This window comes from Crassostrea angulata, chromosome 6 (genome assembly GCF_025612915.1).
Source record: "Crassostrea angulata isolate pt1a10 chromosome 6, ASM2561291v2, whole genome shotgun sequence".
NCBI lineage: Eukaryota > Metazoa > Mollusca > Bivalvia > Ostreida > Ostreidae > Magallana > Magallana angulata.
The window spans coordinates 52768813-52839503 of NC_069116.1; the positions used below are offsets into that span (position 1 = coordinate 52768813).

A 70691-nucleotide genomic window follows, 5' to 3' on the forward strand; every position below is an offset into this window, starting at 1 on the left:
GCCTCTAAAGTTCAAGACAGTGAAAACTGTTTTAAAGCTTTATAGGTAAAAATAAAACATCATAAAAATGAAAACATTTTAAACATTCAGATCTGAAATATTGCAATTATTTTGAACACTTAAAAATCTTTGAGCATACAAAGACACTGAACTAAACCCTGACAAAAACTTAAAGACATTAATTTAAAATCAGTTAACAAAAATCAACAACATCATTTTATAATCATATGACATCAAATTAGCTTGATTTGTATTATCATTTACAATGACAGATAACGGTAATAAATCACTTATTTTACGTACATTATGTTGGACTTCTTCTTATACTTAAAGGTACATGTACATAAATATGATTTCATGATGTGACAATACATTTGAAATTTTTGACTGAACATACCTGTACCTGTGTTATTATCAGTGATTTACAGAATACTCGGTAGGTATCAACTCTTCTAAATAATGATATAAATATATACTGTACGATAAAATAAGCAAACCCCGCTGGTGCCTCAATTTGGCGTCATTTGAAGTTATGGGTTTTATAGTACAAAATCGATACGCAGTTTTATCACAGGCAAAGACACTGGAAAAAAAAAATAAAATATATATATATATATATATATATATATATATATATATATATATATATATATATATATATATATATATATATATATACACACACATATATATATATTAGTTCATTGATTTATTGTTTGCCATGCAAAGTCCATATACCATTTCATTGGTTAGAGTATATTCTTAACAAACTGGTGTTATAAAGATCATATGAATAGGCAGCGATAACTTCATAGTGTTTCGATGTATATGTGTTTTAATAAGTTTCTGTTATAAATCATTACTGTGTATTTTGTATTTTCAAAATTTTATCATTAATAAATTGTTCTAATATTTTTAAATATCGTATATTCTTAATATCATCATCGATATAATATTGGAAAAGATCTTGTGAAATATAACTGTATTTGATTAAAATAAGGTTATCTAAATCATAATAAAAACATGCAATTGTCCATTTTGCTCAAGGATTTCATTGAATAACAGTTGTATCATATCAAATATAATCATAAAGTATGTGTTCATTGTGTTAATCAATACGGATATGAAGCTATTTGAAATTTTTATGTTTTTTGTGGGTTTTTTTTTTTGTTTTCTTTAATCTTTCAAATTGTTTTTTAAAAGTTATATCGTGTGCTTACTTTGCAGTACCTACTAGTATAAAGTGAATCGTGGTCAATTAATGCCACCAAATACAGAGTTCCTGTTCGTAATGATATAAAGTAGAAAGACTCAAATCATTTCCCTAACTGGAAACAAAGCCACCATAACATTCTGGACAGGTCCAAATATTATTCAGTTAACGGGGTTATAGATAAAGAATTAGAACCAACGTTTTTAAAGTGTAATTTTGCAGATTAGGGCATAAAATATGACACTTGTTTTGCAATCCAGTCAAAATGAGGCAGAAATGAATGTTCATTTGTTTGGATGGGAAATATAGAGCATAACATAAAACAACCCTTTTTTGTCATTAATTTAAGGGCGTCTATATATTTGATGAAAATGTTTAACTTTTTCCAGGATGTGCTCAATGTTTCCGGAAAATTGATCTGCCTGAAAATAATAAATTACGATATACTATATAAATAGTGCCTGTTTGGGAGGATAAAGAAATTTTCAAATTTTATTTTTCCATTTTTAATGTTCATAATGATAAATATAGAGGTTTATAATGCTATGTCAAAATTTGGAAATCAAATATCAAGTTATAAGCAAGATCCAGAGTTCATAATTCTTCGTTTTGTAAACAAAGCTCGAATGTTGTCATTTTTACATATGTGTTGTATTGGTGTAAGTTTCAATCAAATGTAACTTTCTTTTGATGATAATAGTATTTATGAAGATATTGAATTAGTTTCAATTGTTTTTTTAAATGTCACTTTGTCTAAAAAATGGCAATTCTCTACATTACATTTTTTTTAGTAAACAACTATAAGACTCGAGCTTTGTTTACATAACAATCAATTCCCACCGATGTATCTCGCTTGTAACTTACTTTAACTTTCAAAATTTTGGTCAATCATTTAAAATGCACCAGTAAACCATTATATACATAAAAAATAAAATAAAATTTTTAAATCTCAAATCGTGTTTAAGTCCCTTTAAATATTAAGACAAATTTCATTATTGCACAAACATAGACCCAATGCCATTGAGTTCTGCAAAGTATCCTTTATATTTGTAAAAAGACATTGAACTGTATTAGAAATATATGACATATTTTGGAATTCATTTAAATACATTCAATTATTTGTAACTGAATGCAGACTAAATTACAACTTACTTCAAATTACTTGAAAAATGTATCTAATTACGTTCAATTACAATTACTTTTTAAAATTACTCCATCCTTCGAATTAACCCTATTTCTATCATAATTAGCACAGGCTACGGCAGATGAAAAATGCTGGACAATGGAGGATGTTCGATCTCGGAGGGACGGATCCATCAGTTGTCCAGAAGGGAACATTTTTATGAAAAACTTTACGGTTAAAACAGAATACAGAGAATTATTTCGCTGCTACCATAGAACTTCGTTAATGTTAAAATGCAATGGATTACATCCTATTTGTGACTCTAGCAACACAGACATTTTAGCAAGCATTGAAAAATATGTTGAAGATTGTTATTCGTGGAGTGACCATGTCAACGCTTGTATTATATGTATATTTAAGAATACCGAGGATATAGTAAGGTAAGTGAGATATTTTTTCAACAAAAAGACAAATATCGGTATATGTTTCTAATAAGCTTTGAACAGTTCATTAAATATCGTAAATGCAGGTTTGTTCAAACCACAAGCCCTGTGTCAGGAAGAGCTCATATGGGATACAAATTAAGTTCATCATAAAAATAAACTTTTAGTAAGTCTTCTGAAGAGGGAAATGGAGGTTAAAACTTTGCTAGCTTCTTAATGCAAGTTCTTAAATGTAAAAAGGATTTTGTCTTTTCTGTACCATTAACGAGGTACGGTAATATTTTACATTGACAAATATGAATTCAATAGTTTGGGAAATTAATTAATATAGAAATCAGCTTTTTCAAAAAAAAAATTCCAATTTACCCATAACATTATCCCATACCGTCTGAGCTTAGCGAGGGGCCAAAATTGGATTAGATCTGTTAAGGGGGTGGGGGAGTCGGGTCCAGTTGACTAATGACACTTCCTTGATTTTTTTGTACGCAAACTAGTTTAGAAATGAAGCTAATTTGTTACTAAGGTCATAGTAATGTGAGCAACGTAGCGAATATGACATGGATATCTTGTGTCTTTATATTGTCAATCTATAACAATGTAACTTTTTTGTGTATTCAAATAATGTGTGAAATTTTATGTCTTTCTGATTCCTATAGTGCAAACTCCTGGTAAATGTACCTGGTTTAACGTCAAACGGCTGCGTTGGATCACGACCTTCGTGTCGATCAGTTTGACAGTACTTCTCGTGGGAAGCTGTGTCAATAACTGTATCTTATGGAAAGCATTTAAAGGCAAGTGAAACCTACACATAATCAAAGTACCGAAGAACTGACGGGAGTTGATTTTATAAATGTTTATTTATTTTAAAATCAATGTTGTTATTTTGCATGTCAAGTACAGGTAGTTTCTAATCTGTATTTGAATTACGCACATTTTTATAATATGAATTTTCGGACTTTTTCGACACAAGAATGTTGATAAAACCCCATATGAATCATGTAAAGTAATATTTAAAAATAGAATAAATTCAATCAAACTACATTTATGTATCATTTCTGGAAAATTTATTGAACTCTCGTCTTGTTCAACCAAACGCTAAGCTATCGCCGTTAATCCCCGACAAGCAAGAGAGACTCTCGGCCATTCTCTCGCCAGAGGTCGTGCTACACAATCTTCGCTTACACCGAAGCGAAGCTTGTGTAGCAGGACCTCTGATAAGAGAATGACTCTCTGCTTGTCGGAGATTTACCGAGACAGCCGAGCGTCGAGTTGAACGAGACTATATTGAACTCTGGCGTAATTAAGAATACATACGACTACAAAAAATATCTAAATTGTTCGTACCATTTAAAATCTGATTATTTTCAAGGTATTTATAAATATGTTTCCTTGAAAAACCATGCTTTAGCAAACATTATTTCGAATTTATCAATTATTCTCAAGAACTAATTCTTGTCAGCGGCGATGATGTGTGCTTTGGTCCAAACACTGTTTCACTTTCGGTTTGTCAGAGTAACTGCATAGGAGAGTTGATTAAAATCAACTCCCAAAAAGTCAACTATTGTATTTACACCCCCAACATTTACACTTCCAAACGCGGAGGACTCTGCAAAACGCGGAGCCGTGTAAGTTCACATTGAAAAAGCCAAGGCCTTAAATTTTCCTTCAAACTAAACTCGTTTATGAAATATATAATTCAAATTTCTTTTATGTCTAAATCTTAAAGAGAAGACTAAGCTTTCAAATGGTACAAAATTTTAACAAATCGAGTGAGAAATTTTTCCGTTGTCGGTGTTAAAACATTAAGGTTGTCGAAAATTTTTGCAAACAAAAAATTTCAGTAACAAATGTAACCGTTCAAAACCATTTCAACGCAATTTTAAAGAATGCAAATGTGTCAAAATCATAAATCTGCATTCTATCCAATTATAAGCGTTTAAAGGGAACAGGGTCGGTAAAAATTAGATCGTACGAGATTTTTTCCATACTATTTTATTAATTTTTATATCTTTTTAGCTTGCAATCCCGTGCCATGACTCGCTCTTAGGTAGAACGGACAACTAACAGTATCGTCTGAATGGAAAAATGCAGCATCTCATCTTATCTGTAGATCACATTTAATACGTTTAAAACTTTGGAAAAACTCAATACATGTATATAAAATATGCTCGTCTAAATTCGTTATACCAAAACTCTCATATGCAGCCGTGTAAAATTGTGCGAATGTGTAATTCGGTAACTATGAGGCTGAGATTTTACTTACTCTATCTCTCTACTCTCTCTCAACTTTAGTTTGGAAATAAAGGGTTCAGTTTAGGTTACTTGAAATTCACCTCTTTTAAATAAATAGTAAAATATGTTCCATATCGATTCATAAGAGATGAAACGATTACATAAAAACACAAACGTACCAAGGATGCAACTGAATTTTTGCTGAAGTAGATTAATTTTCACTTCACTTCTAAGGTTGGAAGTTATGGGTGTTGTATGTCATTATTGTTGAATTAAATATGCGTTTTATCCAACATCACGGTTTGTTCGTTATTTTCTCTCACCATTCATTATATGGTTATTAATTAAATTCAGATGTTTTTATTTGAAGAGATTACAAATTTATCTGATATATATAGCAAATGAATTAGTGCAATTCTTGATTTACTTCACACATAAATCAAAATTTTAGTTTATTAAGTAATCTTTATCTGAAATCTTGCATGCATCTCCATATGCAAGTACACTTATGTAATAAAAACATGTTATGTAAATACCCTTCACGCAATAATAACTGTTAATATACATTCTGGAATGAAAAGACTAATTTCCCTTTTATTATATTTCACACTTTAAAATCATGTGAACCAAAGAGGAAATAATAACGAATCAATCTGATCATTTTAACTTTTAGTGTATTGACATCATAGTTAAACAAAACAATTATAATAACACTGCTCGTAGACACTGTCAAACTCTGTAGAAAACAGTTAGACCACATAACTCCAATTTGTAATTCTTCGTCCTGGTTAATAAACTGTTTCTGTTAGGTACACAATCAAAGTTACATGTAAATATAGCCTACAAATTCTAGGAGACATATTTTCATTCGCAGCATTTTGGCATGCAAACAAATTTTTTAAATAAATTATCTCAAATTGCAAACTATAAGTAAATGAATATAAATCATAAATTATATAGTAAGTATTGACTAGAATTATAAATATAGTGTAATACTTCAAATATTGATCAATTGCACATGCATTTGATCAATGATAAGCCAGTTTAGTTCCAGACAGTGAAAACTGTTTTAAAGCTTTATAGGTAAAAATAAAACATCATAAAAATAAAAACATTTTAAAAATTCAGATCTGAAATATTGCAATTATTTTGAACACTTAAAAATCTTTAAGCATACAAAGACACTGAACTAAACCCTGACAAAAACTTAAAGACATTAATTTAAAATCAGTTAACAAAAATCAACAACATCATTTCATAATCATATGACATCAAATTAGCTTGATTTGTATTATCATTTACAATGACAGATAACGGTAATAAATCACTTATTTTACGTACATTATGTTGGACTTCTTCTTATACTTAGAGGTACATGTACATAAATATGATTTCATGATGTGACAATACATTTGAAATTTTTGACTGAACATACCTGTGTTATTATCAGTAAGTTACAGAATACTAGTATATTTTTGTGCTCCCCAGACCAACTTTATCATGTAGAACCACCAGGAAAAGAATTGAGTGATAACACAGAAGGGTGTTGAAAATAATCATATTTGTGCTTCCTAGTCTCTTAAAAGTATAAGTAATATTCAACAAAATTCCTCCATTTTGTTGTCAATAGAGGTTTCGTCAAAGTTGGCATCGACCTGGTCCAGTAACCATGGCGACTCCTCTATCACCAAGGAGATGAGTCTGTCCAGGTAGAATTTCTGTCTGCTGGCCTCCTTCACAATGTCTTTCAGAGTCATCATAATCTGTTCCTGTTGTAAATTGATTAGGTAGCCAATTATTCATTTGTTAATTTTGCCCAAACAAAATATTGCAAAATAATGGCTAAGCTAAAGAGGAAATTAATCTGACACACTTTATTACGATGCAAAATATTCCTTAAAGCAATATGAGCTGTATTTTTTTAAATTTTATTTTGCTGTAAAAACCTGATAAGTCTGCCTGTAACTTAAACTTTTATGATAAATAAGATTTGAAAAAATCATTAAATTTTGTCAGGAGAAAGATTTCACTTATTAGGAATATACAGCAGATCAATTTTTGTACAGGATGACAAGAATTCAATTTTGCTCCAATTAAGGCTTCTTAATGGCTTTTCCCACAAAAACAGAGCTAACAGAAATTTAAAAACTATGATATTTTTTGTCATTTTAGTAAAAAATAACATTTTCTTCCAAAAAAATTTCATCATGAAAATTGCAGCTCATATTGCTTTAATATACGCTTCTTTCAAGGATTAATGATTTATAATTTTACCGCAGAAAAAGGTGCCCTTTCAAGGTTTTATAACATTTACCACAGAGAAAAGTGCCCTTTTCACCATTACTCAACATGCCCTTTTCAAATCCTAGATTTAACACTAAATCATCAGTGTCCAAAATGGATTCTTCAAATATTTCAATCACTGTTTTGTAATGACAGGATGTTTTTTCCTACAGATTTTGCTTACAAGGCAAAGCAGAAAATAATTTAAATTTGAGACCTATGAGCCTTTCAGACATTATTTGTAACAGTATTTAAAAAAAGAAAGAAACAGGAAAACGATATGAGTGACTACAATACAAGAAAGATTAAAAAAAATTATTGAAAGAGGTACTCAAAGACATCTGTTGATGAACTAAAACTAAATCAAGTAGCGTGCCAGTGGTAGAAAGGTTTTATACATAAATAAATGTAAAACACAAGCTACAGTTTGAAACTTTAGAGAGATCCACCAAAACTTAGCACTGGAAATAAAAACATGAAATTCTACATAATGCTACTTTTTTTTTAAATCTAGAAACATAATTTTTTTTATACACCCTGGTTCTATGAATTTATCATTATTAGATGAACATCAAGCAATTTCCCTGAACTTACTTGGTATTGAGTCAACCCACAAAATCAATTGTTTGTTGTCAGAATGAAAACAAAAATAATTTACTGATGGTATTAAATATTGTCTACAAATTTTTTATCTTTGGAACAGTAAATTTTTTAAAAAACTTGATGCCCACAATATGTATAAGGAAAACCAGAGTATTTCAATAAACAAAATAATTTTAAGGTGGAATAACACACCTGGAAAAAGTCACTCAAATCAACAGGAAATTTTTTGATAATGAAAGATATAATGATAAATAAACTGTACAAATGTCAAATAGGCAAAAAAATTGCAGTTTGGGGATAAATGTCAAATAAGTGAACAATTTGCAGTTTTTCAGCGGTCAGCCATTTTGTGATGATGTGTTATTCTACCTTAAATACATATGGTCTTATTGATTACAACCATATGCATTTACGATTACAAGAGAGCTGCAAACAAATGAAAATTCGAATAAAAACTACAACTTTACTTATGCCTACACAAAATCAAACAAAATTCTACACGATAGAAAGCTCTTAGTGAGGTGTCCTTACTCTGACAGTGGGAATACACACACACCAGTAATTCTCCTCAGCAGGCTGATCCAAACAAGACCAACAAAGGGGATTAACTCTTCTCGATGCATAATATTATTACCAGTATATATAAAAGAATTTTTAAAAATAAAAGTTTCTGTCCTTTCGCTTACCTTGGTGGCTGATTCCATATTTAAACTCTTCATTGTAATCTTATAGTATTCTGTCTCCCCTTGTTTTATACTTCCCTCTATTTACATAAAAGAAAAGATATTTTTAAATATAAATGTACATTTAAGTACTTAACATAGCGAAAAACAGAACAATGAAAAAATGATTTTAGACAATAAGAACATGGTTCATTAAACAAAAGTATATCTATGAACAGAATTTCAAATAATTTTGAATCAGTACATGTATTTAGTATCACTTGATGAAACTCTACCATGTTTGACTGAAAGGTGACTAAAAAGTAGTTAAAAGGCGACTGAATTCAAGTGGATTGCATAGATTTTCTGTCACCTTTCCAGGCCCTTCAGTTAACATCTGTTGACTGAATGGCAAACTATTTACATGTACCGGTACACTGCATACTGAAAAGCTATATGTGTACCGATAAGCAACAACTGGGTCTTGGGGATCTGATGTGGATCAAAGATGTGTTATTACACTTAGTGAAATATCAGGTGTAAAATTTAAACTTAAATTTAAGATTATGATTATGGTCTGTCTGTCTATAACACCTGTTTTAAACAGTAAGACCTACCATTACCCTGTCCCCTGGACCTCTCCCTCACAGCACTTGACCTCTCCTTGGACAAGTTCCCAATCAGTGCTTTCTGGTCTGCCACATCCTCTGTCAATCTGTCTATCTCCTCTGTCAATCTGTCTATCACAGCCTGCTGCTCCTTGATCCTGGTCTGAGCTTCATCCAGCTCCATCTACAGAGAAAATGACAGACCTCAAAGCTATTTGTAACCACAGGGTCAATAAAGGAAGATAAAGGAATGGAAAATGCAATACAGAAGATGGGCACTCTAACATATAATTAAAAGTGCTTAATTCCCTTTATTCGTGTATCTTAAGTATCAACTGTAGGATTAAAGTCCTATACTTACCCTTAATGCTGCCTGTTCTTTACACTTTTGGACCTCAACTTTAGGAATGTCTTTCAACATTTGTTCAATGTTCACCTCCTGTTCTTTGAAATCCACCAAAAAATCACGAAACTTCTGCCATTTCACATCAGATGTATACTTCTCTCTTGGGCTAACTTCTTGTGACCTGTTTTTAATTTATAAAGGGTTCAACATAATTGTGTACAACATTAGAGACAAAAACTTAAAGAGGTCATATTTCAGTTTTGGGATTCAGTAAACAAGATAAACTCTCACCTGTATTCTGAAGGTTTACATGTCACTATTTGTATAACATCACTGGATTTCAATATGTCTGCTATAGATGATGCTTTGGTGGACAAGCAACAACAACCATTTATTTCCAGTACCCTAAAATAAATCATCTAATGCAATTCAATTCCCTAATAATAAAAATGTTAAACACACAATTTGGAATTTTTTAAAAACCATCTTAAGGTGGCTCTTTACACCCACAGCTTATTCCAATTTCCAATAGAAGACCACAAAACATATACTTATCAAATATTAAAATGATGATAGGGATACTATTGGTATTTTTAAAGAATTTTTGAATGTTTTCTTGTGTTTTTGTAAAATATTTTTTAAAAAGATAGCTATTAACAAATTGAGAGAAATTTTTTTGTCATATGGTGGATATTTCCTTCGGACACATAAAAAGAATATAACACTTCTTAACATTCAAAAATGTTATTGCAATTTTTTTGAAGTATTTCCCCAAAACGTAATTTTTCATATTTTCTTACTCTGTTGACAAATCATCTGAAAAAGTTGCTTGATGTTATAAGAAAATGTATTTTAATAACTGTGACATAAAAAATTGAATAAAAATTATTGCAAATAAACACAAAAAATATTTTAAATTTTATTTGGTATGAAAGTTCCTCAGGTAGGGGTTATCGTTCCTAAGTCCCAAGGCCCAAACACCTTGGGGACTTTTCATTTCTGAGTTGAAGAAAATTTCCTAAATATAATGTTGGAATGATAAATACATACGTATTTCATTATAGGCCTGTATAAATGAATATATTTGCTTTAATGCAAAACTAAGTCAAATAAGTAAAGGGAAAAATTGACTAGGCTAATAGGATTTATGTATCCCAAACTGAGAGAAATTCAAAGCCATCGTCCCATCCCCTTATTGTGGTAAGGAACATATGTCGATATTAATGTACAGTAAAGTATATTATAAATGAAATACTTTCACTGGTTTAGAATTTTCTTTCACAGTATTCAACCAAAAAATACGTTTTAGAAAATTTTGGAAAGTTAAAAGATTTATTGTTCTCAGCAGGAATCGAACTCATGACCTACAGCTTTGTAGTGAACCCACTAACCCACTGCGCTACGGTGTAACATATCAATGATAGGAAAGAAACTATTTAAAAAGTTATACTTGATTTTATTGTTTATTTTGATAAATAATACCACACAACGTGAAGGTGTCACATACCACATTACTTGTAAGTAATGAATTTTCCAATTGTCAAATCAAATCTATTAATTTAACAAATTTTTCAAAAGAGTGGTCCCCATACAATTCGCCTCAGTTTAAATCAGCCAGTACCGGAATTGCATGCTTCCAGATTTTCTTTTTTGCGTACTGCGTCATCAAAAATGGTGTATAGAGCCACCTTAAACAGTTTTCAGGCCATAAAAAAGGCAAAAATTATTCTGCCTTTGACCATTTATTAAACAGTTACTGATTAAAAGAAAGATGGAGCTGATGATGAAAAACATTCAAATAAGAAAGGGATGACAGTTAACATGTCATGATGATGATGAAGATGATGATGACCTAGTTTGGATTACCCTCACCTGTCACTGACCCTGACACCTGCCTGTAGGTCGGGGCTCACATTACTGACCACCAACTGCCCATCAGGTCGTGGCTCTATGGTAATGCCAAAATGGCCGCCCTTTTTCTGTAGTGTGAAGCATGACACACAGGAGTTATAATTGCCTTCCAATGCTTCGAACCAGGTACAGGCTGCTGTTTTCTGCCAAACGTTAAGTTATATTTGTACATGTATTTGGACCAGAGAGAGAAATATTAAGATATATAAACCATAAAAAAGAGATAAGCATGCATGCGTCATTTATAAATTGAACTTTTTCATACCACTAAAAAAATGATATTCATGGAATAAGGTGTAAAAATTCAAAACATAAAATTTTACAATTGGTGATGTTCATTTAAGAAATAAACAACGTTATTTAGTGAACATGGCGTTATGAATAGCAATTGCTCTGTTGGCATATTCCATGATGCGCTAGCGCATCATGGAAGATATGCCAGCAGAGCAGTTGCTATTCATAACGCCATGTTCACTAAATAATCGTTGTTTATTACTTATATTTGCATTTTACCACTCGCAAATACCCTGTATTAGCCTAGACCTTGACATTTAGCTATTACATCAAAAGTAAGCATTTAGACTGTAATGAATCTTTTTAATTCACATTTGTTAACAGAATCAATCAAATGTTATAACAGTAATTCCTTTAAAATGTTATTATAAGATATATGTTTTAATTAAATCAATTTTATGGAGTTGGAGAAAAACACATGATGTATCGTATATAGTGGTTTAAATCTATAACGTTATGGAAAAGTATATGACGTCTCACCTTTATGACGGCATATGATGGCATAGTATACAGACAGAGCAATTGTGATTATAGAAAAATAAATGCAGTTCCTCCATATGGACTTACAGTGGGAAAGAACAATGGATATGCAAATATAAAAATATATACCCATTGAATATTTCTTTAAAAGTATGGTAAGTTCCAAAACTCTTATTTAAGATTTGTTACCACCTCATTACCTGGGCTCATGTTCTAAATAAGAATAAACTGAAATTTGAACATCAGAACACACTAAAGCTGAAACTGTCATACCTTTAATTTTTTCTTGTCATGAAACCCTTTTGGTAATTCTATATGTTGTCTGCTATTTAATGAAAGAAGAAACATTCTAATTTACAAACTAAATTTTACTAATTTTATAATGAAAAATCATGCACTATAAAATATACCAAAGCTAACAAATATAAGAAAGTTTCAAATTTAGTGTAACGTTTTAATAACCGTTGAGAATCTTTATTAAAAAAAATCAAATAGAGCAATCAAACTTTCCGATAATTATCATATGATAAACAAACCTGGGCTCAGTTCCTTTGCTAGTTGCAGGCGCAATTTTTGGTTTCAAGGAACTTAAGACACTGGGTCCATCAGTCGGTGCAGACTGCTTCCTCTGTTTGGGTGTGGGTGAGGATGTATTGGAGGACTGCGATGAGGAAGAGGAAGAGGAATGCTGGGAAGGAATGAAGCAGACAGGTGAACTCTGTGACCTCTTGAAGGTGTGGTCGTGAGCTATTTGCTTGGCCAGTCGGAGTTTTTCCCTGTCTGTGGGGGATGAAATTCGTGTTGGGTCTTCATCATCTGCCTGCTCCAATCTCAACAGTTCGTAGATCTGTGACAAAAGTTCCTCTCGATCGGACACACAGATGTGTTCATAATTATCTATATCAGAAAAATACACATATTTTCTATTATGCATATCGAAAACAATATACTAGTATATGTATATATTCATAAGAACAAAAAGATTTACAAACCTAAAAAGGATAGCTTTAGTTGAGCTAAGTCACTTCCTGTCACGTGATGTCCTGAAATCCCATAAAATACAGGTATATACATGTATAGCAGCCACGTAAAATAGAAAATATTAATCAAGATATAACAGATTTTTATATAAGTGTGATTCCACTAACTAATTTTTATGTCATACAATCATAATCTTACGTTGAAAAAGGAAAACAAATTTATTGAGCCTCTTTTGTTCCAGCCATTGAATGACATCAGAGGTGCTCCATGTCTTTAGCTACAGAAAATAAAAAATACACAAATTATGAAAATGTTTAATTCAATTGATAAATATTTCACATATGACAATCATAACTGGTATATAAATCACAGCAAAAACTTCTTCAACAATTGATTGACTATGCACATCTTCATAAATTTACAGATGTTGATTTCGAATAATTTACAGGTATGTTAGAGCCATTTTAACAAGACCTTAGACTTTTGGTAATTTCTTGCTTCAAAACAAGATGAAAATTATGCTGGCCTCAAATGAAATACATGTATGTACAAATCAGGTAGCCAAAGCATTAGAGTCGAACAAATCTTGTTGATTTTAATGAGCCAAAACTGAATAATCAATGAAGACATAGACAAAACTGAATAATCAATGAAGACATAGACAAAACTGAATAATCAATGAAGATATAGACAAAACTGAATAATCAATAGAACCATGCTGCATTTGCTGTTAAATAATACAACTACTCAAAGTCAAAGGTCTTGTTAAAATGGGGCTACCTCTTTTAAAAATAACAGCAGAAGAAAAGCAAGGAAGGTAGGACTACCTCACCTGTCGTAATATTGACGGCTCTCTCTGCAGTGGCCGTGAGGAGGACATGGTACTTCTGCCTACAAATGACCAACATGCCAAACAACAATTCATTTTCCTCCAACATTAAGGGATAATAAAAACCCATAGAATTCATTCATCTCAAAAATCAATAACGATTCTTTTAAAAACTAAAAAACAACTTCATATCTCAAACACTGCAAAACAATTCAATAACAGGAAATCAGAAGGAAAAGAATTTTAAAAAGGAAATGTGTGTTAGTGTTAAACTGTTTGAGTAAGACAGGGAAGCATCAGTGGTAGGGACTATATTACTTTGGGAGTACCACATATTATACATATAATAGCTACTGTGAGTCTGAAATTAATATATGGTATGATGGTAACTATTTTAACTTTTAAATCTAAATGCCTCTTTACAGAAAAAATTAGTCTCTGAAATTACAGAGAGAATAAATTCCATATCAGATTTCTGTACATATATGTTTACTGTTGATTCACAGATAAATGTCTGCTGCTTGAATACATTATTATCACTTGAGTTCAGAATGTTACAGTTTACAATTATCACTATCATTCTGCACAACTTGGAGAAGCTCAAATTCGATAAATTAATTGACATTTTTCATTATTCATTAAAAGGAGTAATGAATGATTTTTAAAAAAAAGGCCCATTTAAGCGAAGCTTTAGGACTAAACATTGACTCCCAGAATAATGATAATGAGTATGTGTCCTCATTTCGCTATAGCCACCAGTCACATCAGTGCTGAAGCAGATGACAATTATGTATAGATGACATTTACCAGGCCGCTTTAATGAAGTGATGGCCGGGTCTCTGTATCACTGCGATTATATTCATTATACTTGGTCCTGTTATATATATGTGTCAATGTTTTATGGTATCTTTGCAGGTAACATGTGAATCCTAACATGCATGCAAAACGACACAGTGCAGATCCAGAATATTTCATGGCAATGTTAAGTTTGTTTATAGGAAAAATAAAACGCAGAAGGAAAGGAGACAATATGACACAGTTACACACAAGTAACAAATGTTCAAAAAAGTAAAGAGACACACACAAGTGTTGAATTCTTACCCAGATATAATTATCAAATCAATTAAAATCCACCTAAAACAAGAAAACATTTGTCAAAGAAACACATCTGTTGGAGCAATAGACACAGGATTACCACTGGGAAATTCTGACACCGTCTGTTTTATTTAATGTTATGCCTGGGGGTCAGGTTTACAGCTTGTGCTTGCTCTCTGTCGGTCGCTCTCTTAAAAACATTGGTCGTCGCATGTAAACATAACTGTCCTTGCACTTAAACATTTCCTATCTCTGTCAACATCCAATAGTGGGGAACTCAATATTTTATCCATCTAAGTTTGTGATAATTATCGTAATATGCTTGAGCTGTGCTAAAATTTGATGCAGAAAAAAAATTGGAGTCAGACTTATGAAAGAATGATAATTCTTCTCATTAGTAATGCAAATGTAAATATTAACATCCACCTAATTAAAATATCATTGAATTCATCTACCAGGTAATTGAAAAGTTAACTTTAACGCATAATATAAAGCAAGACATTTTACACAATGTTTATTGAAAGGACAAAAATAAGAGAATATTTATCAATATCAAACAGGTATTGATACTTTTTATAAGTACATGTATTAGGCTCATGACAGGCAAAACTATGTTTTCAGCCATTTAGAACTAATTAACTGAAAATATATGTAGTTCATAATCTTGTATAAATTTTTAGACTAGGTAAAGCTATCCTTTATAAAATGTTTGTTTAGAATTGCTGCATGGAGGTTTCTAAACCTAGGAGGGAGGGACTTTTTAACTTTTCAAACATGAAGTTCAATTAATTAAAAATTGGTAAAAAATAAAATTCTCAAAATAAAAAAAGTTCTTTATTGTTAGCTAATAAAATTTTATCAGTTGGGGATATTTCAATGAGGCGGGAAGCAATTTAAAACACTTAACAATAATTCTATTTTGGCCTAGTTCATCTACTTGTTGTAAAGACTAAGGTCCTCTTTTAAGTAAATATTGACAGAATACAAATTAAACCATTAATGCAGCTATTTCTATTTTACATAATAATTGCCTTGGTTAGCTCGCTGTATAATCATTCAGTTTTGCTCCATGGGATATTCTATTGGTCAAAGTATTGATCTAGAGTCATTTTCATACAACACACTTCAACTTGACTGATCCACAGCAATGACTTTGAACACTTTACAAGGAAAATTTTGTATATTCAAAGTAAAAATGACAAACATAAACTCAAATATCTAATATACAACAAACCAATACCAATATATATCTACAATATCTACAGATCTAAATAGAGAAAGCTCCACCATGAATATATTACAGACCCAGTCCCCAGTAGAGCATTAGCTTTCATATCTTTCCTATTTATGTCAAAAATTACACTCCCTGTAGCTCCTCACATGATTTATATGTGAAAAGAGCAGATCTATATTTCCTGAATATCACTTTAAATGAGATTTCATATGATGATTTTTTTGTTTGTTTTCTTTTTGGTTTTGCTATATTCATTTTCCACATAGAATTCATATGAAGCACAATTGCCTGTGTAATTCCACTCTCTTTTTTATCTGTTCTAAATGTACACATCAATTTGTTAAGTCCACCAACTAAGTCTTACCTCTGTCCTGGCAGTCCATTTCTTGAGCTGTCCAGTTCCCAGAATTCAGCAATTTGTTGGTGACTTCCTGCTCCCTCCTGAGCGCCTGTAGAGAGCTAGAGATCTGGTCACCCTGTTCACTGCTGACCTGCTGCAGGTGCTCCAAGTCCAGCCTCAGTTTGTCCGATGATCTCTCAAGGTCATGTCTTCTCAAGGACATTTGCTAACTCACATGAAACAATTTTGAATACTTTTGATACCAATGAAGAAATGTCCATATATGTTACTGTCGGAGCTTAAGTCGCAAGCATTTCATGTTATTATCACTTTCTCCTATAAAAGAGGATGATAATTGTTGATGTTTTTGTATCAGTTCATTCAGTATGTGATAATTGATATATAAATTACAATACCAGTATGGATATGTCAATGACATTATGATCTTAAGCTGCATGTAAATTTTCAAATGAGCACTTCATAACCTTTGTTTATAGCTCTGTTAAGATTTTAATTGCACATTTGACGTGATTATCTCCGAAGCAGGTGTTACCTTTAAGACCTTGAATGGCTCTTGTTTTGAAGTACTTTTCTCCATGTTGGGTCCTCACACATGCAGGTTCACAGAGAGTACTCTCTAATCTGTCTTCTTCTCCAGGCATTCATATCTACCCAAATATCTGTTATTAAGAAATTCCAGTAGAGCGGCACATGAAATGAACATGGGGACAAGTTCATTAAGCTGATAACCTGCTACCACTGTGTCCCCTACAAGAGTGTCTACACTCTCCCTGTCCACATATCAGGGGGCTTTATCATGGTTTGTCCCTCACTTATCACTTACAGCGTGTACCCAGATGTCAACATCAAGATAACATTCACTTTCTAATGCTCTCAATCAACAATACATGTATGAAGTCAATAGAACAATGTACATGCAGTATGTGTACTGAATTTCTGCAATATGGCGATAAAAACTACGTCCCCAGCTTCCTCGAGCTTCTGCTGGTATATTAATACTGTCATTCAACAAATTATAGCCTTAAATTCATTCCTCGTATATTTTTATCTTTGCCTATATACTACAGTATATCAATGTTAACCTCTGACAGTCACAGCTGGGGGTCAAGATGTGAACAAACTTGATTAGTACATCGAAAAAATCTGGATAATACTACAGTAGTCTTATGAATTTCAGAGGACAATATATATTTATATTCCAACACATCCTATTTTCTCTTCGAAATCAGTACTGGTAGTTTTTGTTTTCTTTAAAATTCTAAAAATTAATTTACAATCTTAATTTGTCTAAAAAATGCATTTTAAACCGTAAAAATCCAAGCTGGTTCTTAGTCCACCACCTTCAGATCACTAAGGCAATACTTTACACAAGAGAGCTAACCGATTACAGATAATGAAAGTATATCAATGATGAAAATTTAAAATTATAATTCTGCAGTTTGTTTCTGAAGAAAGTACATCACAAAATTGAAAAACTCCATACCCCCGGCCTTCATCTCTTCTTTGGTATAAAACTGTATATTGTTTTAAGTTAGCTATAATATCGCTAATTTTTAAATTCAAGATACATTGTAATTGTTATGATTCTAACCAAATCAAGTTTGATGAACATTACTCCATTGATATACCTTGAGATACTGCAGTCACCAGGGATTAACAGAGCAGCCATGCATGCTGAGTACTACAAGTATATAAATCAATGCCTGCCTCACACTAGTATAAACAGAGAGCTCTGTGGTCAATAGTGATATTATCCTTTGATGAAAGCCAGTCTAGAGACACACAGTATGTACTACACAATAAGAATCTGCATCAAATCATCAGTTAATTAAACTGTGAGATAATGCCCGACACTCTCTGATGTTTGTTGACTATATATCTAAATGATGACAAAATATAAGGGAGAAATCATTGAGGTCAATGGTTAAATCAAAATCCGACATAAAAGACCTATAAAGAAATTGATTTTTTACGAAAGCCTCTTTTTGTCACAGGTTTTGAACAAATGACTCATTGATGTAATAGCCAGTGGGTCTAATTTCCATCAATATATATCTAATTTCAAGGCCATCACTGCACTTCTAGTTATAGCAAATACATGTACTCTCTGAAATAATTTTTAGTTTTCTTCATTTCGATAACTAGCTAAATTACCGGTACTTAAAAAGATTTAATGACTATAAGTTATACTTCCCTTTCAAATTTGTAGCATATAGAGTCCAAGGGGCCTATGAAACTTTTAGAATGTTTACCTATTAGTTGAATACAGCTCTATGAAGGATCCACACATCGATGCATTTTAGTTACGATTTTACAATATTCTCTCTTTTTTTATTACAATGCAAGGAAAGGAAAGTACAAATTTTGTTGGTGCATATATATTTTATCCAAAACGGAGGTACCTTGGGACCAAGATTCATCAATTTCAAAATTTTATTCCCCAATTGTACGTTCATACAAGTTACTGTTAGTATATATACGTCTCTGAGAAAAATGTAAATATATTTTGAGTCCTATGAAATCCATTTTTAAGTTCCAATGTTTACGTATAATTCTAATTAGCCAGATAAGTATAAAAATTGGAATTGTTTGTTTTATTCAGTGTTCATTATTTTCTTTTTGTGAAAAGACCCATGATTACCAGACAAAAACCAGGAGATTGGAGGTCCTAACTCACTGATAGAATATCTATCATCTCCAGATTAGCAACTGATGAATATAATCATAATCACATGCTACTGGCTACATGCTACTGATCACTTCAATCAATACTCGGTGTCTAGTTGTCTACTCTAGAAATCTCAGCGAGATTAGTCGAGACTCAAAATTTTGAGAGACTGCCGTCAATTTTTTTCAGTCTCGACCACAGGGGCTCGTCACGAAGTTTTTTAAACCTTTTTTATCTACCACCACTATTCAATAAAATACACAAGAGTGTTTTATTGTATAGAGGTGTTAGATATAAAAGGTTGAAAAAAACTTCGCGACGAGACCCTGTGGTCTCGACGAATCTCGATGAGACACGCACGGATGAAGCATGAGTTTATCAATTAGATAATAAGATATTAAAAAAAATATATAATTATGAGTTAATAAAAAGGAATGTTTATAAATGGCCTATAATCATCATATCATTACCTCAAATTCAGTGAATATTGAATATTGTCAACATATTCGGATTCCTGTTTTCACCATTACAAATTCTTAGTACTACGATCCCGATCTATTTAAACCTCCAGTATTTTCATTTATCTTGGAGCTGATCCAGGTGAATGATCTTCAATGATTGTTTTCCTTCAACTTCATTATAGATCTAGATCACATGAACTGGTGTTGCTGTTTACTAAGATTATTTGGTTGGATTTTGGGGTTTTGTTTTGTTTTTGTTTTTTTTTTGGGGGGGGGGGAGGGTGTTTTTATTTACTTTTCTCAATTTTTAAAATAATTGCAAAGACCATTTTAATCAGCTAAAACTTGGTTCAAATTTACTTTTCTAAATTTTAAAAATACATTTGTAATTGCATAGACCATAACAATGATCTGAAACTTTGTGCAATATTTCTCCCTCTTTTAAAATTGAAGCTGCAATAATGTACTCCTGACATCTTTCAAATATCTGAAAATATATGCTGAGATAAAAATGAAAGAACTTCATTGTTTAGTACTCGTATCAAAATCGGACATGGTATTAATAAACTTGAAAATCTTTATAAAAGCTGCCTTATCCACTACAAATTCACAAATAACACCTATTTTCTACAGTGAAGTTTTGGTCTATGTGCGAGAATTATTTAAAATTATGTTAATGATGCAATAACATCATAAAAAAGTTCAACGCATATAAAGAGTCCAATATATGTAGTACTTTGAAATATCCACCTTTAAGTATCTTACTTCAGACCTGCAAAGTCATGAACGTACTTCGTAGACTTACTAGTATTACTGTATAGCTAAAGTAAGATGCTAGCTTAACTTTCTTTTTGAGTGTCTGTCCTCCATCTATCTACTTGTGAGGCAAATCCTTCATTGAAACAATTTGAATCATCTTTCATTAATGCAGTTAATCTCTATTTCGGACTTTTTGTTATTAGCTTTGAATATAAAAAGAAGTGTTAATAATCAAAATAAAAAATTTTCTCTATATGAAATGATTTACAACTGCTGAACAATTTGCAATTGTGTAGTTTACTATAGAATGCAAACGTCAACCTAGAGGATAACAAATGTATAGTGTGCAGATGTCATGCTGATGAGGAAAGTTTTGAACACATAAATCATTTTAAGTTTTAAAAGGTACAGAATAAAATTATAATTTTGATATTACATGTGATGATTTGTTTTTCATATATTCAAATGGGAAAGGGAGAGGTTACCATTCTCTCTGTCCCCCCCAACACTTTGTATGAAAGTATGAATCAGAATGAACGTTAAAAAGTTACCTATTTTTACAAATAACAGCATTCACTTCCTAAGAAGAATTTTTTCTGTTGAAGAAAATGTGAAACTTTAAGATTATAATGTCTGTAAGTTATTTTTGTTTGGTTTCACTGGACTTTCTCACAAATTACAAACAAACAAATCAGTGTTACATTTATATTTGATATTACATCTGTATAAAACAACATTGTGATAATACCCTTGTTAAAAGTATAAAACAAGCAAGCTCTTCAATGTGCCTGCTCCAAACCAATAAATAATACAAGCACATCAACGTCGCAAGTGAGCAGCAAATCCATACATACACATGTACATGTATGTCACCATTCCAAATGAGCTGACATCAGCAGGTTCACAAGTCGAGTCTAATGCACACATCACAAAGCATTCTACAGTTTGGTAAACAGTTGATGGACATGTATGTCTAACAGTCAGTCATTCTGTACAGAAATTTCAGCATCATTTCATTTTGAATGTTTCAATTGTTGACCCACATTTATTCAAAATTTAAAATCATACTGCATTCTAATTCAAAAAAAACATAAAATTTAACTGTTTACAATAAAACTAATGTATTTTACTACAATGTATTACAAGGAATGTATGATTTAAGGTGAATATCCACCTTTTCAATCCTATTTCTACACAACTACCGGACATGAAATGGGCTACATCATATACATGTCTAAAGAAAAATGTAATATAAGTACATGCTGATTTTGGCATAGAATTCAACCTGTGTATTACAAATTTTGTTCACAATCGTATTTCATTTTCAGCACTTTCTTTGTTTTTCTCGCTGAATTAAACACCATATAATGTGTTGAAGTGATACACGTTCTGTGATAATAAGGTAAGGACGACATTGTTATCATTACGATAATTGAAGGCTTGACCTGAAATGTTCACATCTGACAACATTTTGGTATGATACACATATCACCATATTTAGTGACCAAAACTTGAACAAAATGTATGTTTTACTAATACATTAAAACAGAAAATGCCAGCAATAATCAAAGGAGTATTCTGGTAATTTCTACTGTATATAACAGCATTTTTCTGAAGATTCAGTAACAACTACTGCTATACACGAATGACTGACAACTATTTTTTTTCTCATTTCAAATGAAATTAATATTAATCCAGGTGTGTCCAGTCAGATTCCATATTTTTTATTCATTTAATTTTCTGCAGGTAAGAATTGTACCCTAAAATTGCAATGGAAAGAAAGTTTATACAAAAATAAGAGATTTGGTTAAAACAGATTAAGAGATTATAACGCAAAGCCACACGTAAAGTCAGATGGAAAAACAAATTAAAACATGATCTGAACCTTGTACAAGTTATTAAAATCAATATCACATTCTTTATTAAAAAATGTTTTACAAAAATAAACACATCACACAACCTTTAATAATTTTCAAGCAACAATATCAAGTGCATTGGGGAGTAGGTCTAAATATACCCAATTCCAAGTGCATGGGAGTTACTTCCTTTTTTATTTTCATACACATCTGCATGAAATACGGGGAGAGTTTTTAGGTTCATTTTAAAAATTTTACACAAGAATTAAAACCTACCATTCAATAAAGAGCGGAATATATTTTGGTCCACTAGAAATTGTTTACTAAAATCAAAACTAAAAGGAAGCACTTTCAGTACAAATTTTTCACTCTTAAAAATACCTTCTTAAAATACATACATGATTGACACTCTAAAATGGACGATGCGATGATATGACACAAAAACACAGTTTTAGATGAACCTCATTACGAAACTGATGTGAATTGTTACTAGTATCATTTCAGTGGACAAAGCTACTGGGACTAGTTCAGATGATAATTTATTGCAGATCCTTTGGACACATTATCATTTCAGCCTAACAATCACATACACATAACTTCCACCTTCCTTCTCCCACTTACTGTACACAAATGTAAAATCATTGATAAAAGAGTTATCACATTTTCAAACAGAAACTTCAAAGTTCGTGTCATAAACCACCTTCTTCTTGCCCTCCCGGTGCCTGCCCTTCTGTTTGTGGGGGTGGTGGGACCCCTGTTGTGGGACTGGGGGCTTCTTGCCTTGTACAGCCACATTCCTTGCCCCCTGCTGATTTTGTTCCACTAAATGACTCATTTCTAGAGCCTTAACAAAAGACATAGGTCTCTTAGCAGTCCTTGGATCTTCCTCATAGAATCCTCCCTGATTGTTTGGTAATGTCTGACTTCTCCCCAGTGGGGAGGTGTCGAACGATCTGGAGTTGTATCCAGATGACACAGAGGTGTTCATTAAGGGTCTCCTATCGACACTGTCCACAGACCCCTCGGCACTGGGAGTTCTCTCCCTTCTGTGTCCATTTTGCTGACCAAAGTACTGTGGTTTATTGTACCCCGGAGAGTCGCGAGAACTGTACTGAGGTTGTGAAGGTCTGGTCTCTTGACGAGACTGGTAATTGTTACTTCTATCTATACCTGGGCTGTTCAGAATATTACGGGCAGGAGGAGTATATTTTGATGGAGATCCCATGATGGATTCCTCTGGAAGAGCCATGGGTGCCTTTGAATCCTGTTGCCTTGCTCGTCTGCCTCTTTGAGGTGACTGTTCAATTCGAGGCTGATGAACAATAGGGGGACCTCGAGATGGTTGGTAATTACTGGACGACGATGAAACAGGCTTTGACTGTGAAGTGTCAAAAAGATTTGTATAAGAATCAGACTTCCGATAATCATGGATTTCTGAGCCTGCCGATTGGCTACTTCCCTGGCTATGTAGGTCGTCTTGGTGATCCGACAAAAGTGGAGTGCGGGGGGCCTACACAACGAATAAAAGGGGAGACAATTTCAGTAACGATACTGATGGTAAGACATCACAACATATGGCAATATCAGCTGATTAGGACTGGTGGTCGATTATGAGTATATGTTAGGTTGAGGAGGTAAACCATGCGATATAACACTTGTTACCTATGTGCTGACTACAGGATTGTGGTTATGCCCTGCAAGAGAGCCAGAAAAAAGACACTGAGAGGTTAGTGTCCAAACATGGGGAATTCTCAAAGAACAAGTACATTTATTATTGATTGATAAAGCTTTCTTTGAAAATTCCACACTATTTAGTATAGATTCAAGACAAAGTACTTTTAAGCTTGATTTCATTCTGAGGCTTCATTTGAAAGTTTTATTATTAATCATATGAATAAACATTTTTTTAGCTTTTACAGCACTTTGTCTTGAAAAGTGAAAGAATGATCCCATTCACTGTGAAATATTAAGTGAAATATAATAGTTCTATGATTACTGTCATATATTGTACTGGCAAGCATATATAGCAATGTAGAAATATCTGAGATTTGGTTATGATAACATTGGTCATTTTAAAATACTTGCAGAAAAGAATACATTAAGATCAAATCAAAAACACATTACATATTAAGGGATAGCAGAAATCAAACTCAAATATCACTACAAAACACATGCATACATTATTTCAAATGCAAAAGGCTTGAGGCAACAGATAAGCATCATTTATGTTATCATGTAATTAGATTTACTTAAAAAAGACATATTCATTACTTTTTATGTAATAACATGTATGGCAAAATGCAATGGTTAAAAAAAATTTAAATTGTGTTATTTTTTCGGTCATTCAAAAATGATGCCTTACAGCATAGTGTAGAATCATTAATATTCACAGTGGCTAATTTTTTGTGGATTTTGTTGGTATTCCTTTATCTATAAATCTATATTCTCAATGAATTAAGAAACAAAATTGCTATTACATCCCAAAGAATATGTAACCCCTAAAAAAACATCCAAAACTAAACCAAAGAAATGATTCCACACTTTATCAGTTTTAAGTCTTATAATTTCAATAAAAAAAATCAATAAATGTAGCTGTATGTTGCAAATAAAAAAAAAACCCAGCATAAACACACAAAAAAGCACAACACATCCCTGTTGATTATGGAAGCTTGGTCGCATTTATCCTAATATCCAATCACTATAATACAGTTCTAATTGTATAATGTTGGGATCAACATATAGAAGCACCTAAATCCGCAATATTACAAGAAATTCAGCAAATTTTCTGCACTTTAGAAAATAAAATTTCTAGCAGACACTGTACACACTTCTATTATGTATGCTAAAAAGCAGTGTTATTCACAAAGCAAACAGTGACCTTGTCATTAGTTAAGCATTTTTTTTTTTTGGCAAATTCCTTTTTTCTATTACTGGGTTCTACTCTACAAGCTGTGAGTGCCTTGGTCAGTAAACCCCTCAATCTGATGATTGCCACATTAACATGAGTCAGTCTATCATCACTTGTGGGCTATTCCATATACATTGTATGTCATGATGAGAATGGAACTAAGGAAAGAGGATAAATAGCTATGCTTGACACAAAATTACACACTAGAAAAAGGGTGTAACAGTAGAAAGTCTTGATCCATCAGTATGGTCTGGTGAAGGGGGTGCAGCTGTGTTTGATGGAATAGCCCACCTGCGCTAGGATTAGGACCAAAAAATCTTGCCAAGTGGTAGTCTAAAGGTTATATGCTACCGTGAACAAAGGGGAGTAACTGTGCACTTCCACAAGAATTGACAAAGGAAAACCAAGACCAACCTGTAGTGTAAAGCGTACATTTGTACTTAGTACTATTGTACAGTTTCCAGTTATAAATGTATATGTTGGCATAATATTTTTATGAATATGAAAGAGCTACAGATGATATATATGCATACAGTTTTTTTCAATGACATGTCTTTTCTTGGATATATAGGATAGTAGTATTTGGATGAACAATTAGATGTTTACAACTTCCTGTTATAAATTTTATGAATTTATATTTACTGTATGTTTAATACCCTCTGTAAGTTTTTATGAAACATGTTAAACAAACATGCTCAGATAGAAAATGATGATTCCATTACCATTAATTTAGACCACCAATCCATATAACCAACAAGTAAAGAAAATCTTTACTATTGAATTCATAGCAATAAACACAAAAACAACAAACTGGAAAACAAAAGAATCAAGATAACTTAATATACAAATATAGTAATGTAAATACATGTAACAAGAGAATACAAATCAAATTTGCTTTGATGGCAAATCATTTATATTTTTGTTTTACTCAACATTTCTCAAGAAGTGAACATTAATATCAATATAAGCAATTTTAATTTTTTTTTTAATTTAGTTAATATCAAGAAATGTCAAATATTAATTTTCTTCCACCTAGTAATTTTAATGAAAATTTACATGTCTTTAGTATTAGTATATTTAATATAATTTCCTTCAATCAAAACAAAATTGTCTCTCTCAACAAAAATTCATTGAAAAAAAAAATATTTGCTGAGTTTAAAAAAAGAGAGAGATTTATCACAGTTTTATACTGATTCTTTAACAGAGGCAGAAAGAAAAAAAGATTTAAAAAGGAAAAACAGCACACATAACAGACATGGGTTCAAACCTGGTACAATATCTTACATTTTGGTTCACAACTGCAGTATTTCTTTTCACTCCATTGGTGCTTGCATCAGAATACAGCTTGATTTCTTTGTTAGCAGATGAGTACTTGACTTTCAATGCATCTAATGATAGTGTTCTATGTTTAGGCACATAAGAGGATAATCTAAAATAGACAAAAGTCAGCTCTTACATGAATAGTCATAGTACATTACTTCATTCTCACACAATAATTTTTTTATATATATTTTTAAAACAAATACATGTACTGCTAAGGTGAACCGCAACAATCTAAATATGCAGTTGATTGCCAAAAGTTATAGTCCTGTTCTTCACACACTTATGATGCCATTTTTCATATTGCTTTAGTTTATACTTGTGCTGAGCTTATTTTCAAGCACTTACTTGGGCCAGACAGGACCACACAGGGCATATTTACAGTTCAAGCAGCATCCTTTGGTGAAGGGATTGTGTCCTCCTTTGAACCTGCCAGTGACCTACGAGAAACATGAATGTACTTACATGTATATAAAACAATATGGTACAAGTTTCATAATTCATAAAAAGATATTGTCACTTTTTCCTCTGTCTGTTGCTTATGGAGAGAATGCAAAGTAAGGAAAAAACTTCAGAGAAAATTACCTGTTCATTGGTTGTTCTCCCCCTTGACACCAACACGATGTGAAAGCCAGTAAGCCCTGACACAGGGAATACTAGTAACCCAATAATTATCATGTCTATTAATCTATGTCAACAGTCAAGGATCCAACAAGTAAGCATCTCATTATCGTGATTAGTTTCATTATCTTTTTAATATTCAAATTCAGATAAAAGTTACAAACTAGTTGTTAAAAGCAGGATATATATATACCAGTACTTTATACTTTTGAAACTTTTCAACTTTATGGATTTCTTGAATATATGTAACAGGTGGTGAAAAACAAGACTCAAAAGCGACTCGATCTCAGGGCCTCTGGCACACTGTAACAACAGTCAAACCACTGAGCTACTTAGACCCCACATACTGATTGACATTAACCACCTATTAATCCAGTGACATCATATATGATCAACTGGTAAAAAAAAGGATACGCTACAATATTTCCAACAGTTTTTAGATCTTCTTTGTGCCTTAGGACATACACCAAGCAAAAGGAGAAGACACTGATCATATGAATGCACAATGAACACAAGAAAAGGAAGAAAAATCTGTAGTTCCTCCGGCCTATACAGTTATTCACCCATGGGCAGTGATGGTCAAATGTCTGAAAAATAAACCATTTCATTGAATACAATAAACAAACTTGAAGTACAGCTCGGTAATTTTATATTTTGGATTAACCTTTTAAAAGACAGAGATCCAAATTTTTAGTAATCAACCTTATCAAACCTTTAAAACTTAAAAGATAGATAAAAAAAACAGCTCCCTCTGCATGTTCATCAAAGATCTTACCTCAATACATTTATTACAAACACTACAATGGGAGCATCTGGGTGGCCGATAAAATTGGCAAGTGGTACACCACTTCATTCTGACTGCAATTCCATTTATTTCTACTGGCTTGTACAATGGCGCTCGAAAATCATCATCTTTTACCTCATCTTCATGTGCTAGAAATGAGGATAGTGTAGTATTGTATTAGGTATCAGAGTTAAAGATTACTGGTAAATAACTGAAACTGTCACAAGTATTGATAATTAATTACACAAGTCTATATACCATTTAAACAAAAAAAAATTGTTAAAGCAATATGAGCTGCAATTTTCATGTTGAAATTTTTTTTTTTAAAGAAAATGTTATTTTCTACTAAAATGACAAAAAATATCATGGTTTTTAAATTTGTTTGCCATATTTTTTAGGGAAAAGCTTAATTTGAGCAAAACTGAATTATTGTCATCCTGTACAAAAATTGATCTGCTATATATTCCTTAGAAGAGAAATCTTTCTTCTTGCAAAAAATAATGTTTTTTCAAGTCTTATTTATCATAAAAAATTAACCTATATGCAGACTTATCATACCAGCAGGTTTTTACTGCAAAATAAAGTTCTAAATAATACAGCTCATATTGCTTTAAGGTACCTATTTAAAATTGATAAGGTAATAAAATTTTGATATAAAATGATAAAAATATGAAACTCTGGAAGAAATTACCTCTGGGATAATATCCTGGGTCCATAAAAGTTGCAAGCCCAAAGTTGAGCAAGACAAATAGAGTAAGAATGCCCTCATATATTGGAATCGCTAGCGTATAGAGCAAAGAAAAGTCGATCAAGGCAGGGCACCTGTAATAATAAGTAAAACTAATACAGTGTAAACATTGACATAAATCAAAATCACAGTTTTTTGGGGATTCCAGTAAAATTACCGGTACTGGGAAATATTCACTCGTTTTATTTTGCCCCTTTCTCCCTTTATACACAATTGTGTCTAGGCGTATTCAAAACGGAAACTGTTTGCAGAATGGTGAAAATTATGCTGAGTAAAAATAACCCTGTATACAGTATTTATAATTTCTTGTTACTTTTAAAATACATGTACTTAGTTTACACAACTTGGATATTACAAAGTCATGGATATGGCAATTTATTTTTAGTCTTATAAAATTAAGAATACCGATAATAACCAGACATTCCCTATGGCAATTTCTACTAAATAGACTTTTATTTTTGTTCCAACATAAATCCTTCATTGAATATACAATCTGACAATTTTAGATGTGAGTTTTATATTTGATACTTTTAAAAGCAATGCCAGGGGGTTAAAGGTAAGAAAACCCTTTTTAGATCAGATTCGGCAATTTGCTCTACTTCCCGATACAAAATTGTTATAACGATATAACGAATTACAAATATGGCTAAGTAAATCTACAGGTCCTTTGAACTTTGCTATAAACCACTTTAACTAATTATTAAATGTAAAATTATCTAAATCTTCTTTTAAGATAATAGTATTCGTTTTTATGGGCCTCTGCAGAAAAATTTTCTTTGAATAAATTGAGGATTTTGCATATTTCAATTATGCACTTTGGGTATGCATTTAACTATTTTTAATTATTCATTCACCAGTAACTTTCATTTATTTTATATTCAAAGTCAAACAAATAAGTCTTAAACTATTTTAGAATGTGGTCATTGAATTTCTAAGGATATTCTACAGGCCATTTGTCCACTTTCATTGCTTACAATTGACCAAATTACCATTTTAGACAGTAAAATGGACAAATTAATAGCAGCAATCCTACAACAGGATTGATCATGGCCTTTTCTGACCTCCTTTGTTAATTCTTGACAATCGTAGAAGGAAATCATTTTAAAATTGTGAGTAGCCTGATGAAATTGCAAATTTTTTGGTACACACAATTATTTGCGGGTTGTGTATTTATTACTCCTGCCTGGTTACACAATATTGTCCAGATTAAACAAACAGATGAAGGGCCAGAGATGGCTGATAATTGGGAAGAGGAAATGATACGGGAAGTAAAATTATATTCTTATTTCGTTTAAAAAAAAAAATTAATTAATATCAAATTTCAAAGTAACATAATTCATACTGGGTCAGACGTAAAGAACTTTGACAATCAAAATTAACATAGTATACATCATTTTGTTTCAAACGATGTGGATTTCTATACGAAAACCTACAAGGAGGATCTATTAAAAGAATCGCTTAAGTTTAGCAACGAATTTCATACAAAGTATGTATGACCAAGATCACGAATTTCAATACCCCGGAAAATTATTTGAAAACGTACACAAAAACAAAGAAAAGTGACGTCGTTCCTAGGGTCAAACCCCACGCACAGATTGCAGGAATTAATCTGCTTGACATTGTATTTCACGGCGAACTCTACTTCTCATTATTGTTGGACTTCATAGCTTGGGTAAGTCCTTCGGCATGAATAACAGTTTGGTATCCTCCATTGACCGAACAACACACAAAACTTAACACTTCGACGTTGACCATAGTTCATATAATCGATTATATTCGACAACAAACTTTTAAATTAAATAATAGATTTGTTAATCTATATTCAACGCGTTAGCCAAAACACGTTTCATGGCAAGTATGTTTTGAATCACTGTTATTTTACTGTGCGTATGAATATTATGTGATCAAATATGAATGGCATTTGCTAAAACCAGGAAAATACTGTCGAAGAAGTATAGGCCATAGGCCCTTTTTTACTAAAGCGCATAGAATAAATTTGTGTTATTTTTCAAGATACAAAAATTTTGATTTTCCCTCTTCTTTGTCTTTATGTTCGATAATTTTTTTTATTCTAACTATGATTATGTTTTGATAAATACATTGTGCTATTGTAATAGCCCTGTTAAACAATTGAGATCCGCCACTATAAATGAGAGAAAATTTTACACGTTGGGCAAAAAGGTACAAATTCTCTACAAACATATTTTCAAGGCACTTATTATCAAGAAGAGAAAGGGGCAGGGGTGCCTGACCGCCCACTTTTTTTCGCAGCAAACATTATCCTAATATTACGTATAGAAAATAGAAATATTATGGAGTCCCTCCCCCCCCCCCCCCCCCCCCACGCTTTTAGGTTTCGTAAAAAAAAAAAAAATGAAAAGAAATTAAGAAAATTTACAGTGAAAGGAAACTTAAAGGTATACGCAACCCTTCTCCCACGGACAGAGACATAAATTATTTATGTCTCTGCCACGGATTAGGATTTTCCTGATTTTTTTAATTTGACTTTTTTTCTTCAGTTTATTGCTCGTCAGGATTGTTTTTGGGTGAGCGCCCCCCCCCCCAACACACACTTTAAAAAACCGATGCTATGTGCCTGTCCACTGTATGCTTTTTGGTAGTTATCTTTTTGAAGAAAAAAATAATAGATGGGAAGACTAACTCTTAATTCTAATTAACGAGTAAAAAAGTTCGAAAAAAGAAAACTATATTCTACCATTTCTAATCCGTACGAGAAGGGGTGGTTGTAAAATATATTAAAAAGGGGTACCTTCCGCCAAAAGAAAATGCGTGCCTGTTATGTACAGTTTTAGATAATGAGATTTAAACCTGCAGCTGTAAAACGAACATAAAACCACTAAGAGTCTTTTAGTTTAAACATATTTTAAGGGATTGAAAAAAAGTTCTTACAACTTACTAATTCCTCTTCATAGTCTTTCGAATGACATAATTTATGAAACTTTGAAATACTGAAAATAACTTACCTTAACCTCTTAACCAGTTATAGAATGAAGCAAACCAGGTACGCACCCTGAACAAACGCACGGGAAAGTATTCTTATATAATGAACGCGCACCGCATAAAATAAGAATTGCAATCATTATTTAATTTAAAGCAATAAAAATTAGGCAGTTCAATGGGCATATTTTACCATACTAATAGTTAGGCCTTTTGTTGTCTTTTATTAACTATAAATTATCAACTCTTTAGAAAGCCGAATTTTTCAGTTCAATATTTTTCTTCAAAGTTCAAAGTTATTATCAATAAGTTGCAAGTTATAAGTGCATGCGGACAGGCATATATGTGTTACATATTCTTAAAAAGAGGGCAAACCGTACTGAGCCCCCCCCCCTTTTTTTTTGGCAAAGTTAGACAATCACATGACTATACTCATACCCCCTTTTTTTTGCTTGTCAAGATTTATGATAAGGTCTAACCCCCCCCCCCCTTCCTTTCAATTTCCGACGCCACTCGGAGATCTATAGTATGGAAAGTTTCGATGCCGAAAGTTTCGGTGCCCGAAACATAGACACGTGCCAGTAATGGAAGGGTGGATTCGAATGGTTTTATAGATGATAGACAGATTGATTCACTGAGTATATATATGCATATATAATTATATTCCTGTTTCTTTAACCAAGTGCGCAAGCTAGGTTAAACAAAAGAAAAAGATTTTCTACTAGAGCGTAAACTTCTGTCTATCACACTTGTACAGTTGTAAGTTGTGCCTCTCTTATTTAATATTAAGCCTCGTTGCTCACGCAGTGTTGAGAAACATGACGCAAGGTGGCATAAATCGAAAAAGAATGACAGCGTCCTCTTAAAAAAGGCAGTGGGGTCAATCCGATCATGATGGTTTATGATATATAACAACAACAAAGTGTCTGCTGATTATCAGTTGCAGACAAATTGTTTAAGATGTGTTAATCCAAGAACAGCGCCGATGTGGATTTTTTGCCTATTTCGGGAAATAGCAATATCTTTGAAACTTCCTGTAGACGAACCGTATTTCAAGTGAAACTCAAACAAAGGTGCCTACACGCAAAGTACCATCGTGATTTATCAAAATGGAATCGCTAGAGGAGGATTACATTGTGTTTAAGTGAAAAACGACCTTAGATTATTTTGGAGATTGTTATTGACTTATTGTGCGCTACAACAAGTGGCAAGGGAGACAACACCGAACAGCTGATGGGAAATCATCATACCAATCACGATGAAACCAGACAGAAATCAAGTCCAGAATCTCACGGCGGTGGCGTCTCCACTAGATCATCTGTATTTGGATCTAGTGCAAAGCTCAACTCAGCTTGTCTCATCAAACTCTTTCAGGTTATTGTCATTACACATCCCTCATAGAGTTCAATTCATTAAAAATTACTTAGTAATGTACATGGTATTTCAAAATTAAGTTTTTTAGACAGTAAGCAAACCAATTCAAATATCATGGGTAAAAAATGTATCTTCCCTATTTCACCAATCTTCTCCAAGATCCATATTTATATTTTCAATCAGAGACATGATGAACTATACAATTGTGTTGTCTCTTTCGTTTATTAATGTATAGTATGACTGTCAGTTTTATACCAGTGTTTGAAAAAACCGTCCGCCCAACTGCCCGAGATACATAACTTTTGGAACAAATTTGTTTGCACGAGCGCCCGACGGGACGTGGATATTTTTTGAGCCAAGTGTATATAATATCGGAATTGGAGTTTTGAGGATTTTTCACTGATTCTTGTCACACTATCGCTTTCCTTGTATGGTCTTTAAACAACAGTCAAAACAAGCGTTTAATTCACATAGACTATATGCTTGACATGTGAGATAGAGTCGCTAGTCATGCTAAGGAATAATGTAGGGAAATCTCAGCGAGATTCGTTGAGACTGAACATTTTTTTTATGTCTCTTCTGAATCTCAGACCAGTGCGGCACACAGTGATTCAGTAACTGATTCAGTAAAATTTGCCTCAACTTTGGCCGGTTGTTACGATAGAAATACACTGAATGAAGTAAACTTTTTACTTTGAACATCATTTTAATTCCTTATCGATATAAAATGTCCGTTTCCTATCGGTAAATGTTTCAATTTCAGAAAATATGAACTTGTTTGTATTTAATTCATTTCAACAATCTGAAGAGACGTCCGTCAAAATTTTTCAGTCTTGACAAATCTCGCTGAAATTAGTGGACGATAACTTTACAACCAAAAACAACAAGTTTTTGATGAAACAAAATCAAAAAACAGATTTTTGAATGTTTTAAATGCAAATTAAACAAATGTCAAATATTTTCTTCGGGCTGGTTGAATTTTTACAGGGCTGACAATTCATACTAGCTGTCAGTCCTGAGTGTCTAGCTAGTTTTCTGACAAGTTTAAAACACTGTTTATACTTTATTGTTTTCAAAAGAAATGAAACCGTTTCTTTATACATGTGACTGAAAGGGCAGGAAAAAGAAGCAATTATAGAAAAACAATAATTTCTACTAGTATATTTTAAACTGCATGTAAAGAATTTCTGTGTTATTCATCTTCCTTTATTTGTAAGAATTGCAAACAGATCATTCCTTGAAAAATTAATAACTTGCTTCAAATATCAACAAACTTAAAAAAAAAACACCCTAAAACCCATAGCCCCACTCCTTCATAATGGTACCTCAATACCCTAACCTCTTGATATATTTTTCTCTTTAATAAATGATTATGACAGCCTAGTTGGTTTTTGTTAAATTTCCTGCATTACGTAATATTTCATACTACATGTAGTAAACACCCATAAATGATACAATACGATTAATATTTTCTATGCCAAACAACATTAACGACTGCACATGCAGTATTCGTAGCGTCTTGAACACATTACAAGATATTTACTGTTTGATTTAATTTCGATCACCATGAAATGTCATAGTTTTGCATTTTTATTGTCCTAGGAAATCAACAGTACTTTGTCCTTGATTTTTAATATGCACAGCAAATACATGTACGCGGGTATGATAAGGCAACTCACAGCGATCAAATTCCTCTGGTCGATATGACGTCACAATAAGCAGCATGATGTCATATTTTACTCAGAAACATGTCGATTTTAACTTTATCTCTGGTTTAAATTATAAGAACTACAGACATAAAATATCACTAGAAACTCTTCTAACTGAAAATATCTTTGATTTCTCTCTATTACGTATAATTATCATTGATGACGTCACAAGCATGTTTAATAGAGAAGATCATGTCTGGAGACAAATCATCGGAATGCAGTGTAAACAATGCCGAAATAAGACTTATTTAATACAAATACCTGAGATTTAGATGAGTGTCAGTTAGAATATAATCAGGATAATACAGGCATGGATATTTTGTTTAATCAGCGAGTGTTATTAGGTAAGCGGATCGACATTTCTATGGCTTGACCAGCCTTTCCTCTGTCAGTGTGTACATAAAATGGCAAAAGTGTAACACTACCCCGGATATTAGGAAAGATGATTTTGGTAAATATCAACGGTATATGACCTAAACTACCTGAAAAATGCTGCTAGAATCGTGTGCTTTGTTGTATAAAACGAAAAATAAGTAGTATTATCAAAGAAATTTTAGAAGTTGAGAGGGTTTCCGATAAATATTTACAATATTTATTTAATGCGATGTACAATATGATTCTAGCAGTAATACTAATAAACATGAACTAATTGCCAATCGAATTATTGTAGCAAACATACAAATGAACTTCGGGGTAGTGTTACACTTTTTGATTTTTTGTTAAGGTAAAAAAGTGATCTATTTTTAACTGTCACGTGATACCATGGCACGGCATCTTCAAAGATTGAGTCGATTCCGAAGTAGAAAAATAATATCTTGGTGAACTCTTCACTTGGTATTAATATCCCGCGCTGTTTTCATAAAAATGAACATTTTTTAAATTGATCATAATTTTGACGGTCATTAAACTCGGAGTTGCCTTAACCTACCCGCGTATTGAAATCTGCATGATGATAAAATTCTGCCCTTGCAAATCAAGAGTTCCGCTTAACTATTGCTTTATTTCCATTAAATACCAGGTAAATGATGACTGGGTGATGAACAATTTTGTCATTTATTGAGAATTTACAAATAATATACAAAATTGATAAATGTACATGTATAGAAAACTTGAAACAATCATAAAGACAATAAAATATGAGACCTAAAAAGGGTGAATTGTTTGTTTTGTTCTTTAATTTATATACTTAGAGTATTTTAATCAGATGATACTCAAGACTCAGTGTACACATTTGTGTGTGATAAGGTGTTATTTCCTTCCTTTGTTGATGTTTTAAGTTGATGATAAAATTATTCTTTATTAACTCCAACTATATTCAACAGCTGTCAAATAGTGTACAATGTAAGAGTGCAGCATAGTTGTGGCCATTTTTAGACATCTTGTCAGAGAAGGAAAGCTCTCCTTAAAGATATACTGGCATGCAGTAAACCATTATCGATAAAACTTTAAATTTAGAATTCAAAACTTTTCGTCACAGCATAATAGTTTATGGGGAAAAAGTCATATCTTAAAATTTAAGGTTGATCTGATCAGTGAGGGTTGATGTGTTGACCACACACCCTCCTTAAATCCACATGTACTTGCTACACGGATCTCTCTCCCAGTGTCCATCTGTGCTAAGTATCCCAACCTTGTTTTCATCTCTTCACCACTCTTCACTGCTCCTTAACTTTGGTACTCTTCAGAAAACAGACAGTGACAACTATTTATGCCTTTCTCTGAAAAATTATTCATTTCTGTAGAGACACAACAATTTTATTGAAACTGTTTATTTTCGTGAATCCATTTACAACCTTGAACTTTCTTTTTTTTGAAATTGTAATTTATATGTAATGTGGTTAGCAACAATAAATTTAATGAGGCCTTGGGGCATAGTTTATAAAATGAAAAAAAAAAAGTTTACTTTAGTTCTAATTGGAAGTGCTAGAAGGCTTGCGCACAGAATATTTTTTTTTTGCACAGAATTTTTTTTTTCACAGCTGTTTCATTTGAAATAATGAGTTATTATTTCTTCCAGAAACTGGAATTGACAGCAGATGAACAAAACCGGCACCCTGGGGAACTCAGTCGAGCCACGTTTGAGGTGAGTCTCTGGGGACTAGGGAAGATCTTAGCTTGGTGAAGTAATAAACACTCTGGCTCCTGTCTTTGTCTTTCTCCCCTCATCTTCTGAAACAAAAGCAATAATCATAAAATTTGCAAACTAACTAAATTATATAAGAGGAAAAGGCTTTAGAACAGTGAGGGGATAAAAGTCAAATTTTGAAGTTCTTGTTAGTTTTGAATGCTTAAGATTCCCATTGTATTACAGCATTATTGTTCAGAAATTCTTTTGATTTAAAAGGAAAAGAAAATAAAGAGAAAAATTATTTTGATATAATATTTTCCCCTGAAATCTGTCCTCAGGTAATGCAGCTAGTAATGAGAATTTTGTAGAGCAATGACTTGCCCACAGATCAATGTCCTTTCCTTAAATATTGTCAGACACAATTGTCAACCATAATTGTCGTGTAAATATTGACTAGTTACACAAAATAAGCTGCAGAGATAAGGAATATATTGTCTTTAAAATTGTGCGTCAAAAGATTAACAGAACGTAAAACATGAGGACAACCCTGGCCTGGAACTTTGACATGATTAATGACATTATATGGCACTTGATATGGTTCTTAAATCATTAATTCAACACATTCTTGACCTATTTAGTCTTTGTAGAATGCATTTTTTTTGCTTGATGTATTTTTCAATCATCATTCAAGCAATTTTTTTTCTATGTATTTTTCCATCATCATGGAAGCAGTTTTTTTCTTGATTGTATTTTTCCATCATTAGTCATGATCTAAAGCTTTTTTAAAAATATTGGTGCAGTTGATCTTTATTCTTATTTGAATGGGCATTTTTTCTCTGGGATGATTTAGTCAATATAGAAGAACTTGTATATAGAAGTTAAAAAATTCCGTGAGCTATTTAATACTTAAATTTGCTGTAAATGCAATTTATTAATATGTCTATGTAGTATTTGTACATACCAAATCCTTAAAATCATTTATGAAAAGTAAAAAAAAATTACCATAATGAAGAGTGTCACATTGTCTTATGAAATTATATGAAGTAGTCAATTATTTTGTCATCCTTTGGAAATATCCCAAGTCCCTGTTGATGCATTTTGAAATTTAATGTACTGTAACGTACATACAGATTCATCTATTTGTTGGGAGTGCAATACTAGAACCTTGTGTAATTGTATAACGTTTATTATATATAATCTTTTTACTTCTTTCTTTCTGAACTCTGTATAAATTCATGCAGTCTGGGCCAATTATTGGATAAAACTTATTTTGAGAAATTAAGAAAAACTATTGTTCATAAAATTTTAACATTGGATTGTGGCAGTTGTTTGAAGTACATGTATCACCACATTATGTTTGGCATTTGTGTGTTGTGGGAGAGAGATGACCAAGCAGTGAAATTATCAAAATCACAACCCCCCCCCCCCCCACCCCCATAAAAAAAAAAAATTAAATTAAATCTTGAAAATTGTTTTGGTATCTAGAGGATATATTTACATTATATACACCAGTATTTGAATGTGAACGCTTGCATGTGTTGTAGAATGCCTTCCATGGCCCTCTCCACACATTTGGGAAGCTACTGTACACACAGATGGTCAGACAGACAGCTAGTGGGGACCGGGAAAGAATCACCAAAGAACAGTTCACCAAGGCTGGCAAGGAGCTTCTGAAACTGTACGATGAATCCTCCCAACAGGAGTACTACTTCAAACTGTTTGCCAGCGGAAAGGACCATCTCACAAAGGAGGGTAGGTCTCTCATAAGATTTTTCTGTGTTTTCTCTTTATTAAGATAAAAAATTACAGGGCATATTATGTTACCTGTGAGAAAGAGGGCAAGTTGCTGTGCTAATGTCAACTGTCCATAGGTCAACCTTTTTATTTTCCATGTCATAAAATGTAGAATACATGTAGCATTACAGCATTATAAATGCATAACCTCTGTTGAGGGTCATGATAGAGACCAAAGGTCACATGGTAAAACTACTGATATACATGCATTTGTTTCAGATGTATTTTAAGGAAGAGGTCATGCATGTATTTCACTAACTTTATCTATTTTAAAAAGCATATGCAAAAATAAAACTGATGAGATATAAAATTGAACTAGACTTTAAAGCATATCATGCTTTGTGGTATTTTCTCAGATGCTCTGCAGATGGTCAAGGTGTCCTATGCTCTCACTCTGTCAGCCACCATGATTCCTTACTCCAAGGGCAGCAACGATGATGCTTTGTTTGAGGGCATTGTTCAAGGCATGGTACGACCTCATGTTAGTCTACCTTGTATTGCAGTAGATACAAAAGCTTGTTCACATTTCTCTTGTTCTTTGAAGCAATTTGAATTTGTACATCTGAAAAGTGAAGAAAACTGTCTTTTGTATGCCACTGATTTAGCACAAGATCTATGTAAATCATGCATTTTTTCTTACCATGCTTGTTCTTTATATTAGTTTGGTATAAATGAGAGAGTGACATTCCAAGATTTTACCTCATGGTCTAAAAAGAACAGCCCTCATTTGTTCTGTGGGGTTCACAACTGGGTATACCAGATTCTCACTGGCTCGAAGATGCCTTCAGAACTGGTAAGTATTCATGTAATATAAAAGGAGAGAAAAGGGATAAGCATGGTGAGAGAAGTCAAAATCCCTCTCAATAAATAAGTCATTGTATGCTGAAAAAGGAAGGTTATGACTTTAATTGCAGTCTACCCAAATAAAAGGTACTAATTAGGTGATTAGCCAGTATGTATGACTCAGCACTTTGAGGGATCATGCTGTAAGCAGTACTTGTCAGAAGCTGTCATCAGCTCAGCACTGTTACAGGAGTTTTTCAATCACTGGATAATCATGATGTAATCTGGCAGGACTTGGCTTGAGAGACTATCCCAGCTCTTCTGTAATAACAAGGGGCTCCCCAGGGAGGGAGGTGTCATTGCAGCCTATATCTGATGTCAGCAAACATGTTCTGGCAAATTGTTATTTGTTTATAATAAAAGGCCATGGATTGATTTATGAGAAATGATACTTTTTTCAGTAAATGGGTTTGCTCATCCTTAAGCTCTGTTTGATGGGTTGTTTACATTGCCTTATTTCAATAGAATTTATTATTTTATTAGTACCGGTACATAAGTATTATGGGTTTGTTATTATTTTTTGCAGAGACTTATTCATACTGATTCTCCACATATTTTAATTAAGTCTCAAGTCTTGATCCATATTCTGTTATTCTTCTCACACATTTCACCTATTATTGATTATTTTAAAGCAGCTCAAATGTTAATTACTTTACCATTACAATAGGTAGTGATACCTTTTGAAATACATGTATGTCATTTCACTGTAAAACAGACAACATGTTTGCAGGAAAAATTTCATAATTGTAAAATTTTTAGACGTAATAACATGTACCGATAATAAATTTAATTGTCACTTTCTTTACACATACTAACAAGTGTCCCCATAATTTGAAACTTATGATTAACATTTTCATCCTAAGATAAAATACCAAACACAAAAACACAAAAAAAAATTGTCACGTTATAGATGATATTGAAGATGATGACAAGGTGATCAAACCAATGTACTGTAATTATCGGTACTAATGTACTGTACAGAAAGTAAATGAAATAATGTTTTGAGATAATAGATGAAGATTGCTACACAAATGATATTCTACTGACATATACGATTACCATAATATCACACATACAGTAAATCACGGTTATAGCGAAAATGCTTATAATGAATTGACACTTACAGCGAAGTGATTTTACTTTCTGTGGATTTATGACTTGTTGTTTACATGACAGATATAATGAATTACGCTTATGACGAAGCAAAATTGCCCATCCCTATACGTTATAAATGTGTTTTTCTGTATTTTGAAATCCCAGTAAACTAAGCGAGCACTGAACCACTGACTGTACAATTACAGGAAGCTGCTAAGGTTCCCCAGTTGGAGAGATTTGTGGAGGACAAGTATACTATGAGTATGGGGATGTTGTGGATGCTGACTACAGTCATACCTCAGTCCTATACCCACAACCCCGAGGAGAAAAAGGAGAAACAGAAAAGCAGTGAGAAGAACCCCCTGCTGAACTCTTACCACCTCATAATGAAGCTGGTGGGTGTACAATCAAATCTATAGTCTATATTAGTCTAAACAAATGGTACATATGTAGTGCAACACAAAAACGAGAAAAAAAATGTATCAATAGACAGGTCTGATTAAATAATAAGTAACGATGAATGAACTAAGAAATGTGGAAGGGTCAGGTTAAGTTAAAGAGGGAGCATAAACATTAAGAACTATACAAGATAAAGTATAAGAGTTTTAGTATTGTTAGACGAAACAGCTGTGAAGGCATTGTTTGAATATCAATCCATTCCCATTTCCATTCATATCATCTCAAAAAGTTCCCATTTATCAAATAAAAAAGGTAACCAAATCTCCTCAGATATTGAATAGTAAATCTAAATATTGAAGTATCTTCTTCAACTAAACAAATTTCAGTTTCCTTCCCCAACACTTTCATTGTACATGTATTTATTTGCACAAACTAAGAATGATTTATTATGTAAAACTTTTATGTTATTACCCAGTAGAGTAGTTACCAGTACATATATATTGAATTCCACAGTTACACATAATGCAATGCAACATCTTTTTAGTCTTTCTTGCAATGATTGAGAAATTGGGGATTTGTGTTGCATGCCCATATTTATATGAGTCTGTCTGAGTACCAATAGTGATGTGTAGTGATGTGATTATGCAAAGCATCAATGTCTGGCTGCATTCTCCACGTACATGATTATTGAATACTGATTATCTCATGGTGACTGACATTTTGATAAAGAGAGCTGATGATCTTTGAATATAAACAAAATATGCAACTGTTATCTTTTAACTTTCAAAACCTGTTGATTTGTACATGAAGGAGAAGATTTTTACTGATGGAAAATTGCATGTCCCATGGAGCTATAAAACAATAAGTTCTCTTGTGGGTTGTTCGAGATATCCCCTCTATACCTTTGTCTTTCATGAATAATTCATAACAAAACACATTGATTTTTTGATCCCGGTAGTCTCGTATCATTGATATCTGATGTTTGTTACCATATCTGTGAGTTCAAACAGTGCCACGTTAGGTAAAATAGATAAATTCATAATGGTGTGATGAGTTAATCTAATGAATCTGAAATATTGATTTGCAAAGAAATTCACAGAAGTGTGTATGCTTGTACTGGGGATATAGATGAGTGAAAGTCATCTTCTTGTGTCAGATCTACTAATATGTTTGTGGTCTATAAAGTACATGCACATGTACAAGGTATATGGCAGGGACATATATGTCTGTATTCCTTCCTTCCATCTGTCTGTCTATGCTTTACATTAAGCTCATTTAGAAGAAATTGAATTGCATACAAATATGAGAGAGAAGAGAGATAGGGAAGAGATGGAGAGAGAGAGCAATTCACCTGTACCATAACTTTATGACCTTGATCTTTTCCATGACTTTTACTTCAATATTCCTCATTTTGCCTGTACCTAAGTTTCAGAGAAACTGTTCAAGTCATTTTATTTACCGGTAATCAAATATCATACACTGATATATTAGAGGAATTTAACTTTGTCATAACTTTATCAGAGTGACTTACTCTTTGATCTGAACACTATAAATTTTATTTTCAACAAAAGAAATGAGGTACATTTTAAAAAGATATATACTTCATGTTTTGGTTTGGCCAATTTTGGATGTATCATCACTGACTTTTTTTTTTTTAAATCAAGTTCTTAAAGATTATTTATCATTGTCACTCCCTAATGTGAATACTGGTATAGCAAATATTTAGGTAAACAAGTATCTCATCTTTATACAACGTCTATAAATGTTTGACATTTTAAAAGTTGTCCATCTCTCTCTTCCAGGCTCAGCTGACCCGCTGCCAGAGCTGGACTTTACTGTACGACAGCAGGGAACACGGCCTCTCTCATAACAGGTCACACACCTTTATATCTGTAAAAAGACTCCATGTCTGTTGAAAGCTCTGCCTCCAAAATTAATGAAAAAAATATAAAATTACCTTAGCGAACCCCAGAAACGTACTGACATCTTTGTCTTTACAATTAAAGATACAATAACGCGGCTATGTTAAGGCTGTCCGAAGCTAAATATATATCGAAAAATGATACTATTTTAATTATCGAAAAATGCTTTAACCGAGTGAGTTTTTTTAACATTTTATTACATAAGTTAACAGTGGCATCAAACACTATATTTGATGTATTTTTGTGACGTCATATATTTTTCTTAAGCACGTGACGGGTGTATTCTAACACGGTAAATAATCTATAAAAATCGCATCGGCACAAGTGAATAATGACATTAAATCAAAAATATTTTTATGAAAAATCCTTCGATAAGTAATGTATTTTGCAGTTCTTGCTGGGGGTTCATATAAATATTTCGTTTATTTGAAATATTGTCAAAACATTTCGCACCGCCATCGAAATTAGGCACATTTTTACCTTTTAGGCTCAATTTACACAAAATCGGGTCAATCGGTAGGTTTCCCCCAGCAAGATTCACAGTGGTACTTATTTTCTCTCCCAATTTAACGTAAAATATACTAAGATTGTTTTAATCTTTCACTTGTGCCAAGCCGTTTTTTATATGCACATACATATCACCATTCATTAGATTACACATAGCAGGGGGAGTCTCAAAACCATTAGTTTATGAATAGTTATTTACCTATTACGAAGCTTTAAAACTGTTGATTTTTTATACTCCATATCGGTGATATTGAATTTAGTATCACTAATATTTACAACAGTGTCTATATGTAAAGGAATGAAGCGGTTTTATTATGCACAATGAATATCACTTATTACGTTACGATACATTCCCTAAGAACGATCGAAAGGAATGCAGATCGTGACGTCAAAGTTAACTATGACGTCATATCTTATGAAGTACAGACAAGTGACTTTCTACATATCGCTGTGAAATTACTCAGCCTTAACATAGCCGCGAATAAACATAACTAACCATTTTATTTGTTACAGATTTCATCACCATATTTCATCATATCATGGCCCCACTATTACTCTGATTTCCTTTGAGGGTAGGAATACATACTGTCTGGCACTGGACAAACCATGGAGGTAAAGACTTCACCATAGAGTACTGTGCTCAAGGGAGGAAACTCTTTATATTTTCAATACTGACATATGATTGTGTGATTACCTGCATCACACAGGGAAAAGTGCCTCATATTATTTTCATGTGATTTCCTTTTCATATGAAAATCATGCAGAATTCATATGAGATTCATGCTAGCCACTCTTGCCCATATGTATTAAGGTACTTCTCAGATTTTAGTGATTTGTAAAGATAGACTAATATTACTTGTAGAGAGGGCTCCAGCAGGTTTGGGGGAGAGGATTCAATGCTAATACAGATCTCACCTATCTTCAGAGTCATGCAAAGTAAGTCAGAAATGGTCTTTACACATGTACAATTATTATATAAATAGTGCCTGTTTGGGAGGGTAACAGTTGAAATTGACACCCCGAGAAAACCATTGTCAACCGACGCGAAGCGGAGGTTGACAATGGTTTTCGAGGGGTGTCAATTTCAACTGTTATCCTCCCAAACAGGCACTATTTATTTTGTTATACTGAATGTCTTTTTTAAAATTTTTAAGAAAATTTTACTGCTTTTATATAGGAATAACGTGAATTCTACAGCGAACCGTACGCGCATAATTTTCGCGCATGTAACATTTTTTAATGTTACCCGTTGCCAAGTGCGTTGCTAACGCTGAGGGTAATAGTAAATATTATTAACTGCGTCTTAACTAATCAGATTTCAGTATTTAACATGAAAGTATAACAATAAGGCATACTAGTTATCAAATAATGAATAAATAAAACAGGCTTATTTCATTTAAAAAATGTACCTTATTCAGTAACATAAAGTATTGTTTATTTTTTATTTCCAGATAACTCAAATATTGACATATTGTTTATTAATGTAATAGGGGTTGATTGATGAATACATCACTAAAAGATGTTAGAAAATTGAAGGTACCAGGTAATCACATATGTTTTTAAATTAAGGTGGAGCCCCACTCGTAACATGGAATGAGTATTCGCGTGACCTTCGTAAGGGTATTTACTTGGGCAAGGAAGGAAGGTCTCTGGTGCTATTTATTCCCGCAGACTTTGACTCGGTGGAACACTTTGGAGTGAACTGTGCTCTTCACAAAATAGAAGTAACTTTAAGAAATACATTCATAACACATTGCTATTAATTTGTTGAAGCCCAGTTATGGGTAGTTATGGAGACAATTTTGTTTGATAGATGTGGGGATGTGGCCCGTCCCATATCCTGGAAGAACAGGCCAAGCAGAAGAAATGGGAGAAAAAGGAAGCTGAGAAACAATCCGCAAAGAAGGTAAAAAAAAAATATAGGTGAAAGAGACTGAAAAGAGAAATGAGAATAGTGCTGTAGTATGATGTCAGTATGCATTTATGTAAAAAGTGTATTCGGAGAGATAGTAGGATATTAAATTTGGCGCATAGCCATTCATGTTTAAAAGAGCATAATGTCTGCTAATGTATATCATGTTTTTTATAAGTAACTGGGTATATTTTTTTTAATTATTCAATTATGAAAGTAAAATCAAAAAGTTATTTAAATCTGAATATCATGTGCATGTTATACATGTATTGCCTTCAATAATTGTATATGGGTATGTATACATTTCAGCTCCACCTTGATGTTGGAAAATGGGAAGAGAACCCAGACAAGCAGATTCTTCAGTGGGGTGGAATCAACGTTGAGCATCAGTACTCCCGAGACAGTGGTTTCTAAACAGCTCCAGTTCAGGGGCCATTCTCAGCGGGAACCAGTTTATAGAAATTGCATTTCATTCCACATTTAATAAGTGTATGCCAGAATCAAGCTGTGTGTGTGTGTGTAATTAAAAGACTGATAAATTGATTATACACCTGTACATAGCAATTTTACCGGTTTATACTGGTAGCTGTCAATTTAACCGTTATCTTTTGCAGTATAACTTAACAACCACACACAAAGTATAACTCTTGATAGCCTCTATCTTTTTAATTGAGATTCATAGTGTATAAACCGTCCTTCTGGATATGAATATATACAGTAAAGATTTGTAACAAAATTTGTAACTTGTATTTTTAACACAAACATTTATATATTCTGGTACCATCTGTTTGCAGGTATACTGTGGTAAAATTACTTTGGAATGTACTGTTTCAATGCAAAATGTAATCAGTACATGATGATTAAGTTATTGGTTTTCAGGCAGAATCTCAAAAATTGACATTCCATATTCAGATTTTTAAATTCAGTACTCTAAAAATAATTTTGTTGTTACTGCATGACAACTAAATCTGAATGGTTTTTTGTGTCATTCCCCTTTGATATAAGTTTAAGGGGAAGTATTATGTTATAAAAGTACTTGTATAATGCTGTTATGTATTATTTTTGAATGGTTTGTATAGATTTTCCTGTACACGAGTGTATATGGCAAGTTTTATGCATGATTTTTTTTCTATATCCAAAATATTACATGTTTTGGGTTACCTGTAATGTGTACATTTAGGTCTTTATTCTGTTTTGAAAAGAAGGGAAAGTATAAAGTGGTGCTATCAGTCAACACAGTCATAGAAGGTCAAGTTTCGGGCATTCAGTGATAGGTGAAGGTCTTGCCTTTCTGATTATTTTGTACGTGTAAAGAGCAGTTTCAGCTTCATTTATAGGGCTGTTCTAGCCATCCATTTGTTTATATGGAGTATGGATGTTCTAATGACTGAGCGACAATCATGCTTGTGCTTCCTTATTTTGAATTTTTTTCTCATACTACTAGTATTTGGTTTACAGACCAGAAGTCTTTGGAACTAAACAATCTTTCTGTCTCATTCAACAGCAGTAACTTTAAGTTGGCATATTTAGAATCAATGTAATATATACTTGTTAAAATAGAATGGAAACTCTTTGCTCTTTGTGCACTGAATGTCACATTGAAATGCATTGGAACACACTTGAAAGGAATTCATATATTGTCTAGTTAGTGAATATAGCTGTGTTTAAAAACAGATTTATTTTGAGAAGGTTATGTTTATTTAAATATATAAAATAAATTGAGTTACGTTTATTTCATTGACATTTCAGCTGGTTAGGAAAATTCATTTTTTAAAGTGCTATGAAATGTTGGACAACACCTTGAATGAATCCATAGATTTGTGATATTGTATGAAGTATAGAAACTTTTTTTTTCTCTGATTGGGTCTGGTTTAAGCATGTATCTTGGAATGTTCAGAGATATCTTAATTGTAGTTCCTCAATTTGATGTAGTCCCCATTGTTTATTTGTTAGCGTCATGTGTTTATTCAAGAAAGCTAGACAGGTCTATGTAATTCCAGGGTAATTTTGTTGTCAAATGTTCTGACTGAACCTTTTATCCATTATATGAAGGGGATGAAATTTCAGGCATTTGTAAATTAATGACATTTGTAAAAGTTTTTTAAGTTAGAATCTCAATGTATTGAACTTCTTTTAGCTGTCTGTAGATCTATGTCATATATTAGGGTAATTTTTCTTCAGTTCCTTAGATAAAACCAGTTTCGTGGTTTTTGTTGAGATGATAACCGTGCAAGTTGATTTGTGTTTACAAGGAATGATTATGTTAAAAGTTAAAAGTAACAAAATGGTTTAATAGATCAATAGATAGGTATGTCTGTATTTGTATGTATTGAAAATGCATGTATATCTTGTATTTGATACTAGCTTGTACATATAAAATGATGGAAAGTTAATAATAAGTGAAAGAAAGAGTTAAAGTCAATAATATGTTTGAGAAATCCAGAAGTAGCTAGTGATATGTATCTTCGTCTTCTTAGATCTGGAATTAATTTGAGTTAATTATAGGAAAATTGAATTCTGTACATGTTTTTTATGTGAAATGTGGTGAACTTCTGAGTTGTATTCTAAGTGAAATGTTGGTTGAGAATAATACTTTTTTCCTATCAGATGGTTATTATTTCATCACCATGTTAAAAAAATCCTCTTTTTTCAGTGTTAGGTGATAATATTATCTAATTAAGATAGTTCAATGGAAATTACATGTACAGTAGCTAGATTATGTTAATTAGATATTGAAATACTAGTTTTCAGAAAAAATATGTAAAATGGGAGAGAAAGCAAAAATTCAAGAATGCGATCTTACTCTGGGTAATGATTTATTGTATATGCCAATGATTATAAATTATGGTGCTTGAATGTATATTGTTAGCATCATTATCATAATTATTTTTGTATCCATCATTAAGAAAATGATGATCCAATAATTCCCAATAAAACCTTGAAATACTATGGTGTCTTTATTGTCAGAAAGCTAATTAAAGGTCAAGATCCTGTAAATTAAAGGAGGCTACAGGTTTATGAAATTTAAGATAAAAATTATCAGTGATGCTTTATAACAATAGGTTTGTTTGATCAATGATGTGGTGTACCGAGGCTTAAATTTTCTGATAAACACAGAGAAGAAAAAAGTTTTAAAAAAATTGGAGTTTTGTCTATTTTTGATTTAATATGAAATATACCCAGAAAATATTTAACCTGCAGTCTCTCCAAAAATGGAATTGAACCTATTGATGTCTAATTGAATACTTGCCTGTCAGATTCATTATCGGGGTTACTTTTCCCATAACTTACTGGTAATATAAAAATTAAAATATCAGGAAATTGTTTTATTTTTACAAAATTTCTCAAAAGCTGTAAGTATGGGGAAAATATATATCAAATCAATTACATCATAATGGTTCTTAGCACCAAAAAGACACTCTGGAATCATTTACTATAAACCTTGGTTTGTTTACACAATTATATATCAGATTATATCAATTATATCGAATTGTCTCTGGTAAGTGTATACAAATGAAGGAAATACATATATATACTCTCTCTCTCTCTCTCTCTCTCTCTCTCTCTCTCTCTCTCTCTCTCTCTCTCTCTCTCTCTCTCTCTCTCTCAGATTCGCCCATCCCCAACGTTGCATCAGATAAGTCCATGACCCTTGGAAAAGCTGTAAACGTCATTCTATATTTAGTTAACCAATCACCGCTGACTATCTTGTGACGTACTTTTCTCGAAATCCATCGACGAAGAGACACATCAGCACTTCCGGTTATTGCATTGATCGACAAACAACAACTACTATGACTTAGACAGATTTCCAACAACAAATCACCGGAGAGTGCTGACTTCAGCCTACCATGTTTTACGGAAAACGAACCAAAACAGCTTAATACGGAATACAAACCAAAATCAACCTAAAATGTCTCTGTTAACACCGAAAACGATCGTAATTACCACCGTCCCCGGGAAGACGCAGTCCAGACCCATCACTGTACAGGCCCCAATGGACGTGGACTATTATTCGGAGGATCAGGATGGAGGGCCAAGAAAGAGGCGTCGGCTAACGCACCTGTCTCCAGAGGAAAAAATGATGCGAAGGTAAATACTTGTACCAAAGTTTCTTAGAAAATTGGCATGCCAGCTTTTATGTTGTTGCCGAACATATGGGAACAATAAATTTGCAAAACTGTTAAGAAAATGTAATACAAGCACATACATAATTTATTGAATATTTTCCCCTTAGAAAATTGAAGAACCGTGTAGCAGCACAAACTGCACGTGACAGGAAGAAAGCTATGATGAGCGACCTCGAAATCCAAGTAGCAAAATTGATGGAAGAAAACAAACGTCTACAAAGAGAAAACAGTAACCTCAAACACAGATCTTCTGCCTTGTTGACGGAAAACTCGTCGCTGAAGGAACGTCTTGGATCGGACGGTTCGCTGGTGAAGCTGGAGGAGGGGACCTCGGGATCTGCAGTATCCTCAGTCTCTCTGCCGCGGGGACACGCCCCTTCTCCATCTCTACCAGTGATGCCTTACGTTCTAACTCTGTGGTAAGCACTCAATAATCTTCAAATTTATCTCTAACAGTTATATCATACGCCAAATATAACAATTCTGTAATAAGCAATCAACAGAAAAACTCATTCACATTAGCTAAAATCATATAGTTGTGTCTGAATGACATGGTAGTTAATTGTTGAATCTGTCATTTTTCAGTCTTTACTTGGCAATGTACACAAAAGTGCAAGTTCCCCCGAGCAAGCTACAGACATTGATGTCAAACCTGTATGCCAGCTCCAAATTAAGCCAAGCGGAGATACCCAACCTGGAGCCGATTCTTCAGTGGTGGGGCCGTCACCAGCAGAATTGGAATCCATCAATGAACTGATTAAATTTGATCATGAGTATTATAAAATCGAACCCCTCACCCCAGAGCCCGGCTTGGAGGTCATCGTCGATTCAGGAGTAAATTCTTCCGTTGAAATTCAATCCGACACAATGTGCATTGTTCAAAACCTAAAAACCGAATTTCCTTCTCAAAAGGATTGTGTTCAGACAATTTCTGAGGACTCCCTTGTTTCTTCTATTGAAGACTTTGTGGACTTAGAAAAAGAAGTGTTGAATGTTTTGCCAGAGATAAACATTGATCTTCTGAATGAAATTGAAAGCCTCATTGAAGATGACCTCCAATCTCAGGCCATTCCTGATTCCACAGATGAAGTTTTACAAAATGGACAGATCTTGCTGCCAGTCGAACAGAATAAGAAACTTCAGAGTGAACTGTTGCCACCAGTAGAAGAGAAAAGTTCTCTGAAGAGGAAACACTCCCAGACATGTACTTCTTCATCCGATCTCCTCTTCCTAGAAGATTGTTTAACCGGCAGTGACTCTGGGATTAGCAGTGACTATAGCGAGGCTGGCTCGCCCTACAGTGACATTTCTGGAGGGCTGTCAGATAATGTCTGGGAGGAATCTTTCTGTGAACTATTCCCTGACCTGATGTAAACAGTTACTGTGAAGTTCATTGTTCTGTACATACATACATGTACATTTATACTCTATATTCTCATAATTTATTCAGAAGGGATGCCTTTCTCTCATTTTAACATGTACATAATGTTCATTTTGTGAAATAAATCTTATGGAAAATGGGAATATGTAGTTTTTCTTCTGATGGAAGGCAATTTTATTTTATCAATTTGGATAAGAACAGATACATGTAAAAATAATGTGAAAATCTTGAGATTTAATTGGTAGCTAGTTCATGTGATTCGATCTGTCATGAAGTTGGAACAAAGGATAAAGAAGGAAGTAAGGCCTTCAGAGGATATCCAACATTTATATTTAGAATAAATTTCATATAGCGTAAGTCTGTATTCCTGCAAAGAATCCAAGGTCCTTACAAACATGTCTTTGTGCTTACAATCTTTTTATAACTTCATAGGAGGTATTTGGCCAACAAGCCTTTTCTCTTCCTGTTTAAGCAGGGACAGGAAGTTCCCAAGCTTTATTGATTGTATGGTAGATCAAGATTAAATTCCCTTGCTGTGAAATGATCAATACCTTGATAATGCTAACCTTCTGTTGCCAAAGAACTGATAAATATATTTAACCTGGAATGGGACAGTTCATGCTTTGTACCCCTGTTACTAGGAAGTTTTTTGTATAATCTGTTCCAGCCCACCTTGAACAAAAATAATTTGGAAAACTATTGGATTCATCTCTCATAATTTCAATTTTATATCATAAATGTAGAGAATACATTAATTTGTCCAAAAAATACATCAAATTAGTATATAACATTGAAACTCTTATACAGTGTAATATCATTTTGGGCTTTAGGGAATTCAAATAATTTTTTATCAACTATTTGGTGAGAAAAATGAAAAAATCTCATCTATCATGTTTTAAGTAAAAATTATTTTAATTTCCAGCAAGAACACTTCATTTTGATCAAATTTATCATACAAGATCAGTAATGAAAATTGAGGCAACCATTATAGAATTGTTTGTTTGCATTCCTCAGACAAGTTATCCACTCAATACTTTTTTAGAACAAGTTGAACTTTACTTATTATTGGATTGAAATCATGCTCATGGTTGTTGGTCATCGGTATCTCGAACACTGACATCTCGAATACAATGGATATGTCAAAGTGATTTATAAGTCCCAACCACCATTTTACCCTTGATGTCTTGAATACTTAGATATCTCAAAGTTTTTAATCAGTCCCATCTAGTTGTAGATAAAGAAGTTTGATTGTATCTGTGTTTTATTTAGTTTTTCAGGCATTGAAAATTAAAATTAAAAATCCAATAATTCATCATTGGGTTAGGAGGGGAAAACAACTCATAGTTATTTAAAGGTGTATAAAAATTAAACTTATTTTAGTTTTAATGATATCAAAAATTTTGTACAACTGCCTTGAAAATATAGTAAATAATTTTAATTAAATAAAGGTGAGTCACTTTTCACACCATGCCTATATATTTGATACAGAGCACTATATAAGGAATGCTTGGCTGTTGAATGTTTCACAATTTGCATTTAATTTATGCAAACTTTAAGCCAACAAAACAAAACAAAATGGTTGATTGAGCAGTAGCAAGTACATGCACCTACACAAAGTACATTATATGTACTTGTATTAAATGATGCATGCCTAACTTTAAAAGCATCTCATACTTTTGTTGTTTACCTGTTGGGATTCAACTTCCCAACCCTCTAATTCATTACAGACTCAAAACTACAAAATGTAATACAGAATTAAAATAATATAGTCAATGTATATTTGTAACTATGGGTTATGTATCAAACATTGAATTTTAGTTTTTATATCACAGATAAAATAACATGGCAATAATTATTTTTATAACAGCTTAACAATATAATAAAGAGAATCAACATGCATGTAAATTTGATCCATAATTTGTAACAGCTTATTGTCTCATTAAAATATCAAGTCATCCTATGTAACAGGTTGAGGCTATCAAAATGAAATGAAATATGTCAACAGATGCACCACAATCAATGTATAATCTGGTTAAATTTCCCATCATTGTGAGTTATATATTTTATTTTATCTCTGGAATGGTTTGAAATCTGTGGTTCCGTCAAACACAACTGGGTCGAATTTGAACATATCTGGGTGTCCCATGTGTGGAGTGTTGTCTTTGAAGTCCGACGTGCTCCATTGGAAGGGAGCGAACTGATCATATGTAGGTCCACTGATGGCCACAAACTGCATCGCCTTGAACATTGCGCTGTTTGTTAGCTAAAGATATAAGATTTAACACAAAGTTAATAGCCATGAAAGACTAAATTATACCATTATTTCCCATATTAAAAAATGGGAACTTACCGAAATTAGAATCAAGAAACCTGTTTAATTATAGCATGCATGCAATTACCGGTACAAGTATCGTTCATAATACATATTTATATTGAAGGAATCTATATCATAAACTGGGTATATTCTAACGTAGAATTATGTCACCTCCAACCAAAAATGATAGAAATTGCTGTAAGTATTGCAGTAGACAAAAAGCTTTAACTTTACAGGTACATACCAGTATGTACACTTGATTGACATAATATTTATGATAGAAATTGCTATACTCTGAAGTGAAGAAAACACTATGGCATTATAAGTAGATGTACATGTACACACTTGAATGAGTGAAATGGAGTACAAAGTAGTGACCTTCATATCAGTGCCACCATGTGATCTGTGACCCAGGGCTCCAAACGGGTAGGTTCCATTGGCTGGGTTCAGGTCACAGCGAGCAGAAATAGAATTTTCTCCACTGTAGGGCGGAGTACAGTTGCACCGAGATAATGGGTCATGAGTAAAATCATTATACCTAAAATAAAGTGTAAAATCATTGTGCATTTTTAATAATAACATGATTGTTTTAATTTAGCCAAGTTAATCTTTAAAGGGGATTAATGTATTGAAAATCATCAACCAATATCAATTAGTGAATAACATTCACTGGGGCCAAGCCCTTGAAATTAATGTTAAAACGGGCTTGGCCCCTGTGAATATCATTTAATTCTAGAACTGAACATATCTGACCTCATCAAGCTCATCATAGATTTAAGGTCAGTGACCTTAGTATTATCTCTCTTGAAGATTCTAGCTCGAGGACTTCCGTTGTAAGAGAACCAGTCTCCATATTTCCTGACGTTCTCATTTCCACCACTTTTGTTGAAAATTATAGGGAAATACCTACAAACAAATGAACATTTTAACACTTAATAAAATCCGTTTCACTTTGGAATATAAGCAACTTAAAAGATGTATGACTATTTGCAGGATGTGAAAGCTTGAACTTTATGTAATTTTATGCGTAAGAGATAAACAACTTACGGGATGTTATAGCTGGGCCAGTATGATTGTTTCAAGATCAAATCAGTCTTATCATCGGCAGCCATCATTCCCCTTGAAAAATAAAACAACGAGATGGCTTTCTTGGAATATGGAGATCTAATTCAACCCACATTAATCCATGATGCTTATAAACAAATTGAAGCCCTTTAAATTACAATTAATAAAATTACACACTGAGGTTGATCCGGAATTCAAGACAAATGGTATTTCTATTAAACTCATTTTGTCTCAAAAAGTTTGTCCAATGATATGAAGGAACAATAAATAGTTTCATACTGTTTTACAGGATTGCATTTTTTACAAGGATAAGGTAAGAGTGTGCAACCTACGGAATTTGCTCCACAATATGAAGAAGCTTGGTCATGTTGGCTGATCCCGTCACAAACTGTTTGTAGTCTACCACCATCCACTGGTTGTTGTACCTGAAAATAAAAAGTTTCTCAGAAAAATATGATATCTCCCTAACTTATATGTCAGACCTGTGACATACACAGAATGTATATGTGGTACATAAACATTTAAAAAATCTACTATGTACTGTAAATTAACTATAATTTCACTTACTGCTGGTTAAGAAATAAGAAAGGAATAATTTATTTCCATGAACAGGTCATCCTGTATTTATTTTACTGTAGATTCCTTATTTTATGCTAGTACCGGTACTTAATTCTGCGATTGAACGATTTACCATCAAATAGCGAGAATATAAAATTGCGAATGCCGAATTTTAATCTTAGTTTCATGTTATTTACATGTGTCCCAAAATTAAAAGCGAGATTTTATAATTCGCGAGATGGGCTTCTTGCGATTTTACGTGGATATTAATTCCTTATGTTTAATTAGGAATTTACAGTATAAAACAATGAACACTGGAACTTGATGAAAATATCTGCAAACGTCAGGTAGTCCAAAATCTGTTGCTTGCAATACTTGGTTTACTGTATCTATACACGTGGATACTTTTATTAGTCTGTATACTACTAAAGTTTTCTATCTTACGTGCCACTGTTGTATGGTATAAACAGCTGTGCCCATGAGGTTCCATCTCGAGCCAGGTAGTTACTGACCATGGTCCTGATTCCCTCCATCACAGAGTTTGTGGGCGTTACAGAGGACCAGAGGGCGGGGTTACTATTACCAATGGTTGTCTCCAAGGAAACCTGGTCATAGCAAACACAATTAAAAGGGGTTTGATCAAAGTTAAGGAAAATTTTCTTGACTTGATAAAAAAAAATCACACTTTCTATAGGAATTCAATCTTTAGTTTTTACATATATAAACGTCAAATGAATCGTGGAGTTTTAGAATTATGTGTAAACAACGGTTTATTTACAAATTGCAACATTATGTATGGTGCACTGTTTATGCTATAAAAAATGATAAAACTTTTGATCATTAAATGAAATGGTTGGAAGTCAGTATCTACTTTCTGATTGTCTGTTAAATAGTAGTAGGCCATTCAGAAAACTATCTTATCAAGGTTGAGCATGTATCTACATGTACATTCAAAGCCTCATCATTGTCGGAAACCCACAATTGATTAAGCATCGTTCCTCTCACCACACACATAGTGATGGAGAGAGGAATGAACGCATTATCAACCATTGGTTTCCAATTATGAGGCCACATTTATTTAAAAGAATACAAAGTCAATCTCCTTTTACTATAAGACCTACCAGTCCTGAGCTGATTAGGTAGTAGTCATCTCCTGACATCAGAGTCCCTGGGTAAGATGAAAAGGTCATTGTATGCCCGGGAATGGTACCTTTATGGAAATATTGGTTGCTAGAATAATACATAGTTTTACCAGCAATCAGTAGTTGACAACAATAAGCTCTTTATTATAAATCACTCACCTCCTTTCTTCATTTGATATGGGAAGTTGTATTTCTTCAACACTCTAATCATACTCTGGTACGTATTCCATGTATCATGGCTGACATACAAATCTTTGTTTCCAGGCAACAGTTTAATGAGGGCAGAACATGACCCTGAGCCTCGAACTCGCTTAGCATCTTTCTTTCCCAGCGCCTCTTCCAAATCTTCTACATCTCCACTCACCTGTAAAAAGCTGCAATTTAAAAAAAATCAGTTGAATTAAATAAACCTTCCAACCTGTGTCAAAAAATTTGTGTCAAAAACCAAGTAAACAGTAAGAGAACTCAGCTGTACATACTACATTCCAAACGGATCTAGCTTCCCTGAGGCTCCATGAATTTCTCCAGCTTGCTGAGACTTATACCCGGCCTCAAGTCCTTCAACCTGCACCATGAATGCCCTCACCTGACGTAGCAATGTCAACATGTCAGTATTATAATAACATCATTTAAGGAACAGTGACCTTATGATAAGAGGGACAACTCTGAATACAAATTATACAGTATTCTTTTATAAAATGTGTTGTGTTAAAGTCTGTTTACTAATATCATATCAATAAATGAATATACTTAATCAGACAAAGAACCTGTATACAGACATCCTTATCTCAAGCTCCCTACCAATACCCTTTTTTTTCTGTACTATAAGTCTGATAAAAGCTATTTGAAACTGTGCTAGATTTGTGATACACGTTAATGTGAAGATGCCCACATTGGTTTCATAAAAGCTCTATGTACGGTAGCAATTACAACTTAATATCTTATATATATTTTGTTTGTAAGCAATCATTGGAAATAAATACCATTCCCCAGTAGTCTTCCTCTCTGTCTTTTTGTGCTCTGACCCAGTCCATGTTCTTCTGCAAGAAGTCTCTCAAGTCTGTGCAGTATTTGTTGTAGGGCTTCTCGCAGTAGCCCTTAACTGTATTTTGCCAGGTGAGGTCAATGAGCTCTCTGGTCAGGTACCCCTCCACAATACCTGCAGCGTATGCTTGTACCTCATTGGGAAACTTCTTGACAGTCGATACATTCAGATAGGACCAGCTAAAGAATTGATATTAAGTATTACTAAGATGCATGCAATAGAGGCAAGTCAGTATGTCATAGACAATTTTTAAAATGACAGAAAAATTGCATTCATGCGATGCTTTTGGGACAAATTGTTTTCCTTTGGGGTATATCTCCGGAACATTCATGCAATAAACATGTAATTTAATTCTATATTATTCAGTATTATAAACTTTTTCAAAGTTCGTGAACTTGTATAAGTCTTTAAATTGTTTTCCTTTGGGGTATATCTCCAGAACATTCATGCAATAAACGTGTAATTTAATTCTAAATTATTCAGTATAATAAACTTTTCCAAAGTTCGTGAACTAGTCTTTAAATCAATATCATCCACCAATAGCCATATGGTACCTTACCCAGTTGAATTGATTTCATTTCTGAATGCTCCCATTGCCACGTAATCCTGAACGACCCCTTTGTGCAATGAGAACTTGTTGGAGCTTTGGTCCCATGTCACACTAGCAGTCTGCTGGGAACGAACCGTTCCGAGACCGATTCCCAAGAAACCACAAATCAACAGACACAGACCTGTCATATTTACTCGATCTGAAAATCTAAAGTCAAAAACAAAACAAGTAACATGTTTTTATAAATACCTAGATGTACTTTTTGGTATAACATGAAGTAAATATATTTCATTTATCTATCCATTTACTAAATTAAACAGATCAATACCTGTCATAGGTCTAATGTTTTTCCTGAACACGGAAATTTGTCATGTGCACCATCACCTGATTGACAAAGCGAAAGTCGAAGTAAGTCGTACGGAAAATAATTCGGGCTTTTATTTAAACGTAACAAATAAGTTATTAAGTTTAACACATCCTATAAAATGTTATTGTATAGTTAGGTCCCCCACTCTGCAGATAGTGATTATAAGTCTGACATCAATGGTTCAGAGCTCATTTCTATATGCCCTTGGTCCAATTTGGCTGTACCTGTACTTCACCCATAAAGCGTTTCTGATGAAGAATGTGCATTGGCCTTGAGTTATGCTTAAAGTCAAAGATTAAGGTCATGGCAGATCTTCTCGTATGTGTAAAATCCTTGCCAGACAATGTACTGGTATTATTTCCCCTTGGCCCAATCAGGCTTATAACATATCCACGGAGTGCCTTTGGCTAAATGGTGATGTATAACCATCAACCCCCGTTAAGTCCCAGTAATATTAATAGAGGCAAAACAATTTAATCAATTGTTAAGAGAACAAAATAAAAACAAAATCAACTTTTTATATAGCATAACATGATGTTTATTGTTAATGATACAACAACCCTGACTTTGATAAGATATGTATGAAAATACATAAAACAAATAATCTATAGTCTCTAATCATCAAATTTACATGATAAAATAGAAAGATTGCACAGGAAAATAAAAATAAATACTTTTTACATGATTTATTGAAGACAGACTATTTTACTGTTATGTTTGAGAGTTCAGAGGTGTAATTTCCACACAATCAATAATTCATTCTACATGGGAAGTAAACTTCAAACTTCCATCATTGCAATATTAAAAATCATTTTAAGGTCAGTATAACAGTAAAAGTATGGATGAATATACTGCAAGTGTTTTAGAAATCATAAAGCTGGATTAACCTCAGCTATGGCACAGAAACAAGACTTGGATGACGGTAGGTAACCTGGGTATCCATTACCTGTATATGAATATTAGTTCTACTGATGTCTCTATCATCTGTGTATAAAAGTTGTTGTCAACAATTGGTGTAATAGTACATGAACAAACGTGCGGATGAAAGCATAAAATGGACTCCTAAAGGTCAGATTTAACACTGTAAGAGCTAGATGTGAAGTAGTCGGATCCAGTACTGGTCTGGAGGAACAGTTGATGGAAGTTAGATATTGAACATACAGTTCAGAGTTTAACATGAATTCCTACTATTCAGAGTTGACACTGTACGAGCTAGACGTAGAGTAGTTGGATCCAGCACTGGGTATACTGTTTATGGAAGTATGAAATGGATTCCTAAAGTTCAGAGTTGACAGTGTATGAGCTAGACGTGGAATAACTGGAGCCAGCACTGGAGGTACTACTGATTGAGGTCATCGAGTCGTGACGCTGTGAAGCTTTCAGGATCCCTCTCCGTGGACTCGCAAATTTCTGTCTCTCTGATTTACTACAAAAGTAAGTACTGTTGTATTGAAATGAGCTGAACAAAGAAATATGCTGTAAAATGTGCAAAAGATGGTTCACTACTGTCAATCAAATTTTGTATATTCAGAAGGAACAAGTGTATACACATTTTCCATTATCAGAATAAGTATTACTGTGGAATCATCATTGTTCTTGGGGGACCAATGTTTGTTGTTTTCTTGGGTAACCCTTGCCCTTGAATTTACATCCCCACGAATGTATATACAAGTATTTTTTTAGTTTTTATAAAAATCATCCTGAACTTGCTACCAACAAAATTACGCCCCCATGAAACAGAATTTTTTTTGCTACCGACGAACATTGACCCCCATGAATAAAAGTGATTCCACTGTATATAATATACATGTTTATTATCTTGTTGTGATACTGTTTTATATTGAAATCAGGATCCTTACCTGGCCACATTTTCCTTGTCACTGATACCATCGTTTCCTTGGAGACACACCATCAGTGTACTGTTGCCCATGTTTGTAGCTATGTATACCCCGCCCGTCTTCATGGAGTTTCCCAGCAAACGGGGGCAGTATAGGTCAAGACAAGTCTGCTTACCCCTGGAAAACAACAACAAAAAACATCACTATAGATAAAACACTTAAAGACAATAGCTACATAACTTATTAATAAGAAATAATCAAAACAGAGCTACTGGTACATCTTTTACAATTTCTGCCTTACGAATATTTGATGCAGTCACTTGGAGCTTTTATAAAGCATTAACTTATACCCAGTATAAATTTTCCCCTCTTCTTTTAAACTTTCAACAGGACATTCAAATGATTTGAGGGAAGTATAATAAATATCACAGTAATTACCTTGTTTGCATCTTGTTGGCAGGAATTGTGATGGCTTGAATACTGTTGAAGTACACCACATAGAGGAATGGTTCACTGTAGGCTACAGAACAAAGATAAAGCAGTTGTGTACACATATCTATCAGAAACAATTTCAAATTTGCAAGGACTTATCAAATGATGAAGAAATTTCTGAAAATGCATGTGCATGCAGGGTTATCTCTAAGACCCGGGAGGCAGGGAAATTCCCCGCCTAAAGTGACGTAATTACCCAGCTATTTTTTCATTTCAAACATAATCTAGCTATAAGCTAGACCTCCAGATCCCCTTATACTTTTTTATTTCTCCCTTCTACATCAATTTTTAGAGACAACCCTGGCATGTATCAGTTTTATAATAAATCAGAAATACCAAGTATTAAGAGCTTTCAACCACTGGCTTACCGAAGGCTAGAGGGAGGCAACTCCATTTCATGTCTTTTGGTCGGCTTCTCTTTCCATTGCAGTCAACAAAGAAACCATACTCTGCAAAAAAGATATACATGCAGTGTAAAAAAAAATATACAGCATGTGGCATGTGCTGAAAATTATACAATCATGATGGTACGAACCAATTTATCTATAAAGCAATACCCTGAGTTATCTTGTTTCCTTACCATGAAAACAGAGGAGAAATTCCATTGGCAGACCCTCTGGTGTGACATTGACCACTGCCAGTGGAAAGCTGTTATGGATAGCTGCTCCAAAGGCAGCAAAGGCAAGGGAGTTATCTCTCTTATCAACAAACTCTACAAAATATAGAAGTATTGCACAAAGTGAAGTCTTATAAGCATGCTTTAGTTTTAAATAAAATTATATATACGAGAGAGAGAGAGAGAGAGAGAGAGAGAGAATGAATCAGTTGGTCTTACCTATGAGAGAGGGGTGCTCCAGATTAAACTTGTAGAACTTCTCAGTACCTACAATAGCGAAGTCCTCAGCCAGGCAGATACAGCTGCATGGCTCCTGGGTCTTGAGCTCCTAAACAAAAATGACACTATTTATGACACACAATCATGTAAAAGATTTCATTAATATTTAATATCTGATCACTGGCATACATGCCATAACGTCATACATGTACATGTATAGGAATAACACAGAATATTCACATGTAAGACAAACAATGCAAGATAATGTTCATTATCCTTTGTTCTCTTACTTTCGCTATACATGTATTAGACTCAAGCAAGTTAAAGTAAGTAAACCTGTAAATAATTACACATGTACATGATGTCAAAGTAAAAAGGACAGAGAAGAAAGTGTTAAAAATTCCCTAAATTAATACTGCAGGTTATACACTGTAGCATTACTGAAATATAAAATTTGAACATGTGTGCTCTCTGACAATTCCAGTTAAAAAATAGCAGATACAAGCAATCAGATTGTTCAATATACAGATATATACACATATGCCTTCAGTGATAGTACATATACTGACCTTTCTAATGCAGAATTCTTTGAGTTCTGTGTTGTATTTCATCACGGTGATTCTGTCATCAAATCCAGCCACCAGATAGAGGCTCTCGTACACCCGCTTGACCTCTAACACGGTACACCCGACCAGGGACGGAATCTTGTCATTAGGAACGTGTTCCGTCTCATCACTGGTGGCCTGATTCAAACGGGCCTTAATGGCCTCTCGGTGAACATAAACCACATGGCGGTCTTGTCCTGAAATAATAAATAATGTCTTTAATTTCACAAACACTTTTTTCAGCTAACAAAAATTAGATAACAAACACTGCATTTTATCCCAAGTGACATACCATTTTTATAAATGAAATTGACTGTCTATGGTAATATGTTTTGTTTGTTTGTAAAAATATATATTGAAGAAAGAAAAACAATGAAAAGATGTTATGGCCAACACGTTACCGTCTACAATTTCCTAGCTGCCATCAACAGAAACATTGACAACAATCTCTTGACAAATTTTATCTAATAAAAAAAAGTCATTGAAGTCTGAAGCAAAGGAACTTATTTTTGCTGGGTGCACTGACCTGTGATACAGATGACCCAGCCCAGACCTGAGGCGTAGACCATGTGATGGATGTTCTTCAGACCCGCCAGCTTGGTGACCAGTGTGTGCTGACCCTTACTGATGTTGACAGCAAACAGACCCTCATCCGCTCCCAGCAGCAGCATCTGTAGAAATCATAAGTCAGGTCTAATAGATGCATAGATATGAAGCTAACTTGAAACTAAATACCCAATGTTTAGGAGTTAGGACACAACAGGTCTAATGGATGCCTGAACAAGAAAATCTCTTTAAGTTTCATGTACAATGATAGATAACATGGTGAGTGTTTAATAACAAAGACCTGACTTACGTGGTTTGAGACAATCAGAGTACAGTTCAGTTCCAGCCGCCTGTCTCCCTTGAGCTCAAGGACACGGAATTCTTGCAATTTCTGGTGGGTAAAAAATTCCATGAAAATATTAACCTTATTTATTTCTAAATCAAATCCACGATGACTTCGTGATAAGAAGTGATGATATCTTACAGTTCGCTTGAATGTGGCATCCACTCTCTGGAGACTTTTGATTGCTGCTTCAAGGGAGGCCACCCACTTCTGTTTGTCAGGGAATGTGACAGCCATTAAGTACAATTCTCTGTGAAGTAAAATAAAAAGATAACACTCAAATTCATGAAACTTAGAGGGACATTTTATTTGACACTTTGATATTTGTTCTTTAAATTAATAACTTGTGAATTAATGCATTGTTTATCCCTACAACAAGGTCAAACATTCTAGTAACACACCTTCTGGGCCAGCAGGTGGTGAGGGGCTCATGCTCCAGTTTCAGGACATAGGGGAGGTCTGTGCTGGCAGTATTAGGGAGCTCAGCACTGCTGATGGCGCTATGGACGGTCACATCTGTCTCTGCAGGGTTCAGGTCAAACGTGTCGATGGGGTTGGCGTCCGACTCCTCCCGATACAACAACAGGATGTTGTTCTCTAGACTGCCCCAGCGCTTCTCCCAGCCAGGTTTCCCTGTCCTAGTTAAAAGAAATGCCAAGGATATGTATAATGTAAACTATATTTATTCCACAACTAAATTTTTCCAACAATATACTGTATATATAATCTATTCATTCAAAATTTCAACACGCTCTCTACGTTCTCCACATACCTTGGTACTTTGAGCCATCCCTTTATCTTGATTTGATTGGTGTCCTCCAGTGTAAAGTTCTTGCTGTTGCGCTCAATCTTGCCCATTATGGAGGTAAAGTAGTGGATGTAGTCCGTAGGAAGGCCGCAGGTAGAGGGCGCTTCAGACGAACATTTGATGTGACAGGTCATTAGACAGGCTGCATGGGAACAAAGAGTACAGCAATTAATCACTGCTAATTAGAGAGTCATGTCAGCATACTAGTGTTCTATATTCAGACATCAAATTAATGCATTGCCATGTAAATTCAAACAATTCTTTATTCTCTTTCATCGTTCTTTTAGCATATATACATACTACAAAAACTTCTTTCAAATACGGAAATACAGTGTCATTCAGATTGTATCAACAGAAAATGGTAGACATGGCCTACCTTGGCATTTTGAGGCTCTTTTGACGAATGGAACACTTCCCAGACACACTCCACATTTCGTAGCTCGAGTGTTTAGCCCCGTGACAAACCGATGGGGAATGTTGTGGTGCATCCTAAGGGGTGGGATCTCTTGAGTCTCTATGTTGTACCGCTGGGCTCGTGGGGTAAGAATTGCACTCGGAACACTTTTCATTGGAGTCCGACATGCCACAGCTGCTTTCTCATGAGGAGTCAGTGTACTTTCCACCTTCTCTTTCAATGGACCTTTTAACTGCAACACTAAAATCACAAAAAATTCAAATCAAAGGAAGTTTACATGTGTCTACAAGTACATGTATGTCTTAACATCACACGAAACACTTTCAACTATGTAAAAACAAAAGGAAGTCAAGTACAGAGATTCACAATTGCTAATTCAATTGACTGTTATGCAGTTTTTTGAAACTAAAAATATAATACTTTGTGCAGTTTTCAAATGAACCCCTAAAATAAATCACAGTGAACTGAGGATAACAGCCTAATCTTATATCACAACAGAATCTTACACTCCTGAGCTTGGCTGTAGTTTTCCTGCCTTATCCTTTCCAACTGCTCTGTCAGCTTCACATTCCTCTTCCGCTCCAGCTCCAAGGAATTCTGCAAGTCTTCCATGGCAGGGAAATGCACCTTACCAAAGTTAAATGACTTTCTGCCTTTTTTGGCCGACTAAAATTTACAAGAATATACCATGTACATATCATGAATGTTTCCTCAAAATATCTACCCACGATTATCCTATCATATTTAAACAATATTTTATTATGTAAAAAAAATATTACATAATAGGATTGGGCAGCAGGCAATCTGCCCATTTGAGCCCTGTCCTTGTAAACTGGGTTTATTTTGTTAAACAATGGAAAAAATAAGAATTTAAAATTAGAATGCAAGACAATGAAAATATAAATCAGTAAAACTTTAACATGCACCAAGCAGTGTTGAAAATAAACTTTTTATTAATTTGTGCATGTGGATCTTTGAAAAAAAGGTCAATATTTCGCATTTCTCTGAAAAAGCATTTCTAAATGGCCACAAACATGTAAATTATATGCATGTATATGTAATAGTTAGAGAAAAAAAATGAAAAGATGTTTAAGATGTCATTCATTCCCAGGCTGGTGGCAGTTGATTATGACTTTAAAAGCACTGGTTTAGTCAATCTGCTACCATTGCATCATAAGATTGCTTCAAAACAGCAATGAATAAAATGACATGCTACTGTTAGAAAGATTGATGTTGGTGAATTAACAAACTAAAATCTACAAGATTCTAATTTCTAAAATCACAAAGGCATGCTAAAAAGAAGAAGATATCAGTAAAAGCAAGAGGAGAGTAATGCTTGTGAATACAGTTTGAAAAATTAAAAAAACAACAACAAAAATCAAGTGCAAAGTTTGAAAAGTGTCAGCAACTAGAGCGCAAGCAACATGAGAGGCCCGAGCTGGGCAACCAGGGTTGGCAGGCTGTGAGGGTGAGTCTACCTTCTTCTTTTTGTTGCTATTGTTGTCCTCATACAGAGCTTGGAGATAATCTATCAGCTTCATCTGCTGACCAATCGTGCTCTCAAACTTGTACTTCTCCAGGAAGTGTAACCCCTTCAAAATGACAAGGAAGATAACCAATCCACAGAGCAATCCTTGCATACTAACAAATACGTCAAGCCTTCGCCTCTGACCGAGGCAGGGAAGGGAAAAATCTTCATCTCAACCCATGGTCAATCTAGACCTTGTTATAAAGTTTTTCTTATTTTACGATGATAAAAGCAAAGCAAAACCTTTACACCAAAGCAGCATGTAGATAATTGTGAATTAACCGTATATTGGATTGAGCTGCATTGCAAAGTTGCAAATGTATACACAACAAATACTATGAAGAGTTTTAACAACATATAATGGAAGCATTTTTGGGGGCACTGTTCTGATATTGTAACATTATAACATTGAACATCATTCATTGAAATGTTTCCTACGTTGTGTATCTATGAAATGCAACTGATACAACTACAGCTCAACTATTCTGGGATTAACATAAAGCTACAAGAGTGATGTCAAAGTTTGTGCACTCTACTTACTTGTAGAGCCTCCGCAAAGTTCTCAAGGTCCACCTTCTCTCCGAAGATCATCTCGAACTTGTCCATGGCCTCCCCCAGGCTCTGCTTCAGCTTCAGGTTCTTGGATCTCAGCTCCTGGATCTCCGTGATCTTGCTAGATATCTGTGGACCACACAGTTGAAAACATTAAAACTAACACAGACCGTTACAAACATAAACCAGAAATCTACAGACGACGAATCAGTTCATGGTATATCAAATTCTGTTTTTATTTTTGGTCCTTTGAAAATTTTTTGCAAGTAAAACCATTCAAGAAATTGAAAACTCAAATGAGAATACAATGAAGATCATCTACAGACAGAGTCATTTGGAGACCTGGTTTTCCTTACCTCTTCTTTCAGTCTATTCTTTTCTCCACTGTCAGCATCCATGTTCTTCATTTGTGACTCCAGCATCATTTGACATTTTGAAACTTTACTCTCAAGTTCTGTCACCTGCAATGTAAAGTTATAATCCTTCATAACAAAATCATCTTTCATCTTTACTTCTAACTCAAACAACATGTGCAACTTTAACGTACACACAGTATTTCAAAAATGATACATGTATAAATACACAGATTTTAATTGTGATGTGCCTTAAATTGAAAAAATATATACTGGTGTCACAATCCAATCAGTGACATGTTTTAACACAATATAACTTTGAAGACATACAAAATCCCGTATCTTATATCTTATAATTGAGCCATTAAGGTATCCTCCTACCTGAGCCTTCCACCTGTCGGCCTCCTTCCGAGACTCCCACTCCCTCGTCTTAAGAGTTTCCATTTCAGACTTCAGTATCATCTTCTCAGCCTGATATTCTTTCTTCACTTGATTCAATTTCTCACTGGCATTTTGTCTGTAAAACAATGAAGTTATTCAATTACTTTTTCTTATGTTCCTTTGATAATATTTCACTGAACTTCTTGTGCTTGTGATTAATGTTATACGTCCTTACTTTGCTTGTTGTAGCTCCAGCATCTTCTGACCTGTCCCTTCAATTTCTAACTCTCTTTCATCGACTGCAGACTCAAACTTTTTCCTATTTGAAATAGAAAGATGTTGATTATGCAGCTATTCCTTCTAAATGACACAATCTCATACATGTTTGTGAAGAACTAAGTTACTGTGATTGCAATGTGACATTGTGAGTGAACATCTTTCATTTGATTAAAGTCAGTCAATTTGTTAATGTAGTAAGACTGTAAGAGTAGACCCATTTATCAGGGGGGCAATTTTATACATGCTTGTTACACTGTACTGGTGTCAACTCTTGAGCCAGTCTTGATTTTATACAGAAATAACAAATAGTAGCTCAGGCACATTAATGTGAGGGAAAACTGTTGCATATTAAAAGATACATGTATAATGAATCAGTCGAATGTTTACTTGATTTCCTCCCAGTCAGCCTGCTGTTTTTCGTACTCCTCGATCAGCGTCTCGTAATCCTTAATCTGGTCCTCCAAGTCGGTCACCACTCCCTTCATCACCTCAGCTTTCTGTATCACAACAATCAGACACTCATACTCAAAACAGCATTTATACTGCTAACTTGTAAATTACCAGTATTGTACTATCTCAGAGAAAAAAGTCTTTTAATCTAACATTTTTTTTTTTTTACATGTGAGCAAGCGTGCATTCTATAAATTTTATACAAATTAGAGATGACAAATATTATATTCTATTGTGTGCACTTTACCTTCTTTTCAAGTTCACACTGTTGTTGGCTGTGCAGCAGTTTCTCCTCAATGTTCTGTTTCTCCAAAACTGCAGTCCCTTTCTCTTTTAACAGGTTACCCACCCGCTCCTCTGTTTCCTACAATAATCGAACCCAAAATCAGATCCAAAGATCTTGAACTGACTAAATTTCTACATTATCTCCTATGAAATGAACAGTTGTTTATACCATGAGCTTCAGTTGGAGGTTTTGTTTTTCCATCAGCACGGTGCCCATATCATGCTCTAGGTGGAGCGAACCTTGGGCTTTGTGGAGCTTCATCTGGAGCTCCCGGATCTCCTGGTTAAACTTGTCCCTCATGCTCTGTTCCTGGCGCTGCATGGCCGACACTAGGGAGCGTGCCTCACTCAATGCTAGGTTAGACTCCTGCAGTTCTCGCTTCAGCTCCGACATGTTGTCATTTGTCTGCTCCTTCTCCTTAAAAAGTCAAACAAAAGTTCAGAAATTCAATGATATCTAAACAAAGTGTATTAACTTCTACTTGTCAAAACACTTTTTTTGATACCATCATGTTTTCATTTAGAACAGAACTTAATCCATAGATTGTCATACAAGCTTACTTTGTGCAGTTTCTCCTCCAAGTGTTGAACGTCCTTCTTGTTGTAGGAGGCTTTTTGCTGGTTCTCTGATAGCTCCCGTTGCAGCTCTTGTATTTTGACCTCTGATGACCTTCTGGCTAATTTCAGTGTGTCCAGCTCCTGTTTTATGCTAGTCATCTTTTCCAACTTTTTCTTACTTTCTGTTATTTGGCTCTCTAAATCTTTGATCTACAGATAAAAGGACAAATTGACAAAATAAGATCAGGGGCTATAATACTGTATATATACATCATGGTTTTTACAATTACAGACTCCTCTAAAGTCCTCTTTACACATATAACACACCTTAATTTCAAGCTCTTCTGTCTTCTTTTTCTGTATCTCTGCTTTACTTTGTAACAACTTGTTTTCCTGCCTCAAGTCCTCAGCATCCTCGATCTTGTTCCAGCGTTTGGCTGACAGTATCTTCTGCTCCTCCAACTCCTGTTCCACACTCTGTAGCTTGACATTCACTGCTTCACACTCCCGCTTCAGCTTCCCCTCGCTCACCTGTTTCTCACTCTCTAGATCTGCCAGCTGGGACTTCAGGCTCTCTTTCTCATCCTTAAGCCTAGAGTTTTCCTCCTTGAGTCCTGTGAAGTCTTTGACATTCTTTTCCACCTTCTCTAGCTCCCGCTTGTTATTGTTCAGGGATTCCTCTAGTTTTTCTTTCTCCTGTTTGAGTTCACGGATTTCTCTCAGAGAGTCAAACTTTTCACTGGTCAATTTCTCCACCTTTTCCTGTAGCTGGGTAACCTTCTGCGTGTTAGTTTCTAAAGTATTTCTGAGATCTTTTACCTCATTGTCTCTAGATGGAGTCAATTTCAGCTGCTCTATTTCAGCATTTAAGGCAGCAAGCTTTGTTTTTAGCTCTTCATTCTCTTTTCTCTCTGCTTTCATATTTTCCTCTTGCAACCTATCCCTACAATATACAGTAAAAAAAATCTTTTCACATTAAAAAAAGCTCTAAAGAAAGACATTGTCAACGCAGGCATACAACTGTAATACATGTATGTCAAAACCTATAACAAGTTGTGTTGGGATAGACTTTTTTCGTACCTTACTTCCTGGGCGTCTCTGGCTTTGAGGCGCACCTCTATCTCTCGATCCCTACTGGCATTCAACTGTCTCTCCGTTCTCTCCAGTTTGGAAGTCAAGCGGTTGATTTTCTGTATAATTTGATCATTCACCTATTATTGAACACAGCAAGAAGGAAGGGATGAAAGCCTACACCCATGCACAAGAGTGTACTACAAGCAGTAATATAGGAAAGGAAAAGGCTAAAGCTGTACTAAACAGGGTTAGCTCACATGTCACAACAATCAAAGTTAAAACAGTGAGTGGAAATAAAGAATGCTGTGAAGAGAAATCATAAAGTGTAGAGAACTACAACTAGCATACACTTGTACTACATACAGTAACTATGAAATAATAGAGAGGAAATTATAACAACACAACAATAAAAAAAGAACATCTTTAATTCAAGCAAAGGAGATAGCAAGAGTTAAAAGTAAATGAAAGACATTGAAATATGAAATATTAAAAATTCAAAACTGTATAAACAAATCTTGTAATAAAAAAAGCTTAAAGAAATATTTACTTATATCAGTTTATAAATATATCTAACACTTAATCAATCCTACACAACCCTACCCTTTCGTTGTCCATTTGTTTACATTTGAGATCATCTAGCTCAGTCTGCACAGACAGTTTGTCCTTCATCAGTTTCCTCTTATCATCCCTCAGCATCTCCACTTCAATCTCAAGCTCCTGTGTGAACATGTAACAAGACAAAAATGTCACAGAATGCATCTATATTATTATCCAAATTTTTTTCTTTCTTGGCTCCAATAAATTTTGAAAATCTTTCACTTTATTCTATATTCATGTAGAAAGATCAATGTACTTTATTCATTTAAGAGAGAACATTCAAAGTCTTATAAACCAACACACATCATCTAGAGAAGATTTATGTAGCACAGACTACGAGATAGAAACTAAGGATGGGCACCTCCTCTAGAGTAAGATCTCTAGGGAACTGAACATGACAGAGTTGGCCCCATGAACTGACCTTGACATGTTTTTCCAGTGAGATCTCTCTAGAGTCCTTTTTCTGTCCCTCTAAATAAGCACTGACATGTTCTTGTAAATCCTGTAAAAACATTTTTTTGGTTAAAATCTTGAATAAACACAATAAAATCCATGTTAACTTTATTTACAGTATTAAACAAGATAATACAATATTTCGATTTAATCAGTATCTGTGCACAGTCTTTTCCCTATCTGTATTCACACAGAGTTGTGCTATTTAAACTCTGACCTTACCCTGATTTTCTGTTTCTGTTTGCTAATCTCCTCCTGATGAAGCTTGATCTGCTCCAAAAAGTTTTCCTTGGCCTTGACAGAAAGACGGGATTGATGCTTCAAGGTCGCGACCTCTCCACTT

The 70691-nt window shown here is 33.7% G+C and overlaps 6 protein-coding genes across 18 annotated transcripts in view; 2 read left to right on the plus strand and 4 right to left on the minus strand.

Annotated features, from left to right (window-relative positions):
• Positions 1-6074: 6074 nt before the first annotated feature.
• On the minus strand, positions 6075-19912 carry LOC128189256 (uncharacterized). Of its 10 annotated transcripts, none has more exons than XM_052860796.1 (15): positions 19837-19912; positions 17231-17357; positions 16702-16903; positions 14012-14070; positions 13378-13456; positions 13191-13241; positions 12735-13095; positions 12472-12523; positions 11386-11567; positions 9805-9918; positions 9529-9694; positions 9177-9351; positions 8584-8660; positions 8429-8473; positions 6075-6780 (listed from the first exon to the last, which is right to left on the minus strand). In XM_052860796.1, the coding sequence occupies exons 2-15, from the start codon at positions 17273-17275 to the stop codon at positions 6610-6612; spliced, it is 1779 nt and encodes a 592-aa protein (XP_052716756.1). In that variant the 5' UTR covers positions 17276-17357; positions 19837-19912; the 3' UTR covers positions 6075-6609. The 10 variants fall into 10 exon arrangements, with proteins under 10 accessions (XP_052716756.1, XP_052716759.1, XP_052716758.1 ...); XM_052860799.1 differs by having other exon boundaries at positions 17231-17345; positions 19837-19899; XM_052860798.1 differs by lacking the exon at positions 19837-19912 and adding an exon at positions 18327-19791 and having other exon boundaries at positions 17231-17345.
• A 1365-nt stretch (positions 19913-21277) lies between these two features.
• Positions 21278-30687, minus strand: LOC128188751 (palmitoyltransferase ZDHHC8B-like). 2 transcript variants are annotated; one of them, XM_052859998.1, is made up of 8 exons: positions 30367-30687; positions 28767-28897; positions 28067-28224; positions 27706-27878; positions 27256-27358; positions 27019-27110; positions 26635-26779; positions 21278-23820 (listed from the first exon to the last, which is right to left on the minus strand). In XM_052859998.1, exons 1-8 carry the CDS (start codon positions 30441-30443, stop codon positions 23107-23109), a joined length of 1593 nt encoding a protein of 530 aa, XP_052715958.1. In that variant the 5' UTR covers positions 30444-30687; the 3' UTR covers positions 21278-23106. The 2 variants fall into 2 exon arrangements, with proteins under 2 accessions (XP_052715958.1, XP_052715957.1); XM_052859997.1 differs by having other exon boundaries at positions 21278-23952; positions 30367-30684.
• A 2100-nt stretch (positions 30688-32787) lies between these two features.
• On the plus strand, positions 32788-47015 carry LOC128189085 (uncharacterized). The gene is made up of 12 exons (XM_052860535.1): positions 32788-33155; positions 36882-36947; positions 38477-38684; positions 39083-39195; positions 39388-39519; positions 40871-41059; positions 42866-42936; positions 44006-44104; positions 44355-44428; positions 45062-45216; positions 45306-45398; positions 45714-47015. Exons 1-12 carry the CDS (start codon positions 33015-33017, stop codon positions 45816-45818), a joined length of 1446 nt encoding a protein of 481 aa, XP_052716495.1. The 5' UTR covers positions 32788-33014; the 3' UTR covers positions 45819-47015.
• A 2132-nt stretch (positions 47016-49147) lies between these two features.
• On the plus strand, positions 49148-51058 carry LOC128190612 (uncharacterized). The gene is made up of 3 exons (XM_052862731.1): positions 49148-49496; positions 49642-49953; positions 50146-51058. Exons 1-3 carry the CDS (start codon positions 49318-49320, stop codon positions 50906-50908), a joined length of 1254 nt encoding a protein of 417 aa, XP_052718691.1. The 5' UTR covers positions 49148-49317; the 3' UTR covers positions 50909-51058.
• A 1925-nt stretch (positions 51059-52983) lies between these two features.
• LOC128187602 (putative phospholipase B-like 2) lies at positions 52984-54703 on the minus strand. The gene is made up of 4 exons (XM_052858015.1): positions 54627-54703; positions 53983-54135; positions 53575-53767; positions 52984-53178 (listed from the first exon to the last, which is right to left on the minus strand). The coding sequence occupies exons 1-4, from the start codon at positions 54701-54703 to the stop codon at positions 52984-52986; spliced, it is 618 nt and encodes a 205-aa protein (XP_052713975.1).
• A 589-nt stretch (positions 54704-55292) lies between these two features.
• The window catches only part of LOC128190610 (citron Rho-interacting kinase-like), a 21529-nt gene continuing 6130 nt past the window's right edge, over positions 55293-70691 (minus strand). Inside the window, exons 17-50 of one of the 3 annotated variants that reach the window (XM_052862729.1) lie at positions 70571-70691; positions 70317-70397; positions 69899-70015; positions 69305-69435; positions 68552-69167; positions 68228-68434; positions 67836-68084; positions 67629-67745; positions 67319-67428; positions 66888-66971; positions 66653-66788; positions 66275-66379; positions 65907-66047; positions 65317-65430; positions 64345-64504; positions 63800-64078; positions 63388-63565; positions 63017-63253; positions 62757-62865; positions 62583-62663; positions 62253-62397; positions 61691-61923; positions 61122-61230; positions 60867-60998; positions 60655-60735; positions 60233-60314; positions 59816-59971; positions 59252-59382; positions 57599-57788; positions 56978-57218; positions 56474-56580; positions 56154-56368; positions 55974-56062; positions 55293-55457 (exon numbers count right to left, since the gene is read on the minus strand). The exon at positions 70571-70691 is cut by the window's right edge and continues 5 nt beyond it. In XM_052862729.1, the coding sequence (XP_052718689.1) occupies positions 55293-55457; positions 55974-56062; positions 56154-56368; positions 56474-56580; positions 56978-57218; positions 57599-57788; positions 59252-59382; positions 59816-59971; positions 60233-60314; positions 60655-60735; positions 60867-60998; positions 61122-61230; positions 61691-61923; positions 62253-62397; positions 62583-62663; positions 62757-62865; positions 63017-63253; positions 63388-63565; positions 63800-64078; positions 64345-64504; positions 65317-65430; positions 65907-66047; positions 66275-66379; positions 66653-66788; positions 66888-66971; positions 67319-67428; positions 67629-67745; positions 67836-68084; positions 68228-68434; positions 68552-69167; positions 69305-69435; positions 69899-70015; positions 70317-70397; positions 70571-70691 (5449 nt within the window). Of the gene's footprint in view, positions 55458-55973; positions 56063-56153; positions 56369-56473; positions 56581-56977; positions 57219-57598; positions 57789-58476; positions 59383-59815; positions 59972-60232; positions 60315-60654; positions 60736-60866; positions 60999-61121; positions 61231-61690; positions 61924-62252; positions 62398-62582; positions 62664-62756; positions 62866-63016; positions 63254-63387; positions 63566-63799; positions 64079-64344; positions 64505-65316; positions 65431-65906; positions 66048-66274; positions 66380-66652; positions 66789-66887; positions 66972-67318; positions 67429-67628; positions 67746-67835; positions 68085-68227; positions 68435-68551; positions 69168-69304; positions 69436-69898; positions 70016-70316; positions 70398-70570 lie in introns of those variants that run through there. The other 2 variants (XM_052862727.1, XM_052862728.1) reach the window with 2 other exon arrangements.

Bases quoted from the DNA above. Each gene is read 5' to 3' on its own strand.
- LOC128189256 (XM_052860796.1), bottom strand. From the start codon at position 17,275: ATGGAGAAAAGTACTTCAAAACAAGAGCCATTCAAGGTCTTAAAG. The intron at 11,568-12,471 runs GTATGACAGTTT...AACGTTTGGCAG, and splicing joins ATGACAAGAAAAAATTAAAG to AAAACAGCAGCCTGTACCTG. The intron at 8,661-9,176 runs GTAGGTCTTACT...TTATGTAAATAG, and splicing joins GTCCAGGGGACAGGGTAATG to AGGGAAGTATAAAACAAGGG.
- LOC128190612 (XM_052862731.1), top strand. From the start codon at position 49,318: ATGTCTCTGTTAACACCGAAAACGATCGTAATTACCACCGTCCCCGGG. The intron at 49,497-49,641 runs GTAAATACTTGT...TTTTCCCCTTAG, and splicing joins GAGGAAAAAATGATGCGAAG to AAAATTGAAGAACCGTGTAG. The intron at 49,954-50,145 runs GTAAGCACTCAA...TGTACACAAAAG, and splicing joins CCTTACGTTCTAACTCTGTG to TGCAAGTTCCCCCGAGCAAG.
- LOC128187602 (XM_052858015.1), bottom strand. From the start codon at position 54,703: ATGGTGGTAGACTACAAACAGTTTGTGACGGGATCAGCCAACATGACC. The intron at 53,768-53,982 runs GTCAGATATGTT...ACTTTATTTTAG, and splicing joins TCTATGATGAGCTTGATGAG to GTATAATGATTTTACTCATG. The intron at 53,179-53,574 runs GTGTGTACATGT...TTATATCTTTAG, and splicing joins ACTCCATTTCACTCATTCAA to CTAACAAACAGCGCAATGTT.
- LOC128188751 (XM_052859997.1), bottom strand. From the start codon at position 30,443: ATGTCAAGCAGATTAATTCCTGCAATCTGTGCGTGGGGTTTGACCCTA. The intron at 26,780-27,018 runs GTAAGTGCTTGA...TGTCTATTTTAG, and splicing joins TGTGGTCCTGTCTGGCCCAA to ATTATCCTCTTATGTGCCTA. The intron at 23,953-26,634 runs GTAAGATATTGT...TTCGTTGTGTAG, and splicing joins CTGCAGTTGTGAACCAAAAT to GCCCCCCGCACTCCACTTTT.
- LOC128189085 (XM_052860535.1), top strand. From the start codon at position 33,015: ATGGGAAATCATCATACCAATCACGATGAAACCAGACAGAAATCAAGT. The intron at 36,948-38,476 runs GTGAGTCTCTGG...CATGTGTTGTAG, and splicing joins TCAGTCGAGCCACGTTTGAG to AATGCCTTCCATGGCCCTCT. The intron at 45,399-45,713 runs GTAAAAAAAAAA...TATACATTTCAG, and splicing joins AGAAACAATCCGCAAAGAAG to CTCCACCTTGATGTTGGAAA.